This window comes from Ursus americanus, chromosome 19 (genome assembly GCF_024610735.1).
Source record: "Ursus americanus isolate L20-20 chromosome 19, mUrsAme1.1.p, whole genome shotgun sequence".
NCBI classification, from domain to species: domain Eukaryota; kingdom Metazoa; phylum Chordata; class Mammalia; order Carnivora; family Ursidae; genus Ursus; species Ursus americanus.
In genome coordinates, this window is record NC_142145.1 from 30,514,276 (window position 1) to 30,586,364 (window position 72,089).

A 72,089-nucleotide genomic window follows, 5' to 3' on the forward strand; every position below is an offset into this window, starting at 1 on the left:
CTTCCATGAGGGTCTCTCTAATCCATTCCTGAGTTGGGGCAGACGGAGGATGCCCTTCAACACACTTTGTGATTTTTCCTGGAGCTTGGTCTTAAGTGATCCTGGGCTGTCACTTTCACCCTTTCCCCCGTGGCTGATTTTTCTACGGTTCTGATGACACTGCTGTCAGAAAGTTTTTCCTGGCAGTTCAGCAAAGGGAAACGGAGGGTATTGTATTCCATCAGTAGCACATGAATCCCTTCTCTTCTCACTGCTTCCGCCCTACAAATATTTATAGATATCATTATGCCTCCCTTAGCTATCATTTATCCAAGCGGTAACAGCACCAGTCTTTCCATCTTGCCTCATAAATCAACCCCTCCAGCCCCTGTAATCATCTCCCTGCTCCTCTCTGAACTCTCCAGGGTCTGCTGACATCTTAATAAGGTACCCCAAACCAAAGGCTCCTCTCTACCATGGTACTAAAGCAATTACCTGCCTATTAGGGGAATGGCATATGCTAAAAAGACACTTTGGCCTTGTGGATGCCATTGTGGATTTCAAGTTTATTTCTCACATGTGGCCACTTCTCCCTCCAGAATGTTTCTGTGTGATTGCTGCCACTGTGCCCCTTCTCTCCCTACCACCTGCTGTCCAACAAGGATCAGAAGTGGATTGGGTTTGCACTCAGCCTCTCCTACTCTTCTTCAGGATTCTGCCTTCTAAATTTCACCTTTGCTTTCTCTGGGCTTTCATGGTGACTCACAGTGGGCCCTAATGTCTTCATTTTGGCATTCTATCTCAAACCCCCGGCTTTTCCCACTCCCTGGTCCTTTACCAAAGCATTTCCATTGGGCCTTAAGTTTGGGAGACCTGTGTTCAAACACGAGGTCTAACATGCTGGCCCAGTAGAATGCCTTTGGGGAACTTACTCAACGTCTCTGAGCCTCAGTTATCTTACCTGTACAACAGGGATAAGAATTATATCCAATTCATGGACTGTTGTGAGAATTAATGGAAAAACATATTTATAATACTCAATTGAAGTTGCTGTTATTGTCCTCTTCCTCTTACTGTCTTCCTTCTTTTCCTCTGGCTTATTATCTTAGATGGGGATCTTAAACCAGTGATTTATAAATTGAAAGGGGAAGAAACATATTTTCCTCAATTACCTAGACATTTTATGGGATAAATGGGTTTAAATGAGACTTTTATTCATTATTCCTTTATTTGAGATGTGGAGGTGCTCTGTAGTGATGTAAAATTGCAAAAAGGAACCCTGGTTGGCTTTATTATTTATTCATTTTCATGACTTTTGCTAAAAATTACCAAGAAGGAGAAAGGAAACCCATAGATAATGTATGCTTATTGAGGAATGAAGTGACTTTCCTTCTGAAGCAACCATGATACTGTCTAAAGAACTAAATAAGACAATATATTTGACAGTATTAGAGAACATTGAAATAAATGAACTGATGAAGATGCTGAGAGCGGTACCTCTACAGGTATATCTCAGTCTAATTGGGAAAACAGAGCCTCCATCAGATTGTTCAATTGTAGGAATTTATTTCGGGCAACTAGTTAAAAAGGTCTTGAAAAAAACAGCAAAACCAGATATTAGCAATGGTAAGAAGATGCTACTGCCTCAGGCCTGGAAGGAGGAAAGGAAATGGTGGTGTTACTAGAGCCGAAGGGCCAGGGCTGCCTAGGAGGAATCAAAACTACTTTGTTTCCCTCAACCAAAGAGGCAGCACTGCTCAGGATGCTCGACCTAGGGATTGAGGAAGTATGCCTAGACTTCTCCCATTTTCCTCCTTTTCATTTCCCATCACTGGCTGAGCTTATCCAGAAACTATTTGGAAAAAAAAAATGTGAATCAGCTGATACAAAGCAGAGAAGGGTAAGGGCAGAGAATGGATCTGAAAGCAAACAGGTGAATTGATTACATAGCAAGAATCATTAACACAGTATCTATAATGGCAGTCAGTAAAATGCCCAAGGGGTCTAGAGGGCTAGACTAATGGGTAAAGGTATCTCTTCATCTCTGTCTCTATTTCTGTCTCTGTCTCTATTTCCACATCCATCTCTACATCTCTGTCTACCTGAATCTCACAGATTAAAGGAAATGTGCTCTCCTGTTAAGGAAAAGCAAATCCTGCCTATTAGTTAGGGTCTAGTCAGGAGACAGAAACTATATCATTTATTTTGAATTGGGTAAATTTTCTTCCCAGTTTTATTGAGATATAATTGACATATAGCATTATATAAATTTAAAGTGTATCACATGATTTTATAGATGTATATACTGCAAAATGATTATACAATGTAGTTAAAGTCTGTCACCCCAAATAGTTACATTTTTTCCTTGTGCTGAGAACTTTTAAAATCCACTCTTAGAAGCTTTCAAATATATAATATTGTACCGTTAAAAAGGTAAGTTAAATATGAATCATTGATAACTAGGTAAAATGTGGTTACCTGCTAAAAGGGTTAAGTGGGAGCTATAGAGGGTAACAAAGGTAGCAACTAGGGAGAGCAACCATCACCCTAAAGGTTGAAAAAAAAGTGAACAAAATGGAACTTGGAATCATGGAGGAGGGCCCTTGAGGCTGAGATCCAGCCTGTCCCCATTGCCTAATTGACATAGAAGCAAATGTCCTCTGCAGTGTCCCAGTTCAAATATCATGAAGTAGGACCAAAAAATGGTGTGGTTCAAGTTAAGGAGCAGTAAATTAATAACTGGCACACCTGCCAAAGTTTCTTTGGCCAAGTTTGTACCATTTAAGCAATGATACTAGGGGTAAATTTAAGGACAAACTCAAATCCGTATATTTGATTAAGGCTGGAACAACATATATAGGCAGCCATGAGTGTGGCTTTAGATAGTCTATATGTGTCTTGAAAGCTTCCACCAGGTATGATTCATTACACTGAAAGGCTGCTAAATATGGAGTCTATCTTGATTGAATCAACTAGAGAAATTCCCCTGACTGTGGGCAGAATGCTGTAGTAAAAACTTAGGAAATTGCTTCTCTTTCCTCCTTGCTTATCTAAGTCAGATCCTTGCTTTAAAGTTCAGTTGAAGTCCCCTCCTCCTCTCCAGCTGACATCATGTCTCCTTCAACACAAATCTTTTTTTATGGCGCTTTTATTCAGTACCATTCATTTGAAAAAGCCTAGAGTGAGCATGTGCGTATTTAATAAACCTGTCTCACAAGTCAGATAGCCAATTCCTTGAGTTCCTTGAAAGGAAGCACCTTGTCTAGTAATAGTCAAGCTCATTGGGACAGGCAGTATGTGCCTTGTGAATTTATTGAAGCCAAGAGAGGTTTATGCAGAGGGTGTGATACTTAGGCCTGAATCACACCTATCAGGTAATTTGAATTTTGATAAATGGAAAGGAGTTTGTGTATGTGAGAATGGCTGTACGTGAATGACAGTGGGACTGTGTGTATGTGTGTTGCCTATGATGGTGGGTGGGTCTCTCTTCTAAACAGTGTAAGCAGACTCCATGATGGAGAGTATAGACACTAAAACACTGGGCAAACAGAGAGGAAGCAGGCAGGAGAGTCTGAGCAAGAAAGCAAGCATGAGACAAATATTCTCGTCCCAGCTTCCATCTCAAAATCCTGATCCAGTGCCTTTGCATATTGATGAATTCAGGGGTGCATACAGCACCCCATTTGATTAGCAGTAATCTCCATTCAGGAAATTGTTTTCTTATTCCCAGCATTCTGAGAAAATGCTTGTTCTCTTGGTACTGTTTGTCCTTGCTGAGCAAGTGTGAGAGATGGAACATCTATCAGGGCATCTCTTCTCCATCTTTTCAGAGTTGCATTGTTCCTAGTACAATACAATCTTTCCCCTTGCTTTTTGTCCATTACAGTTTTTATTTTGAGAGCAGAAGCTGCTGGTACTTAGTTGGACAGATTGTCCCTGACTAATAAATCTCAGCATCAGGACCTGCTTCTTTGTACTCACCCAGAATTTTAGTCTTTATTTTTCTGAGACTGGTTATACCAAAATGTACTTTCCCCACTGTTATTCATTATTCTTCCTATTTTGGTTTTTGCTCAGGAATATTCTCTGGAAAGGTGGATGGCAGTGATTGCCTCCAGAGCTGTGTTCCAGCACCCAACCCTGCTATATAGCTTAGGGACATAGTGTTTTCAAAAATGAAAGGATAAAAAAAGAAAAGAACCCGTTCATACACTCCTACTTTTTCCCTGTCTCTCCAATCCCCATTGTCAAATGAATTGAAATACCGCTTTCCCCATCTCTTCCTCTCTTCTTATCTCCCCAAGTATTTTCAGAGTATCTATTATGTGACTTTTATCCAAGAAACAAAGGTAACTGAGAATCACCCATAAGCCTTGGTGGACCAGGGACTATTTTTTATTGAATACCTGTTAGTTTCCAGTAGCTTTCTACATGTTCAGTCAATTTTCATAACAATTGGGCTAATAGGAATTAGGCCCATTCTACAGATGAAACTGGGAAAGTAGAATGATTGGCCTGTGATGACAAGAGCTGCAAAAGGCTGAGCCACATTCAAATGCAGGTCCTCCCAAAGCCTGTGTTTTAGACTCTTCTGTATTCAGAGCCCCACAGGGATAAGCACGTGGTCGCTGCACAGGAAGATGAATGCTGTAGGCAACAGCACCATGGGAGAACACTGAGGAGGGAGATGAGCTGTGGATTCTTCTGAAGCCTTTTTCCTTCATGGCTCTTCTTGATGGTCTTTATAACTCAACTTTCCTTTGGAGAAAAGATTGGGAAAAAGGTTGTCTGAAGGTGACAAAGTAGCTGGTTACAACCAAGTGCAGGGCTACCGTTTGAAGGAAGGATATAGGTCCTTTCCCTGTATTTCCAGGTCTAGATGGGACCAAAGAATGCCTGTCAGAGGAAAATTGGTATTGACTCAGAATCAGGAAGTTCATAATTTGATCTGCTTTGAATGGGATTGGTGTGTGAGGAGCATCCAGCTCCCTGCCAGCACAGCCCAGCCCTGTATGTCCCTTCCAGCCCTCTGCCTCTGTGATAAGTAATTTTGGATTCTCCCTCAGGCTCCACAATTCAGCTCTCAATGGGTAGCAGTCACTCCTTCTAGTGATCATTTATTTCTTGTAGCTTATGGTTAGAACCGAGATAGTAGAAACTCTACAAGCCCCAATTCCTAGATAGATTTTGTGTAGCCTCATTTAAGAAAATCAGTGCACTAACATGTGTTCTCAGTAAAGCAAACACACAAGGAAAGCACCAGACCTAGCATTTGTTAAATGAGTCAGCGGTGTGTTTCTGATGGTGTGTGCATCAAGGTGGATAAAGAAATTATGCAGGGTAGGAAATTCTACACACTGAAAATGGGCTAACATCTGAGGCTGCATCCAAGCAATATCATCTATTGAAGAAAAGTGAAAATAGTTTCTCAATAATCCCAAGCATCTTGAAATGTGGTATTTAATTTAAAAAATCAGTATTTTATGCTGTTGTGTCAGCTTGAATTTAGATTTTAGTTTAGAAACACTTTATTATAGCCAATCTAGAACTTAATTCCAAAAGATTTGGCCACCAAAAGAACAAAATCCTGAAGAAAAATTCTAGAGTGACATTTTTTTCTTATCACTGCTGAGGCAAAAATTTTTTTATTAATACTATTGGCTTTTGGTCATTTCTGACAGGAATAAATTTAACTAACTTTGGCTTAGAAGACTAAAAAAATGTGGTCATTTATTCCTTAAATTAACCCACCACTCTTCCTAGATTCCTTTCAACTCCATTTTCTAGGGAGTAGTCAAGGATTTATTCAAAATCATGCAATGCTTAAAATAATCATTATTCCCTCTATTATAGGTGGTATTATATCCGGGGCCTTCTCACTTACAGGCATGTCTGTCAAAGGGACCATTTTTCAGGCTCACAGTTCCCAAGACTCTGTCACTTTCTTACTTACAGAGGCCCAAAATGGAAACTATTTTTCTTTTCATTATGAGCTGTCACTTTTTCATCTTGGCACTGCAATGATAGACTTTCATTCATCTTCTATATTACCTTTCCTGAAACCTCTGACACAGACTGACACAATGCAAAATGCAGGAGATCTTGGAGCATACGTTGGCAATTTTGAGGGAAGGCAGCAGCTTGTCTCGCTCTGTTATTTTAAATATATATTGAAAACGCCTAGATTCCCGATGTGGTAGACTGGAAATGCTAATGTGCCATGCTCTGTTTTTACCCGTCCTTATAATGTCTGCTCCCCGGCCCCAAATCAAAGTGAAGAGTTGGCAGAGGGCAGCAGGGTTGCCAAGGCTTTACCAGAGTGGAGGGCAAGAGTAAAAAGTTTGCTTTAAATCCATGAGGATGTGAAGCAGAAGAGGGGAACAAGGGTTGTATTTTCTCAGTTCCTTCTGAGATTACTGAGGAGACCACTGATTCTTAAGTGTGTGTGTGTGTGTGTGTGTGTGTGTGTGTGTGTGTGTTGGACTACTCCAGTGACAAAATAAGTCCGTTCGTGAGTCCGCCCTTCTCTATTCTGATATTGAGTAGAAAGGCAGTGACATCTCACCATCCAACATCAGGGTCCAGACATACTTCTGTGTCTCTGTTCTCAATGGGGTGATTGCAGAAGCATTTCTTATGGTGTAGAAGACCTAAGACACAGAGGGATGAAAAGAATAGGAGAAAGCCAGTTCTAGTTTACTCCAACTGCTTTCAGATCGTACTAAATTTTGATTCTGCATTTTTTTTCAGAAGTATAAATATCCAGTGTATCAACAGGTCCTTACCATGCTTGGATTCTGGAGGGTGTCAAAGGAAAAACACCTTACATTCTCAATATTCACATTTTTAAGGGAACATAGGGTTAACTCTAAGTGAAATTATGAAAAAGACAAAGTTTAGTATCCCTTGTTACATTTTTAATTGAATCTAAATATTTAGTGGAGCCAAATGTTTACTACTGGGCACATTTCTGTAGCAAAACAAGCAAAACAAGGAATGAGACAATGTCATCATAGCCCTCAACTGTGAAGTGGGTCTCATACACGCTCTTTAATTCCACATTCTGTTTGGCCAAACCCCAGTTACATAAAACCTTATCAGTGGCATCTCATCTAGGAGTCTCACTTTACTTTCTCAGACAATGTTTTGTCCTCCCAGTAGATTACAAACTATTTATAATTGGGGGTTGGGTCTTATTTAACATTGTATCCCCAGTGCTTTACACATTTCTTGCTGTACAAATAGCTGCTGACTGAATAAATGAATGGTAGAAGATTCTGACCAGATTCATTGCCCATTTATTTTCAATTCTAACCTTAGCTGCAAGCCATTAGAGGTGTTTTCTTTCCCCAGGTGGTTGCTTTAAAACTGCATGTTGGAATGCTTTTAGGTTGGGCATGAGCTTTTGAATTCTCCACCGTCCTTTTTATGCATTTATTGTTATCTGATTCAGTTGAGCTTGAAGTTTTGGATTCTTTGATCCCATCTTGGACTGACATTCTGACTCCCTACCTTTCATAGTGTTTTTCGATCTCTTCTGATTACTTTTACTTTGGGTACTTGTGTTCTGAACCTGACAAAGACCAGGGACATTCTCCCACGCATGTGCCATCACAATTAATGTAGGCCTTCCTTCAGTTAGTTGCCTCTCAGCCATTAGAGAACCTCGCCCACTCTGTATCTGAATGGGCAACCATTCTCTGTGTGTGTTTCTAAGTCCAACTCTTAGTGTTGAGTATTGGAGCATTATGAAAGCTGGAGGATGTGAAGATAAGAGGGTAAATAGAAGGAAGTGAAAAATTGAGGAAAAATTGAAATTGAGGAAAGGAAAAATTCCTTTTACCTGGGAAACTAGAGAAAATCAACTGAAAATTGATGTTAAAAGGTAAGAGAATAAAATGGCTGAATACTAAAATAATATATAAGATTGAACAATTTTTTATGTATTTGTTCAAATATATTACACACATATAAACATGAAACTAGAATATGTAGTGGAAAGATACATAATAGTAATTTTAAGCAATTTTATTGAGGTGTGATTGACATACAATAAACCACACATATATAAAGTGTATAATTTGATAAATTTGACATACGTATACATGTACAAAACCATCACCCCCAAATGTTTTATCATGAAAACATTGATATAGCCAGTTTAATAAAACAAAATGGAACATTACATAAAAACATAAGATATTCATAAGTCAAAAGATAATTTAGCTAGAAAATTTAATTTATATGATAGATGAAAAGGTATATTATTTAATATATAAAGAATTTCTACAGATCAATAAGAAAAAAAAAAGACAATTAACCCATTAGAAAACTTGGGAAGAGAGAGTGATACATAAAGAAAGAAATAGCTCTTTAACAAATATGCTCAACGTCACAAATAAGGGATATAAAGTAAAGTTATAATGCTCACCATTTTCTGTCTAATAAATGAAAAACCTAAAAAGATATATAACCCAGCATATTAAGTATTGTAAGGAAAAAGCACTCTTATTCCATTTTAATTGGAATTAGGGCTTGTATGGAAGAAATTTGGGGAATATGATTCAATAAATCACATTCCACTTATGCCAGAACAGGATTTCTAGGTGTTTATCCTGCGGATACATGTGCTAAATGATACATGTGCAAGGATATTTTTTTTTACAACGTAGTCCTAATAGCAAAAGATTAAAACTTAAATGCCCTAACATATGGGAGAAGTTATGAAAATGATGGTGCTTCAGAAATATAATTCCATGCTATTATTAACATAGGTTAATACATGTACTTGGTGCAAACTTTTAAAAGTATAACATACTTAATATACTTCTCTCCTTCCTACCAAAATCACATAGTTCTCTCAAGGCAACGATTGCAACTGATTACATCCATTATTTAAAAAAAAATACAATTATCATATAACTAATTAAATGAATGATGTTCTAAATAAAATTATAAGAAAAACTTCCAACATAAAAACTGAGTGAGAAAAGCAAGGTCCAGATCACTGTATGGTATGCTCTCACATATGTAAATGTATAGAAAATTTTTACACATGCCCTTAGGGAACCTAATCACATCCCAGCTTCTTTTGTTGAGATCACAGTTAGATTTCATCACCAATCTGAACCACTCCTCTTTATAGATCATACACACTGGATTGTCTGTTGGTCTCTTTCTGGCTAACCCCTTTATTTAAATAAAACCTTTTCTTTATTATCGTGCCTTCAACTTTCTCAGTCCAACTCTGTTTATGGCATATGACCCCATTCTAGCTTCGCTCTCTAACCCTCCAGCCAGGACACCTGAACTTCGTTTAGTAACAGTGCATTTCAGTCAATGTCATCTTGAACTGGCTGTCTTCAGCATCACAGTCACCATGAGGGCTTGTTAAACTACAGATTGCTGGCCTCAGCCCCAGAGTTTCTGATTCAATATACGTGTCTAGTTGAGGGATATGTAAACTTGTTAGCAAGTTTCAGGTGATGCTGATGCTATTGGCTTGAGGATCATAGTTTAGTAATCACTGGCCTTGAGCATTAATGATAGAATCCATCCCATACCAGCCTTAGTTTAAATTTGTGTTTACATATGGAACCAACTTTGCATCTTAAACCTACTATAAACCTATTTAGGACTAATGGCTTTATCCATATGGTAAAGAATCGGCATTTGGTGAAATTTCATGTTTTTTAGTGCAACCCTCTTTTCAAGGGGAGATGAATAAATTCCTTTTGGGGCAATGTCTAAAATGCTCAAAGTCAGTATGGCATTAAATTGCCCAGGTTCAGCTCTTAGCTTAATGTTAGGGAGGTGCATTTGTGACATTTTTCTTTTGTTTACAATTAGAAAAGACATTTACAATTACTTAAGAAGCAGCCCACATGAGGTGGATATTTGGCAGCTCTGGTTTTTCTGGACGTGGACGGGTTCATTAACATAGATGTGAATAGGGAAGACCTGTGCCTTCATATAACTAAGCTGAAAGCCTTTTTCTCCTGTACTGTCCTTTTCGCTCCTTATAGCAATCCAGCTCAGAACTTGCCTAAAGCAGAGCCAAGGCTGTAGATACAGAATTTTGGCTTGCCACGTTTCAACAAGAATGACTTAAGGGCTAGAGGCAAGGAAACTGTCCATGAGATCTTTCCTTCTTTGATGTCCCATCCTCTTATTAATAACAGATTTATTTTTAGTCTTGCTTTGCTCTATGCTGTTCTGGGGGAAGGGGGATGAGCCAAAAACAAAACCAAATGAGAGGTTGTAACCTGAAGAAGTTAACTGTGGTTGCGTGCTGCTTAGATCTCACCTTAAGATAGATCTCACCATTTAGGTGCAAGGAATGCAGTTATTAGACATCATTCAGCTGAAGGTCCTGAAAGTTCTGCCTCAGTGTTTGCACTAAGGCCACACTCTCCAAGGGCCTAGCTATTTCTGTCCAATGAAGGACTCCTCTCATGGGCCATCTTTACTCTGAACTCCCCATTGGGTTAGCTGAGAATTTACTAGATTTGTATCACGATCTGACGCTGTCCCTGCCCAGTCCTGCTTCCTCTACTATTTTTCTTTATTGGGGTAAATTCTGCACAGTCTGAGACTTCCCCTGCCTAATTTTATTTCCCTCACTCTTTTGTCTTTTACTGAGTTAGTTCCCAATCATTTGCACCCCTAATTCCATCTAAGTAACTGCTTCCTAGAAGACCCAGTTTGACACATCCAGACATTAGGAACGTATGATTGTTCAAAAAGAAGGAGATGTAATTTCCCAACGATAGCTGAGAAATGAGAGAAAAGTGTTACATAAATAAAAAGGGACATTTCAGTGTGTATATGACAGCGATATTGACTATATCAGTTTCTTCTTCAAAGACTGCCAGTGGCTCACCATTGCCCACAGTGTAGGTCCAAGTCCCATCAAGTTCCCTTTATTACCCCTTTCCATTTTTCTTTCTAAAATTTCTCTTCTACTCCCCTGTATACAAACCAGCTGCTCTACTGACTTTACTATGTAGATACAGACAGAATTTTAAAGCTGAGACATAGTTCATATTGTATCATTCCTCATTTTATAGATGGGGAAATAAAGCTGGTCACACTTTCTACCCAGTGAATGTACATTCATGTGCACACATGTGTGTGCACACACACACTCAGTGTATATTTGAGAGTCTAAGTTAATGCTGTCCAGTGGAAACTTTTATGATGGTGGATATGTTCTATATCTGCTCAGTCCAGTATGGTCACCGCTAGCCACAGATGGCTATTGGGCACTTGAAATGTAGCTAGGAAATTAGCCACATGTGACTAGTGGCTATGATACCGGACACTACAAGTCTAAGATTTTGCTTATCCTCTTTAACCTATGATACTTATTCTTACTCCTTTTTGTCTTTCTAAATTTGGCCCATTAAAAACTCTTGTTAAATCGGAATCATTTTTCTTTAATGAGGTCTCCTTTGACCATTTTAGCTTACTTGGAAAATTGACATCCACTGTACTATTGTCTTTGTTGGTATTTATCATTCAGCCCATGTTTAATGAGTGCATACTGTGTTCAATGCCTTATACACAATGCTTTAAAAAAAATCTCTTGTATCGTCACTTAACTTCTTAATCTATGATATAATTTAACTTATAATTCATAAATTATTACTGAATTTTGTTTTGATTTGTAATATATCTCATAGGTATTCCCCTTCTTTCCAACACGAGATTTTGAATTCTGTGAAGATGGAGATTATGTCTAATAATTATTGATTTGCACAAAAGTAGGCACCTAGTAACTATGTTAGTTGATCTGATAAATAAATGGATACTTGTAACTGATTATAAAGAAGTACAGGTTATTGTTTCTTGAAGAACCAAGACTCTAAGTCAAAACACTAACATTTTTTTGTCACCTTGTTAACCAGGTAATGAGGAGAAAGTGACTTCACAATGAACTAGGGTAGAGGAAAGATATATAATATTGACCAGCTTGTAGGCTTCAAGTTAAAATTCTACAGTGGGTGGTCCCGAAGTCTAATTTACAAAATTATATTCCAAAGGGTCTTGGAAATATTGAAACATCAGATTCTTGGAAGTAGATTATCACAGTTCCCTACCACAATAGAAGAGAATTTCATTTGACTTCTTTTTCTTTTTTTTAAAGATTTTATTTATTTATTTGACAGAGAGAGCCAGAGAGCACAAGCAGGGGGAACAGGGGGAACAGTAGAGGGAGAAGGAGAAAGGAGAAGCAGGCTCCGCATTGAGCAGGGAACCCAATGTGGGGCTTGATCCCCAGGACCCTGAGATCATGACCTGAGCCAAAGGCAGATGCTTACCCATCTGAGCCACCCAGGCACCCCTCATTTGACTTCTTATTTGAAATTTCTACCTATTTCAGAATTATTAAGGCAATATGATTTTCCTGTTGACTGTATAGTGTACCAGTCATAGCATCCCCAGTGAAAAGCAGTGGTTGGTTTCTGTTCCATAAAATGTCTGGAATATGTCTGGATTCCACAAAATTGGAGAGATCTAGTTAACTTAGTTCCTATGCCTCACATTCATTCATATTTCTTTCTTTCTTCAAGTCTAAGCTCAATTATTACAGTCTGATGAGTTTTAAGTGCTCAGCTCTATTTTTAAATTTAACACATGATTTGGCAGTTTGCACAGGGATTGACAGATGCTTTAAATATATCAATAGAAATCTATTATTTTTTTTAAAAAAAGGAATGGATTAATTTGCCTGCAGTAAAAATGTCCTTTCTGCAGTATTGAAGGCCACTGTGGGATGGGGGTAAGTGGTGATATAATTTATCTGTTCACTGACAGGAGCTAAATAGTCAAGATGCTTTAAATAAAGGAGGCCTGCATCTGCTTTCCTCATTTTCTGGCCTAATCAGAAGAGAATTAATTCTTGGAGAAGTCACTGGTAAGAAACTCTTATTCCTTTAGGACCTGCCTGTTCAAGTCTCACTTTTCCGGGAGCCTTTACCTATTTATTCATGTCATGCAAACTCTTTTTTCTTTGAATTCCTATATTATATATAATCCTTTCCATATGATCAGGTACTGCCTTTAATTTCCTTTTCCTGCTCCCTCTCTGTATTTCCCCTCTTCTTCTTTCCTCCCTCCCTCCTTCCTTCCCCTCATGTGTCTGAAATCCCAGTTTAGATGGCATACTCCCAAAGCAACAAGAAAGGCAGCGTCTGTTGTCTGCCTAACGTGGGATGAGTAGAGAAAAGGTACTTAAACATTTTGTATTGATTTACTGAATTGATTTTTCTTAGGAACCTCTCATATCTCTTGGGCATTCTGTGCCTCATCCTGTCCATGCATCTGCATAACTTTAAGTAAAAATTTCTACTCCTACAGTGTGTGTGCTCCTATATATACCTGATTCACAAGGTAAGCAGCTAAAGGCAATTGCTTCCAGGTGTTTATCAGAGGAAATCACTGTCTGTCAGTAAGCCATTGACAGATCGGGGCTAATTTCTCAAAAGAAGTGATTAACTTTGAGGGATCTTGGTGATGTATTTTAGGAGAATAAATCTTTCTCTTCACTGTCTCCTGTAATAATGTTTGCCTGTGCATAAACACACACACTAACACAAACCCACACCTTTTCATGGCCTCTTTGTTTATAACTATATTCATTATTCAGGGTCATTGACTGAGAGAACATATATGCAAATTTTTACTGACAGAAACCAGATCGTCTGTTCTTTAAAACAATAAAAGCAAAAATAAGTAAATTCCAAAAAGCAATATAGGTTACTTACAGCCCCTCACTGGGATGGATCTAGAGAATCCAATATTCTGTTACAGTGGATTTTGACCCTACATTTGGACTTTTCATAGGTTAGCACCCTTAATGTCTTCCTTCCAGAATATACAGTTTGGAGGAAAGCTGAGGATTAGAAGGAGAAGAGAGAACATCTATCTTTCCAAGTAAATCAGTCAAACCAGATCCAGTGTCCATGCAGTGATCCACAAAATAGCTTCAGATCTTGGTGTTTTAATCACATTTAATAGAAGTAACTAATAAGTAAGATAATAATATACGTAATGTTTTCACTGATAAAAATCAATGAACACTTTGAAAACACTTACTGATGCCTGCTCCATACACCGTACTGGCAGGTGAGGGCCTGGGTGGCAAACATTTTATCCTTACGAATAAACCACCACAATGAATGAGTGAATGAATGAATGAATGAATGAATGAATGAATGAAGCCACAACTTAATTCATTGCATATTTCCATTACAAAATAAGTAACAAAGTTTTGCTATGTTCAGGTTAGTGGTGAGAGACTTCGTATACCTTCAAGGAATCAGAAGTTGGTCTGTGACTGTGGTCCTCAAACATTAACATGCAATAGAATCACCTGGGAGGATCCTTGAAACAGCTGGGTCACACCTCTGGAATCTTTGATTCCATCAGTCTGGGATAGGGCCTGAGAATTTGCATTTCTAATAAGGTCCCAGATGATGCTGATGCTTCTGGTTCAAGGACTTTGCTTTGAGACCAGTATTTATCTGTGATTATCATCTTATATGACAGAAGTTATGTAGCATTCATTAAATATTCATTGATCATTTACTATTTCCAAAGTAGAAGTATAGCCTGTTTGCTGTTCTCAATGGTCTCATAATCTAATTGAGAAGACATATTTTAAAAAATGTGAGATTAAAAAAAAATCAGAAGTTAAATTACATGGTGCATATCCTCCTAATATAAGTGAGAGCACAGAGTTCTCAGAGGCCTGGAGTCAGAGTGGAGACAGGCCAGGTACTCATTGGGCTTTGCATAATGAATAGGACACATATTACCTGAGGAGTGGGAGACCTAACACGTATTGGCACTCAGAAACAGGGGCCAAGGAACACAGCAAACTCTCTTTGAAAACCAACTCTCTGTAGAGGATAAGGGCAAATTTCTACTTTAACTTCAAGAGAATCTAAAAGAGAAAAAGCAGTGACAGGAAAATTCAGTAGACTTTTTGAAAATGGAGAGCTATATTGCCCTTGACAAATAGTGTTTATCTTGCTTTAAAGCAAAGTTTCGTTCTCCAAAGATAAAATTGTTTAATCAAAATGTCTTTAGGATACTAAAATCATCTAATGCTTAACCAAAGTCATTGCTTCTTGGAGAATGCACCTTAGTAAATGCAGACCAGCTGGGTGTACTTGTCACTCCTCTTCAACCTCTGGGCCTTTGAATGCATCTCTACATGGATAAGGGCAAATACCTGCTGGTTCTAGCTTGTTCTTCTTGCCTACGGTTAGGCAGTGAAAATATGTGAGCATTGAGGTCAGTGGCACTTTGACACAGAATGGGTAGTCTCTTGTTTAATTCTTCAACTGAAACAGGGAAGCAACACTCCCACAGAAAATATTCATAAAGATTGTAAGCTTCTGGGTGCTTATTTATTTTTATTGTTGAAATATAATTGACATAAAATGTTATATTAGTTTCAGGTGTACAACATGTTGAGTCAACAGTTCTATATGGGTGGTTATTTATTTCCAGAATATCAGAACTAAAAGAGATCTTAGAGGTGTGCTAAGCTAATAACTTTCTTTTGCAAATTAGGAAAATAGGGTTCTCAGGAAATGACTTGTCAAAGATAGTACAACTGTTTAGTGGTTCAAGTTCAGTTCATATCTGTCCCAGTGGTATTCTCACAATTGCCCTGATTTTCGAATCCAACCCTAGAGCAAACTTTTTTCCAGCCATGTGTGAACCTTATTTACTTACAATTAAAAAAATGGTTTTGTAGAGTTGAACAACTATATGTTTCATTTATATAATTATGCTTAGCTGTAATTTTTTCAAACATTTTTGAAGAGTCCGAGAAAGGCACTGTTGGTATGTCGCTATTGAAGCTGGACACTTATTAAGGGGGCTCAAATCACAAATTCATGCTGAAAGCCCCTGTAGTTACTAACTGGCATGTTGAAGCAGAAAAGAATTCTGGGTCGCTGAGGCTCCTTACATGTTTATAGCTGTAGCTACAGCAGAACGGGTCCTTGTAAATGTCACAGGAGATAATAATTGCAATGGAAAAGAAAGAAAATGTTTGGAGCTTATGAGAAAAGACCAAACCGCTCCCAATCACAGGACTGGAGAGGTCAAGAAAACATCCCTAGGGCAAGAGAGATGAAACTTCCCACAGTCAAGAAATTAATGCTGACACCTAGTCAGCTAAGTAAAGTGCAGAGCGGAAAGAGCCAGCCTGGCTGTATTCTGGCTTATGGATAGAGCTGTGTGTGTACAGTCCAAAGAGAAACAAGTGTAAAGATCATCTTGTCACTGTAAATAAAAATCACCCTGTTGCCCAAGGGACCCAGAGCTCAGTTATAGTCTGGTCAGTTCCAGCCAGGCCATCACTGTGCCATTATTGATGATAATACAGGAAGAGGGTCGTTTTCACTGTGGCATGGAAGGAGGTAGCTTCGGCACTAATGTCCTATTACGTTAATGAACATGAAATTTGGCTTTGTGTGGGCATTTCTTTTCATGCTCTGAAAGAGGTAAAATAAAAGATTATAAAAAAATCTTTTCTTCAGCACCGTTCTTCTTTGACTATTGTTGTACGAATATGTGTGACAGAAACAGAAGTATTCTCATGTCATTTGCACTAAATCCAAGTATTGAACACAAGGCCCCAGTGCTGGAAGGACAGAACATCACTGCCCTTTGGGGAAGTTACACTTTCAAACCAAATAATTAAGAATGTGTTTACCTGAATTTGGGCTGTTTTCAAAGAGCCAGTGTGAAGTGCTGCCAAGCTGGGGTCTAAAGGGGGGAAAAGCTCTGCAGAAATGTATGCCTAGATCAGTGCTACCAAAGTCTGCTTTCAAATGTCCTCAGAGTATTTCTCTCAGTAGGTAAGCAACTCTGCCCCAAGGTGAGAGTTTTTTCAAAGACTGCTGTGATATCTCTGAGATCCAGTGAAAATGCTGGTCTGGGGAGCAAGAAAAAAAAACAGCAAACAAAACAAAACTGTATGGTAGGCAGGTAGTGGCCCTCAAAGATGGTCATATATCTCTTTTTTTAATAGAAATTCATTTGGTAAGAGGCAGTAGAGAAAACTAGTTAATCCCTGAGATGTGTGGATGTATTACATTATAAAGTAAATACATTATATTGTGTTACAAAATGGATTTTGCACTTTGTAGATGTGATTTAGTTAAGGATTTTTGGATGAGGAGATGTTGAGATGAGGATACAGTATAATCACACAGATTCTTGGAAGGGAAGGAGGGAAACAGGAAAATCAGATATGTGATGACAGAAGTAGAGGTTGGATTGATGTGATTGCTGTCTGAAGATGGAAGAGGACTATCAGTCAAGGAACATAGGCGGGCTCTAGAAGATGGGAAAGGCAAGTAATAGATTCTCTCCCAGAGGCTCTAGAAGAAACACTGGAGGCTCTGCCTACATCTTGATTTTAGCCCATTGAGACTTCTGACCTTCTGAACTGTAAAATAATAAATTCATAATGTTTAAGCCACTATATTTCTGTATTTAGGACTATATATAGGAATGCATATGGGAAACTAATACACACTGATGGAAGGAACGTATATTTAGACTATGGCATCACATTGCCAACATATTGTGTAATTTCATCTAAATTAATTCTAAAACTTTGTTAATACCTCCCTATAATCCGTGGTTTCTCTCTAGTGGACCTAAAAACAGGAAGCAGGAGTAGGAGAAGGGTTGACAACATTCATTTTTTTGACTCTGTTAAAAGTTGACAAAGGGTAGTTCATCCCACTGATGAAGCTACAACAGATGACTGTGTCTGGAAGTATATTGAGTCCTGATACTCTCGCTCTGTGGTCTCAGGAATGTGAGAGAGACAACTTTTCAGCAATCACTGAACTTAAAATATGTTTTGACCACTTCTTAGACACATGCACACACACACACACACACACACACACACACACACACACACACAGACATTCAGACTCACACAGATTCATCGAGTACTTTCATGTTTACAAAACCTTTTCATCTGTGTCACCTTATTTGAACTCCACCACTACCCTATCATATTGTCTTCAAGTTAGAGGTGAAGTAATGGGATTAGAACATTAGAATGCCTTGAGCGTGGACACTCCGCCACCAAGAGCTGTAGGGGGATCTGATTTGGTGTCAGAGTCCATGCTCTCTTCCCTTCACCACACTGCCTCAGAGTCTTCTAATTCCCAACACAGTGGACCTGAATGGTTCATAATAAGCACTCAGTAAGTACTTCCAGACAAGGCTGGATTGATGCCCCTTTTCAGAAACCCTGAGGCCGTGTCTTTCTAAAAACATTTAAGGCATTTATCTTATTTGGAAAGAGCAAAAAGGAATCTCAAAGGCGAAGATGACTTCTGGAACTTATGGTTTTCCAACTATGATGTCTTTTTAATTATGAAGAACAGCTGCTTGCTTTCCCTTTCTTTCGCTTGTGTAGACCAACCTCAGATAACTATACAGCCCAGTCCTCCCCCTTCCGCCTTTGTCAACCAACTGCAGAATAATTTTATTATCTCAGTGTGAATTAATAATTCAGCTATGGAAGAGGAGACAATTTCACATATCCCAAGGACCCCCAAGGTTTCTGTTCTACTCTCCTTTCCACACAGGCCATTTGCAGATTCTTCCATGTCTTTCTCGTAGCCACACAGTGCCTAGCATGGGATGCAACACACTGTAGCCACATCGTAATGGATGGTCAGCTCTTGATGGCTGCTGTCTGGCAGTAGCACCTGTGAGCTATTTTTGTACATATGGTAGGATTCAATGACAAAACAAAACAACAACCCACCACATTCTCCTGATGATATCAAGAATCTGACTCAAACCAATAATTCCTGTTTTCTGTCATTGAGAATGTAACAGCTAAGACTATGACTTAGTCCAGTAGGTTGGGTCTAACTTTATCTGTCATCTAATTATGAGATGAAAGAGTATAATGTTTTGTTCTTCAGGGTATAGAAGTCTTCATTTGTTTATTTAATAGACATTTATTTGTTGAGAAGTAATAGGGAAAACTAGTTAAGAGTTGGACCTATGTCCTTGTTCTGTTACCAAAAACTGTGTGACTTTGGTTACGTTTCCCCGCCACACATAGAAAATGAGGCACTTATTTTGCCCTGTAAACACATCTACTTTGGTTAAGTTTTTAGCTTAAACATAACATCTCAGTTATTTCATCTATGGAAGAGAGATTTGTCCCAAAAGCCCATCAGGTTGCAGTGAGGATTAAATGAGCTTCTATGTATGAAGTCTTTAAAACAGGGTCAGTCACATAATAAGTGCTCAATAAATGTAAGATATAAACATTATTTTTTTTATTATTATGTTAGTCACCATACAGTACATCATTAGTTTTTGATGTAGTGTTCCATGATTCATCGTGTTATACGCAAACAATCATGTAAACATTATTTTTTATTGGACATCCACTAAATGTGTGGATCTCTGCTGGATCTTGAGAGGTACAGAAATAACTGAAAGAAGCAGCTCACATCTCCGTGCTTGTCATCTCCATACTCAGGTTCTTTGAATAGTTCCCCATTGACCATTACATTGATTCTAAACCCCTGTGGCCCACGCTTCAGCTCCCAGGACTCCCTTGTAAGTTTATGCTCTACTCAAATTAGACAAATCCACATGCTTGATAATGCACCTCACTTTCTTATTACGTGCAGCTTGCTTTAATGGAAATGTCTCTACCAGCTGCCCCTATTGAAATCTGACCAGACCGTCTGGCCCATTTCAAAAAATACTTCATCCATAAAGCATTCCTTGATGTCTCTTCTCTATAGTCTGCACCGTCAGAGTTAGTCTCTCCCCTTTTCAGACTCCCTCGGTACTTTTTATTTGCCTTATTGTGGTATATATCACTTTCTGCTTTGGAAGTAAGGTTTTTGGGTTTTTGGTTTATCCCTGCCCCTGGGTTATAAGACACTTAGGGGAGAATTGATGACTAATTCTTCCTTGTAGCTCCAACAGCATCTAATTCATGGCCTGGTACATCACAGGTGCTTAAAAAATATTTAATGAATAAGTGTTTGTTGAAATGATGAATGGTGAAAATATTGTATTACTAAACTCCCTCTCTGTATGTGAGCACGTATGTGTACTAACACCAAATCATATGATGGGTTTTTGTGTATGGTTTGTACAAATCACACAAATGTACACACATACATTTCAATTGACAGAATAGATTTGACCAATGACTACATACTGCCTGCATAACTATGTTTTCATATTAGAAATAATGTTAATGTGTTGCTAGTATCTTTAGCTCTGACCACCCTCTGGGTTGCTTATAGCCATTCAGATGGTCATGGTCATGACAGCTAGAGGAAAGAAGATTTCTGCAGATAGAGACACCCCTCTGTATTTGAACCCCAGGTTATATGGATCTGTACCTCCTTCTCTAGAGAGTTGGAATGAGGAAAAATAATCCAACTCTGAAAATCTGAAGTATAAGTTAGGGAAAAGAAGAGGATAAATCTATCCATGGTATAAATCAGCAAGTAAGAGAGAAGACTAGATGGACAGGGGCCAGTGAAGTTGGTAGTTTGTACTGGTCCCCAGCCTATGTCAGTTTCCTGAGTTATTTTGTTTTGTTTATTCTTCAACAGTCATCAAGGTGCCAGGTTCTCCTCCTTGGTGGAAATAATTTTAGAAGATGAAATCTGTCCCCAAGCCCTGTTTCTGACACAGTTACCATAGAGCAATCAGCAAATACTGCAGCTTTTTGCAGCAACTTGGAATATTACTCATGTCACTGTAATGTCTCCACTTAGCCAGGATAGCAATTCATTTTAATACTTTTGTCTGAAAAGAAAAATGATTTCGATTTTTCTGATCACACATGGGCTCAACTACATATCAATTTATTTTTAAGTTCAATATTTGTATTCCTGATTTAAGTGCAAACATAAAATCAAAGTGCGAAAAAAATATTCAAGCAAAGGACCAAGTTGCAAATAGAGGTAGAATCAAAAACTTCACAGTTTAAACAACTTACCTTTAGAATTTGAGCTAATGTTCAGGTATTATAATGAGTTACTGAATGTTAATAGTTGTAATATTGATTTCTTTATGAATACCCCCTGCATTTTTTCATTCTTTTTTCATTGCTGTTGGTGTTGTTGGGTAAACCCCCCCCCCCCTTGGGGTAGGATAGAGGTTTATGAGTATGACATAAAAGAAATCTGGAGTTGAAATAATGGGTCAGTGAAGTTGACAGAGCCAGAGTCCTTCCAGATTACAACTCTGCTCTCCAGAGAGACCAAGAAGGACTGTGAACTCTCATTATTCAATTAGTTTGCCCTGGTGTTTGCAGATAATTATTTCACTCCTTACCTATTACTTTGTTGAATTGACCTTTTGATCATTATGAAATGTTCCTCTTTATTGCTGATGGCACTGCCGTCTGGAAGTGTACTTTGACTAACACTAATATAACAGCACCTTCTCTTTTATGTTTATTGTTTTCATGGTTTATCTTTGTTCCATCCTTGTTCTTTCAACCTCTCCAGTCTTTTTAATTACATCTTTTCTAGACAGTATATGTCTGGTCATGGTTTGTTTCTCCAGTCTGACAATCTGTACCTTTTAAATCGAGTGTTTAGGTTCTGATTAGTAATGTATTTTATTAATACTGAGTAAATAAAAAAGGGATACTTACAAAACATGTCTACAGTACAAAAAATAACAATATAAGAAACACACAGGTTGGCCACCACTCAGTTCAGAAAGTAAAACATCACACAACATCATTTGCCCCTCCTTTTTATTGGGTTGTCTTATTTCTCGTTATTGAATTTTGAGAGGTTTTTTTTTTTTATATAAATTCTTGATTCAAATCTTTTATCAGATATGTGATTTGCAGATATTTTAGTTTGTGGCTTGTCTTTTCATTTTCTTAAAGGTATCTTTCAAAAAGAGGAGAGGTTTTTGAATTTTGATGAAGCCAAATTAATCCATTTCTTTTTTTTAGTTAATGAATAGTGTATTTGCTGTTGCAAGCAAAGAAATCTTTGTTTAAACTGAGGTCACAAAGGTTTTCTTGTAGCAATTTTATAGTTTTATTACATTTTACATTTAGATTCATGATTTATTTTTGGTTAATTTTTGAATGTGATGCAACGTTCTTTTTGGGGGGGGGGGGAGAAGAGGCACATGAATATCCAGTCGTTTTAATACCATTTGTTGAGAAGATTCCATGAATTGCTTCTCAGACTGTCAAAAAAAAGTAACCATAAATGTGAAACTCTAATCTGCTTTACTGTATGCTGTTAATCTATGGTTTGACCATTTTCTCTTTGTCCAATCTGTCGGTATTCGTTGGTTCTTTCTTTCCTGCCTTCTTTTGAGGCAAACAATGTAATTTTAGTATTTCTCTTTTTTTCATTTATCAGCTTCTTAGCTATATCTCTTTGTATTAAAAGTGATTGATGGGGTTTATGTTTCTTTAACTTGTCACAATCTACTTAGAATTAATATTATATTGCTTCAAGTAAAGTGTAGGACCCTTACATCAGTATTATTCCTTTCCTTTTTTTTTTCTTTTTAAAGTAAGCTCTATGCCCAACATGGGGCTTGAACTCACAACACTGTGATCTAGAGTCACATGTTCCACCTACAAGTCAGCCAGGCACCCCAGTATTATTTCATTTATCCTCTCTGCATTCCCTGCTCTATACTGTTACTGTCAAATATTATACATCTACATGCATTGTAAACCTCACAATAAAACACTACTACTTTTACTGTAAATGGTCAGCTGTCTTTCAAAAAAAATTGAGAGGAAAAGTGGCACAATTTTATATTTACCCACATATTTACCATTCCCACTGCCTTTCTATAAATCTGTGTTTCCATCTGTTGTCATTTGCCTCAGGACGAAGAATTCTTTGGCATTGTTTGTTGTGTAAGTGTGCTGACAACAGATTTTTTCATCTTTTATAAATCTGAAGATGTCTTAAATTTATTCTTATTTTTAATAGATATTTTCTACAAATATACAAGTCTGGATTGACTCTTCTGTGTTTTTAAAGTACTTTAAAGATGTCATTTCATTGTCTTCTAGGTTTCTTTGTTTCTGATAATAAGTCTTTTTTTTTCTTTTTTTTTCCTGCTCTCCTGTATGTAATGTGTCTTTTTTCACTGGCTGCTTTTATGATTATTTTCTGTTTCTAACAGTTTGATGTGCCTAGGTATGGTTCTTTTTACATTTGTCCTGCTTGGGATTCACATAGATTCTTAGATCTGTAAGTTGATGTTTTTCACCAATTTTGACATTATTTCTTCAACTATTTCTCTGCCCCATTCTCTGTTTCTCTTTTACTGACTTCAGCTGCATATAAGTTAGATCTCTTGATATTGATTTACAGATTTCAAAGACTCTCTTCATTTATTTCAAAATATTTTTGTCTCTGATTTTTTAGGTTTAATCATTTCTTATTGATCTGTCTTCCAAGTTTTCTCTTTCTTCTACTGTCTCCAATACACTGTTAAACCCATTCAGTGATGTTATCATTTTACAATTTGTGTTTACCAGTTCCAAAATCACCATCTGTTATTTCCATTCCTTGAAGAGTCACTCAAGATAACCATTTTTTAATTCCTTGAATATGAATACCTTGTTGAGGTATAATTGACAAAAATGTAAAATATTTAAAGGGTGTGTGTGTGTATATATGTATATAAATTTATGTTTATATATATATAAAATCATAGTACTGATATATATATATATATATATATATATATATATATATATATATATTCCCTCTTGCATCTAATTAATATATTCCCTCTTGCATCTAATTAACACATCCATCACCTCACACATTTACTTTTTTTTTTTTTTTGGGTGAGAGTATTCAGGTATTGCTTTTTCTTTTACACATTCCTTGAAAACAATGGACTTAATATATTTTGACCAGTTTTATAGTAGTTTATGGTAGGTGGACATACTTTCATTGTTAAAGTAAATTTAGTCAAAGGCTAGAAAAAGTGCTGCAATAAATGATATTTGAGGATTTTGGTGGGAGGGTGGGTGAGGGGATATAAGGAAAAATGGTTTATTGTAGGAACGTCCTTGCATAGAATTAAGACTATTGTTTAAGGATTGCTGCTGATGTAAAAATGCTACAAATAATTCGATGATAACTATTCATGACTATAAGGCTATAAAATTCTAAACGGGGGAGAGGGTGGAAAAATCAGGGGTCTGGTGAGATGTACAATTATGGCTTTTAGTGACAAGACAGTAGTGACAGTGCAGAAAGAAAATGAGAGTCAGAAAACCTGGCCTGTGCTTTCTGCTGATTTCATAATTCCGGGCAGGGCCACTGACCTCTCTAAGTCTTGTCTCTCATTCTTGCATGACTCACAGATGGATATAGTAATACTTACATACACATCATTAAGGATTGTAGAAAATTCAAGTGAGGTGTAGGGAGTATAGAACATAGTGTAAATATTCTGAAGTTGTGCAAAAATTCGTACTATTATCAATAGTCTCTGAAGAAATCACACACTTAGTGCTTTTTCCATTGATTTCAGATAATGATCACTACTATATGGATTATTAGAGGACTGGAAATAGTTTGTGTAGCAGAGCCCTAGGGAAATATTCGAGTCCTTATTAAAAATGGAAAACTATTAGAGTTATTTGTTTGAATCTTTTCCAGAACCACTGTTGACTTTTTTGGAAGAATTTATTTGGGTGGACAAAAAGATATATTTTGAAATGTCTTTCAAATATAGGTTTATGTAGAAATCAGCCTACTATTCCATGTGTGGGAAACATTTTGGAAAATGAGATTTTGCCTGTGCCATAAATAGCAAACAGTGGGAAACAATATTCAGTCAGTCATACTACTGGTTTGGTAATTTATTTTTACTATACTCCCTACTTGAAATAAATTGAGTAGATGCTTTATCTCAAGTATGTTTAGACAAGAGAAGAAAACAAGGAGCTAGTCCATTGGTTTGTAAAGTTAGAGATCTAGGGTGTAGGTGATACGGGCTGGATGTCTATTTCACCTTTTCAAGACATGTGACTTGTTGAATCTTCCTATAGGGTTTAGCTACTTCATTTATTCTTGATTCTACTAACTTTGAGGCAAAGGAAGAGAGTTATTCCTTCTGTTTAAGAAAATAGAGTCAGTTGCCACTAAATCTTTAGGAGAAAAGAGAAAAAAAACTTACTTTAAAAAGAAGGAGGGTTGTCTTACCCACAGCACATGACCAATGAGCTCTGCTAGAAAAATACCTTGTATAGAGTCAGTGCCCAAAAAAGTGTTTAATGATTGAGATAGTCTAATTTGTCTAGAGAAAAGTATTAGAGTAAGTATTGTTTTCTTTATCCTGACAGAGAATACCTGGCAGAAATTAAGTAACCAATGTCTAAATAATAAAATACATGATATGAAGATTGTTGTCACATCTTCACAAATGGTAAAAATGCATTTTCCTATATACAGCAATGTGGTTAAGATCAGGTAAGCCAAAGTGAAATTGGGTGTGTAAGGGCAGGTTATGCCTGATCCACACTTTTACTCCTTTCTACAACTATCTCTTTCATGACTTGGTGTGCTCTGAGGGCTTGTATTTGGGGATTGAGGAGGAGGCTGGAGTGGGAAGCACACTCCTTCCCATTTCCAGGGATACTAGCAAAGGTGTGTGAGACTTGGGACACCAACTTGCTTCCTGGGTGCCTAGGTGAGGAAGAGCAAGACTAGTTGGAGAGAGGGACATTCTTTCCAAGTTTTCAAGGGATGGCATGTTCTGTTTGGCGGGAACTGGGGGGTTGTGAGGCAGTATGGCAGGGAGGCAGTGCTGTCTCAGAAGACATTGTCAGCTGTTGTAGTAGAGAGGTGCTGCCCAAGATGTCCTGGTCAGTGGTCTCCTTCAGGGAGCTGAGAGAAAGGACAAATGTGCATTTATTCCTGAACAAACATGAGCTGAGACTCACCCTAGGGCCTCCCAGAAATAACTGAGACATGATCAAAGACCTTGGGGTGTAGGCCAGGGGAATGAAGAATGAGAATCTGCAGTTCTTCAGGTGTGGCTGCAGGCCAGGAAATTGTTATTATTAATATTAATGTGACCTCCTTTTACCCACAGACTGCTGAGACTAGGAAATTCAGGTTACACATAGTGTATTTATTTTCAGAGCATTTTTGTCTCTTAATATATTCTTATGTGAGCCTTGTGATCAGGGACATCCCTTGGGTATATGGATCCAAGGCCAACTCTCACTATATTAGTCCTTTATCCCCATCACTATCAAGAGAAATTGGGTTATGGTGGATCAAGATAATCCTTGAAGAGAATAAAAGTTACAAACAGACATATTATAGAAGAGATGGGTGCTGACTCTTCCCCTCACTTTGCTTGGATGGTGCTGGTAATGGGGGAGAAGGGTCATAGTGGGTAGGTAAGGGGGAACTCAGTTGTATGCGTTCCTGGGTTCAGGCATTGTTGGCTGTGATGGAGCAACCCTGGAAGAGTTTCCCAGGGAATTCATTTTTATGCGGCTCTTTCCACCACCAGAATGTTACTCCATGTTACCCTACGTGTAAAATGCACACTTGTGTGCAGAAAGTATCTCCCTTCAGGCTTGTAATACCCTTGACAGGAAGATCAATGATGCAAATCGTTATATTCTGTATAAAAACAAAATCAAATTTATATACTAAAATCATTTGTCAAAAGATTTAAGTTGTTTTAAAAAAATAGAAATTCATTCTAATGTACTCTGGAAAAAAATGTTATGGGCTGAATTGTGTCTTTCCTCAAATTCATATATTGAAGTCCCAACCCCCAGTACCCCAGATTATAACCATATTTGGACAGAAGCTCTTTAAAAATGTGATTAAATTAAAATGAGCCCCCCCCCCCAGCTTAGGCTGGGACCCTAATCCAGTATGACTGGTGTCCCTACCAGAAGTGGAAGAGACACCAGGGGGTGTGCATGCCGCAGAGGGATGGTCATGTGATGAGGCCGCACAGAGCAGTCTTCTGCAAGACAAAGAGGGAGACCTCAGGGGAAACTATCCCTACCAGCAGTTCAATCCATCCTGGACTTCAGCCTGCAGAACTGGGGAAGAGTACATTTCCTGTTGTCTGAACTACCCAGTCTGTTGTACTTTGTTATGGCAGCCCTGGCAAATTTGTACACTCCTGAATGAGAGAGACCTTTTCTGTCCTGTTTCTGGCTGTATGTCTGACACCTAGAATAGTACCTGGCACACAGTAAACACTCAGAAACCCTTCACTTCATGAGTAAATAAAAGACTGAATGAGGCACCTGCTAAGAAGCCTTGCATACCAAGGACATATAAATCCCAGGTCAGGGGGCCTGTTTGGAGTGCTTATGTCTCTTATTTTCTTCTGGCATAAAGCCAAAGTTCACACTCTCCAATCAACCTCCCCCCCATGATTCGATTTTCACTTATTCTGTGTTATTGAGAACTTATTTAGTGTTCTCCCTTCTGAGTCCTTCATACCAGTCTTTTGCTTATAGATTATTCCCAACATGGAATGACCTCCAATCATCGTCCAGATCATTCTCCAGCTTCCTCTACACGTACCTATGCCTCTTCTTTATGGCCTAGCTAATGTTCTACCAGCTGAGTTGTATCTTGGTGTCTCTTCTGACTGTCCCATTCCTGCTCTGGAATCCTGTGGCTCTTACTATCTGTTATTCTCCTGAGAAACAGCATCTGCTATCTATGTTGATATTTATCTTATTATATCATTCTGTCTCTCAGTATGCACAGTAATACCTAACTTAATAAGCATATAGTAAATGAAATGTTGTCATAATTAGAATGGTGGTGGTGGTAACAAAAAAGAAAGGTCTCCTGACACTGCACTGAGCTGCTGAGAACAGAATAGGCCCACTTCATCCCATCATGTTGGCTGCAACAGGAGGCTGGCCTAAAGTTTTTAATAGCAGCAAATGTGGCTATCCTGCTATCAAATGTCAGTATTAGTGTCCATACCAGTCCTGCAAGCTGACACAGCATCATTAACCACCACCATACATTCCAAAGGAGTCAAAAAACATTTCTGTTTTGAGAAGGCTCCTGAAAGTACTAAGTCAGGGGCTTAGGGGGAAATGGACCTCTGTCTGGCACTAGACCAACAGTGAATATACAAAGCAGGACTTCCAGGCTATTAGGATGATAATTGCTTATAGAATTGCTAGAGCATAGCATCTTTTCAGATGAGTCTACCTGAGAAATTCAGCTCCAGTACACCCGAGGAGTGACTGAAATAAATTAGGAGATGGAAAAGATTCAGAACTCCATCAAGCTTAGACGAGTCAGAGGAAGTGAATCAGATAAATACATTAACACACACACACACACACACAGTGACGGATGAGGCAGATGACATTTTATGCTCCTTTAAACTGACTGATGAAGATCAGACAAATTAGAAATAGCTGTGGACAAGTTCAAGAATGTCTTTCTAGTATATACTGAAAGGAATCTTTTTTTTTCCAGTTTTGAGAAATAATTGACATGCATCACTGTATAAGTTTAAGGCATACAGCATGATGGTTTGATTTACATATATTGTGAAATGACTACCACAGTATGTTCAGCTAACATCCATCTTTTCATATAGACACAATAAAAAGAAAAGAAAAAGGAAAAGAATAAAGGAAAAAACCTCTCCTTGTGATGAGAACTCTTAGGATTTACTCTTTTAACAACAATTTTTCTATATCATACAGCCGTGTTAGCTGTAGTCACCATATTGTACATTATGTCCCTAGTATTTCATTATTTTATAACTGGAAGTTTATACCTTTTGACCACCTTCCTCCAATTTCCCCTCCCTGACCCCCTGCCTCTGGTATCTATAAGTGTGATCTCTTCTTCTATGAATTTGTTTATTTATTTGTTTTATAGATTTCATGTGTAAGTGAGATCATAGAGTATTTATCTTTCTGTTTCAGACTTATTTGATTTAGGATAATGTCTTCAAGGTCCATCCATGTTGTCATAAATGGTAGAATTTCCTTGTATTTAATGGCTGAATAATAGTCCATTGTATAAATATATATATACCACAACTTCTTTATCCATTCATACATTGATGGACTCTTAGGTGGTTGTTTCCATGTTTTTGTGATTGTAAATAATGCAGCTATGAACATGGGGGTGCAGATATCTTTTTGAGTTAGTGTTTTCATTACTTTTGCATATATTCACAAAAGTGTAATTACTGGATCAAATGGTAGTTCATATCATTTGTAATTTTTCGAGATTCTTCCGTATTGTTTTCCTTGGTGGCTGTGCCAGTTTATATGCCAACAGTGCACATGTTTTTCCTTTTTTCCATGTCCTTGCCAGCATTTGTTATCTTTTGTCTTTTTGATGATAGCCATTTTAACAAGTAAGAGGTCATATCTTATTGTGGTTTTAATTTGCATTTCCCTAATGACTACTGATGTTGAGTATTGTTTCATGTAACTGTTGGCCTCTGTATATCTTTGTTGGAGAAATGTCTGTTCAGGTTCTTTGCCCATTTCTTAGTTAGGTTATTTGTTGTTGTTGTTTTAAGATTTATGTATTCTATTTTATTTTATTTATTTTTAAAAAGATATTTTTTTATTTACTTGTGAATGAGATGGGTGGGGCACAGGCAGAGGGGGAAACAGGCTCCCCACGAGCAAGGAGCCCAATGCAGGACTCGATCCCAGGACCCTGGGATCATGACCTAAGCCGAAGGCAGATGCTTAGCTGACTGAGTCACCCACGCATCCCTATTTATTTATTTTAGAGATAGAGAGCACAAGTGGGCAAAGGAACAGAGGGAGAGGGATAAGCAGACTCCAGTCTAAGGGCAGAGCCTGTTGCTAGCTCAGTCCCAGAACCCTGAGATCATGACTGAGCCAAAATCAAGTCAGATGCTTAACTGACTGTGCCACCCAGGTGCCCCAGGTTATTTCTTTTTTTGTTACTGAGTTTACGAGTTCTTTACATATTTTGGATGTTAACCCTTTATCAGACATATGGTTTGAAAATACTTTGAAAAGGAATCTTAAGGAGCAGAAATATGAAATAGCCCTGGAAAATGGAAAGTGGGGTAATGAAGAGAATATTCCAAGAGTTGTATCTCTTTGCTCAACTTTTATAAACTTTGAGAAGCCAGTTTTAAGTATAATACTTTATTTTTAAAGGATGTCAGAGCAACAGAAAAGTAATATTAGAAATTAAGACCATTTCTATGAAACTTGTATATTATAGATAGTAGGACCTTATGGATTCTCGTTTCCTATTCTTAGTCTAATCATGGAATATGAAGTTATTAATTTAAGCCATAATTCAGAATGTGAACACCATCTCATGGTTATTGACTTTTACTGGCTCTATATTAAATCTGTATTTTAGGGTAGCTAAAGATTATTAGATGTCAATATTTGTAGAAAAACAAAAGCATATATTATTTACTCAAGTTTTGATTATATTTAGATCATAAAGGGCTTCTGATTCTAAGTCTTCACAAGATTTTCTTTTTCCTCTACATAGGCATAGCTGAATGTATATACTTTCCAATGCAGGTTTGTTTTTATCTTAACCTGGAAGTTTGGAAAGCAGAGAAATGAAATGTGGTAGCCAACAAAGGAAGAAGTAGAGTTGAAATAGATGGCTCATGCCACTGTACATTTTGAAGGTGTATTAATTTTGAGAAACAGTGGCAAAGTAAGTTAACCTCAGAGTGGAGAAGAAAAAATGCAAAGGTCAGAGGCTCTTGGTATTTTCTCCTTCCTGAGTTGTTATGCTGTTAATGGCTAAACCCTTCACATTGCTTAGTCATAAAGAACTTCACCCTGATGGATGAAGCAAAGTCATTAGCTAACGAACATGCAGTTGCTACATGTCTAGACAATCACATACAGGTGGGAAAGTGAGCTGTAACATCAAAGTTGGACAAAAGTAGATCACAAATCATCTCGAGTTGATTTCCTTATTTACATGAAAATATAAGGAGTCAGTGCTTGAACAGGAGCAATCATGTTTCTGCTTTCCAACTTACCCTCACCATTTTCCAGTATAAGCCCTCCATTAGTTAGATTGAATGAAATCCTAAATTTACCTCCCCCAACCACACCTTCCCTCAAAAAGGCTACCAGGGAGTGCTTCTGACCATGAAATGGTGTCCATTCTTCCATTCCGTAATGTCCAGATTCTTTTCTACTTTTTCCAGTTGCATACATTGTTTATTTCAGTCATTGTTTGGTGCATTTGTTTCATTTGGCACTTCATGTATGCCATTTTGTAATGTGGTAACAAATGAGGGTTTCATCTCAACTTGACTGTCAGATTTTTGAGGGCACATACCATACTTATTATTCTGGGTTCTGTGATTTTCTTATTAAAGGACATTGGTTAGACAGAAGAAATAATTGTTTAATGATTTTCCATCCAAGTATTTTTTTTTGGCTTTCAAATAACTTTTTAAAAACTGTGATCTGAGAAAACATTTTGAGTTTCATATTCAGAAAACCTTTTACACGTGTTTACTTTGTGAATTATAGATCCATATGATCAGAAACTTCAACCTTATACAAAAAACAAGCTTTCAGTATTTCTTAGTGAAAAGCTCATGGTGCTATGTTCAGTTTTGTTTAATAAAGAACCATAAATCAGAAAATACAACACACTGTACACTATCACTAGTGATCTGGAACAAACTTAGAGCATTCCAGAACGAAGGGCAAGTTCAACGTGGCAAAAATGTGACAGGTAAGATGGTAAGTGTAGAAGGTGCTGTGGGGTGCTTAGAGGTGTTGGAGGAGCAGTATGTTATGTGCAGTTTGGTATCACTGCCACATAAAGGTAGTGTCGGGGAACCTTGAATTTTGAGACCGGCGTGGTGGGCAGGAAGCCTGGATGTCCTGCTGGGCAACAAATCCATGATAGCCTGCTCAGATTCATATTATGTTAAGACTACCATTCTCTGTGTTGGAGATTTTGAGCTCATTTTCTCAGTTGAGGTATATGGCCATGACACTGTTAGTCATGAATTTACAGAGGTACAGAGTCCATCCATAGGCTGTTGGGACTTGTGACTAGCATTATATGTCTTGAAAAGAACTGTTATTATATTCAAGAAAAGAGTGGTATATTCTCAAATCATACAAATAGGTTGACTAATTACTGAAGATTATCTTGATATTTTCTCCATCACAGTTGGAAGAAAAGGAGTAGATCTGTCTAGTTGGGAGAACTGCTAAAACCAAAAAGAAACTTGTATCCCAAGTTCATTTGGTGCTTATATTTTAAAAGTGGAGAGATAATGAATTATACAATAAGGAAAGGGGCAAAACAGCCCCCTGCTTTTAATATCCACTAGTAAATAAATAAATAAGTAAAATGGATGGACAAATAGATAGGTATGTAGGTAGATAGATAGATAGATAGATAGATAGATAGATAGATAGATCCCCATTGCTCTTCTAATTAAAAGCTAATTTTGATTTCCATAAATCCCTGTCATTGCTCCTTGGAGCAGGAGGAGTGTGAAGGAAATTTAAGATATTGACCAGCAAGGGAAGGTGTGGCAGCTGGCTTGGAAATAAATCAATTAAAGTTTCAGAATTATCTAGCCGGTGGCACCTGTCCTAAGACAGCTAAACAGTCCTCTGGATGTCAAAGTGGGATATTGGGAGAAATAGTTGTAACAACTTGCTATAGGAGTATTCTTTCATTGGTTGCCCCCCAAAATATATAGTGTCACTATGTGAAATTAATGATTATATAAAGTATTTGAAAAAACAGAAAAGTGCAAGAGAGATTTGAGACCCAGTCAACCTGATTCACTGACCCATGAACTGGAATCTAGACTTGGGAAAATCTGCAGAGTACAAATGTGACTTTGTTCAAATGTCATGTTGAAAATTTGAAGATTCATCAACTGGGGAGGTCATTAGATACTCCCTTTATTGGTCTGTTCTCTTTTCGGCATGAACTAGATGACCAGCTTTACAGAATAGGGATGTTTGGTCATATTGCTGAAATACAGGCCTGGGGACAGGAGCTATAGCTTACCTACTGACCACCAGGATTGGTAATTGCTTCCAGAGGGGTCTGTTCTTCTCCAGTGAGTTGGAAGGCAGCAATACCATTACTCATCAACCACTTGTGTTCAAAGGTGAGAGAAACCAAGCTATCCAGACGAGTGTCCAATGTTTTGATGACAGATGAACCCTCTTATGTGGAAATGATTTGGTGGGTAGGATACAAGGTAGAAATCAAAGCTACCCCAAACCCAGACTCCTGAATGATAATAGCCTAAAGGGCCGTTTTGACGTCATAGTGCTTCTTGCCAGATATTGTATAACATCGCATAATATCTCGGCCTGGACACTACCAAATGTCACCTGATACATTACATATGAGGGGTGATGGCTGAATAATCCAAGAAGCAGGGATCAGGGAATTGTAGGTTTTAAACATCCAATTTTCTAAATTGACTGCCTGGTGTAAATACATCAAAGATAAAGCTACTTGTGATGTAGTGATGTATTCATTTATTCACTCGTTCACTTCTTCATTTAAGCCTGTGGCTTTGCTTCACTGGAATTCACACTACTGAACTTAAGAAGCCATAATTATAAGTTAACAAAATAGTAGAAGTAAAAGAGCTGACAGTCAATGTCAGTCATCCTTCTCTTCCCTATTTACTCACACTTTGATTTTTCAGATCATTTCTACTTAACACCTAAAGATTTATTATTGAGTGAGAATGTTTTTTAATTGGTGAAAGGTTCACTGCTTTATTTGTCTCACCATTCTTTTTCTTATTTCACAAACAGCCGATTTTTCTGGTGGCATGTAGAAAAATCTAAGGGGTAGTGGCAGTCAAAGAGGAAAGATTGTTACCTGCACCACTGACACAGAAACATAATTTTTGAGTGTTCTGTGTGTCATAATACCAAAAACTTAGAATTGTGTATTTCAGCTGACATTTACGTTTTTTTTTTTCTCAATTAAATTTTCAGAATCTGTTGGAACCAACTAAGGTTACCCCATTGCAAGTAGTGACAGTCCACACATGTTCCAGTGTTGGCCAGAACATTTGCTTCAAGAAGTCTTCAACAGGGCACATACCCTTCTTAATATCTTCCTGTTTCTTCTGAGAAAATCAGAGGTGGCACAGACACACATCCCATTCTCAGCTGCCTCCCCAAGATGGGTGCAGCCCAGTTAACTTCACAGTTAAGTGCGACTTCCTGTCTCTGTCTCTCTTTCCTTCTCCCCATTTCTCTCTTCCTCTCTCTCCCCCTCTCCTGTGGTTGGTATGTGGTGCCTATATAAATTTTCATAGAACTGACAAGTGCTGTAAATAACTGCTTCTCTGTGGAAATGGGTGTCTGGATACTTTTCTGTCCTATCCATACAACTTCATAAAACTATCTGAGGGAGGCTTTCAAATCCCTCCTGTTTTATTGCATGCTGCATCCATCTTACATCGATAAGTGATGACAAATAGGATAAAAAAATCTCCCAAATGTTTCAACAGAAAAATCAAACAATTATTTGTCTTGGCTTCACTGTTTTTGATATCCGGAATGTGACATGAACCTTGCCTGTCGACTTTTCATTTCAGATTTGTTTTTGTTAACTCTTAACACCATTGTTTTATTTCTGTCTTACTCTATTTGGCCGTACGCTTTCTGCTTGAATTCAGACTGTTTGTCAAATGTGATAATGGGGCAGAAAGACGCAGCATGAGAAGTTAGCCTTCTTGTCTTTCAGCGTTTTCCACTGGATGTAACTTTCCTAATATTAATGCAACTGTACATTTCACTCACAAATTCCAAAGCCCTTCAGAAAGGGCAATTGTATCTTCATCATGAGCACGTCATCTTATTCTGTGGTTCCAGTAATCTTCTTTTTATGGGCTCAGGCTCATTCTGAAGATGCAGAACTGGAAAAAAAGCTTGGCCACCTTATTTCCTAGAGGAGACTCACTCATATTCCATTTATGACCTTTGCTGCTAAACCCAGGGAGTCCCAGAATGAGCCTGGACCTTGTCTGAGATGCCTCTGAGGTAGCAGGCTGTGTCGTTTTGCATCTCTCAAACCATGTCCCTTTTGGCGTTGTTACTTCCAGCATCTCTCTCCCTGGCATCGCCACCAACCACCTTCATCCTTTCTTTATTTTTCCCCATTTTTTTTTTAAAGTAAAACTTTATTTAAAGAGTGTGGATTACTCAGAAGTTCAAGGACAAATCCAGGGTGTCCAAGGTTTCAGGCCCTTCCTGCGTCTGCGGCAGACACCCTCTTTGGCCTTGTACAGGTCATTCCAGTTCTCTCCACTTCTGCTTTCCCATCTGTTAAAAAGTGGATAATAATATTTGCCTCGCTGGGGTGTATTTATGCTTAATTACTGTAATTGCTTGTAAACAATTTGCTATCCTGGGATAAAACATATGATTGAAGAACAAAAATTAGAGGAGACAATTTAATATCTCTTTATATATTTTTAAAATTTATTACATGATTGCCTTTTTCCCAGCAGTTTATTTCAATAGTGTGCATAGCAACCGCTCAAGGCAAGGGATAATGTGATAACATGAAAAAATACCTTGTTCTAGAAGTCAAATTTCTTCTCTAGTTCCAGCCCTAAATTGCTGTGTGATATTCAGGTTTCTCTGGGCTTTAGACACTTACTTCAAAAGGGATGGTAACACCTGCCCAATTTATCTTACAGAGATGTGAAAGAGTATTGCATGCAATAGCTAATGTGAAGAAGGATTTAGGAAATTAAGAGACCTGTAGAGACACTTTTACTCAGCTGTTTCATAGCAAGATGAAACCTAGGACTAATGCATTAATGAGAAAACAGAATGTTGGGTATATGTCATATATTTTATACAAATATATATGTGTGTCTATACACACACACACACACACACACACACACACACACACACACAAATGTATATATTTTAAATATTTCCCTAAGAGCACAGTGCCCAACACATGTAAGTCCACAGTAGAAATTATGTTATTATTGTTTCTAGGTCACCCAGAAGATTCCATATATGCCATTGGATCCATTGATACTATAAGTTGTAGGGTGCATTGCTTTGAATCTGCCTCTACTTGCCCACATAGCACTAACTCTACATGGAAAGAGCAACACATACAATGTTGTTAAAAGATGCTGAGACTCCTATGCAGACCTCTAATATCTCTCCTATTTACCTTGAATTTTTCAGGAAATTCCACCATTAGAGGTTTACTCCTTTCCGTCTCCTCAGTAAGGGAAAGTAATCCTAAAAAAAGTCCATTTGAGTTACTATTGACTTTCAGACTCTTTACTCCAAGAGGGAGGGATGGTCTGGAATGTGTGAAGATCTATATAGAAAATTCTGGGGAAGGATGACAGAATGAAAATCCCAAAGGGGCGATGGAGATGGGGTAGGATCAGGACAGATAATGTGATATAAAAAGAATAGAGTATGGTAAAGTAGATAGGAGAGACCTGCAGGGAAAAGTCAATTCTACATTAAAACCTGTGATGATAGATAGATAGATAGATAGATAGATAGATAGATAGATAGATAGATACATCTTTCACTGTACACTGTTCTTGCTAGAGTCAATGGGGTTTAACTCAGCTTGTCAAAATCAGTTTAATATAAGATGTCTAAGAAACAGAAGTTGGTGGTTTGGGGAATAAATTGCTTTATGCTCATTAAAACCTTTTTCTATATAGGAATCCTCAACTCAAGGATTATATATAGGTGGAGACCCCGCATTGAAAAGTACATGCATACTCCAGGTCCTTAAAGTTCTCTTTCTCTGCTCTCAGAGTGGGGAATTAGACAGTATTGCTTCCTTAATGAAGTGAGTTTGTGCCTGGGAGACCAGAGAACTTTGGAGGCTGAAAAGGCTCTGTCCGTCTGTCCAGTAGGGGAATTCAGAGTCTCATGAAGCAAGAGAGGAATGCGGCATACACATGAGTATGTGTAGGTTGTGCATGCGGAAGGTGTTCCCAGTGCCCTTAGTTTCTATTTCTAATTTATGGGTGTGAGTTAGCATGAAGACAGTGTGAGCGCAGCCCACATGAGCCATGGGAAAGCCAACAGGGATGAGCTAAGTAAATCTGAGTGGAGTTCATCTCCTGTACCTATTATGTGTTTTATTGTATGACTGAGAGCTCCTGGGTAGGCCCAGACAAAGCCACGTTATCGATTCCTCTGTGCCCCTTCATGATTTTGCATGCTCTTCCCTGAGACCATTATCTAAAACACTGTCTGCAATTAATCTTCAAGGCAGCATGTAATCAGCCAAAGGCTACAAGACTAGGGTTTCAAACAGTCCTAAATGCTGAGGTTTGGGACTTACGATAGGGGAGACGTGGTAGAAAGTAACCTAAATGGTCAAGCTTCCTTGGGCAGAGTAGATTATTATGCGTGATGAGTTGGGACATGAAAACATGAGGATGTAGGATATGAGTGAATATATTTCTTTATAATGTATCTGTCCATGGAGGCGGGGGAAGGAGGAGGGGGACTGGAAGGTGAAAGCGTCCAGATGCTGGCACGCAGTAAAGCATTCTTGGCTGTTAGTTCCAGTAGGTCATTACTGCATTAATTTGGTGTTTAATTAAATGCCTGTGCAACAGACCATTTATTTGTTATCTAATATTAGCTTTGGTTCTTATCAATTAAATGCTAGCTGAGGGCTTGATTCACTTACATTTTATGTCCCCTTATACTCTCTTCAGAAACAACAGCCAAACCCAACAAGGCCTCACTGTGCCCGAAAAGATTTATACACCCAGATTTCAGTGTGGGGAATACAATATGCTGGTGTTATTAGGTGAGAGTAAGGGGAATAAAAAGAAGATGCCATTTCATTTTGAGAAAGCAATTACCCAAATACATGGGCTGTGGTCTTCCTTTCCCCTCCTCTTGCCCTCTGAACAACTGGAGGTATTAAGGGCAAGGGGGAGGGTGGAAGGGGCGTATATTACCCATCCTGTGTTGACATGTTTTCTCCCCCACCCCAATTCTGCCTTCCCCAGTGCTAAAGGCGAAGGCCACTGGCTTTCCCCTTGCAAAATCTCTCCTTCCCTTGCGTATATCTGAGCTTTTAGTGACACTTGTAGCACTTTCCTGAAATGCACCAATGCTAAGGGTTTGCGTACTTACTGTCAAGTCAATCGAGGTTCACTTCAACTGAAATCTTATTTCAGGCAAAAGGAATGCAAAAAGGCCAGGAAAGGTAAGAGAGAGGATTTCTGTGGCACAGTGGAAATGCTGGGAATATGACCTAAGTCAGTGTTTGCTACCAGTCAGTCGTTTGCATATCAGTGTTGACATTCTTCTTGTGCCTGCTGCCACATACCATGTGTCTATCATTTACTTAAATTTTTCTTCAAACCTATCTATTCTTTTTAAATTAGAAGCTAATTTTTAAAAGAGAACTTGACTTCACTATCTTAAATACATGGCTGGTATTACTTTCCATAAGAAGGCAATAAATATGAAAATAAATATAACTACACACACTATTAATTTATGGGAATATACTATTACCTGTCAAAGGCTCTGAGCCTTCAAGCTTCAAATCACTTCCTTTGTTAAAAAGGAGAAAAGCAAGTATTAGAGAGGTGTTAAAGATGTACAATTCCAGACTGAGAATTTATCCTTGGTGTCATCATAAGGATGAAAAGAGAATTAATAAGGGAATAACTTTCTCACTATACGATTCAATTTTATTTGCCAAACTTGCGCACCACCTAGAATTATCTATACATTTTCACACTTGGGGAACTACTGCTCTGAGTCACCAGAGTTCTGTTGTAAACTTATGCGAAGTTCTAGGAAAAGCTCAGGAATGATTTGGGATAGAGTAATCTGCAGAGATCAATAGGACACTTTGGAAACCAGTAGTTGACCCTGTTACAGGAAGCATATCAGGCACAGGGATGTTGTGGGCTGGAGCTTCCGATGGCTACAGCCATGCCTGTGGAAGCCTCAGTGCAGCCCCTCTGGGCTTTGTTTTCCTTCTCCCTGACCACTTGCCCCATCAGAGGTATAGTACCACACACATACTCTCTCTCCATTATCATCAACTCTCAGCTTTCAGTGCCTTGCACGATGTTCTATTTAAAGCTTATTCCTTTTAGGTCCCTTTCTGTGAAAAGTTACTCCAGTATCTTCAGTATTAGTAGTGTATCAAACCACAATTAGTTGTAAGTTTTATCATTTACAACTGGATGAGAGCATGTGTGATAACAGAGCCAGTGTATTTTGAAGAAGGAAAAAGTGCAGGGCATACAGGAGCAGTGTGGACATGCTTGCTCCCAGAGAGGGCCATGTAGGACTCTGTGCCATTCCTACCCGTCTGCACATGCAGGGTGAGCTTCCTAAAGCTCCATGTACACAGATGGGTCTTTTGTTAGGTCTTAAGTGTTTCTCTCTTATGGTCTAACCCATTCTATGGCACATAGTTCTCAAGGTACAAATGAAATGTGAGTTTTCTTCCAGTCATTCTGTTGATGACCTCTAAGTTTCCATACCATGTGACAAAGCTTGACTCAAGAGGCTGGGAGGACTAGAAGAAGTAGGACCTAAAATCAGTTCCCTGGGTATCATTTAGGTTGAATAAGTCTAATGAGAATGACTCTCCTGTAGGTTTGGGGAGGAAACTAGATACCAAAGGAATATGGCAACAGGTTATAATTCAAGCATGACCTTCACTTTGGAGAGATTTAAAACAAATGAAAAGCTCTCCCAAAAGGTAGGAGAAATACAACTTTGGAAAGGAACAAGCAGGTGGTGTGTAAAATTTAGATAGATTAACTGATTGGCAGGCAGCACACATCAGGAAAGCATTTCTCAGCAGTTACCAGATCTCCAGCCCTTGGACTAGAACGTTTGTATGGCCACTCCTGGGAATAAGAGGGACTATCCAGAAGCTGTAGTCCTAAAGGATTCAGAGGAATGGATATATGATCAAGACTGGGATTGAAGCATAAGATTTGATAGCAAAAATCAAACAAGTTTAGAATTATCACTAGTTATGGAGCAGAATGTGTCTATGGGGGGGTAGTAATGGGGGAGTGAAGAGAAGAGAGTATCAACACTGAGACTGGATATGACCCCACACCAACCCCTCCCACCCCTGTGTTAACATGGATATGTTGTTATGGGCTTGGGAGGTAGTGAGAACCTGTATTTAAGAGAACTATTACCAAGAGGGAGGTATTCTTCTAAAGTGGGAGAGGAAGGGAGAACAGCATGTATAAGCTGATGGTAGATTAGTTGGGGTCCAGACTGGATGAGTAAACTCTAAGAAAGGCAGCGGGAAACAATAGGCTGAGCAAGTCCACTGCCAGCAACTTGCCCTCCTTCCCCGCAATGCATGGCTTAAAGGATTCCCCAGTGATGTGTTTTGTCTCCCTTTCTCTTACTGTCAAACACTTTCTCCTTCTGTTCTTGTCCTTTCTCCATTCTGAGAGTCATGTTATAGCTAAGTCATAGCCGTTCACTGTTTTTTCCTTCCTGCTTCACATTGAAACATTCACCTTTCTTTTTACCACTTTGGCATGAGTACCCCAGCACTGACTCACTGACTCTGTTACTTATCCTTAGTTGCACCCAGTAGCCTGGCCATTTCTAACATCAGGGGATGTGGAAAGCATGATCTTCACATGAGTGCACATGGGCATAATTGTACCAGCTCTGCCATCTTACAGGCTGCTCTAAAGATCCAGTGAAATACAGGTGGGAAAGATCCATAAAATTAAAAGTGCTTCACAATTCCTGGAATGTTCCTCCCTTGGAATTACTTAGTTAATCATCGAGTGCCTTTACTTTGTTCTGCATATGTAGGCCTAACCGTGGACTTGGTTCACTCTGGCCCAGAGGGAGTTTCCTGGCTGCTCTGGAAGGAAGCTCTTTCCTCCTGGAACTGCTGACAGGGCCTCAGCTGCAATGGTGGTAGCAGGTGGTGCTCTGATAATGTCGGCTCCAGTTGAGGTACAGGAAAACAGAGCAGCTGAAGAACGAAATCTGAGAGATAACAGGAAATGAAAAATGAGGCAAAGTTATATCTTCTGTTCCCTCATAAAGGCTCCTGTGACAAATGGAATCACAGGCATCACACAAACTGCCTTGCTGAGCTACTGAAGGCCCGAGCTATCTTGACGGCAAATATCCGTCCTCCGGTTATCTGTGGGAAAATAATAAGCAAATTGTGTATGAGAGAGAGGGAGAGAGAGTGGGGCGGGAAGAGGGGAAGAGAGGGAGATTTGCAGTTAATCACCAAATATAGCTACTATCTACAGAATGAAAAAATGGCCATCTTACACCTCTGTGGTGAAATTTAAATATTTAACTAACGTCTGTGGTCATGCTGAAATAGTACTACTAACACATGGCAACATTGGTAAGTTGGTTTTTCTGGGTGAAATACAAATCATGAGGGTGTGAATTCAACCATAAGTGGCCATACAAGCACACTTTTGTTTTCTGATGTCCATTGTCAAGGCACTCTTAACTAAAGATGCCAGTGTTTAGCCTTTTGAATAATACTGTGAACATATACTTCATTCATACATTTCGTAGTTAACACTAGGTTTGAAAGTCATCTCTTCCATCCACATGACACAAATATAAATGCATAAATGTGCAGCCAAGAAAAAATAATCTCTTTGGCTTTCAGTTTATTTGAAAGTAAATCATGATGCAGTTGTGTGCCTGACAGATGCTAGATGTTCAATAAATATTTGTTAAATAAATGAATGAACATACTTTTAGAAGGGCATGGTACCAAAGTAAATTCAGTTTGCCCCTTGCTATATTTGTATCCAGAAAAATCAAGTCAAAATGAATATTTAGAATTTTGAATAAGAAACAGTTTACAGAATGTGATCATGCATAGGCAGGACTGTCCTTGAGGGAGGTAGAGAGGGAAACGGAGGAAGCCACTCCATGCCTTTGCCAGGGGAGTGGGGAGATTACCATCAGATCTCTTCGAGTACCATTTAGTGAACTGCTTACCCAGCTGAGTGCAAACCTGAACTGCCATAGAGGAATCTGGGTTATGGAATACTTCCAAAATAGCCTATGTGATGCATTGATTTGCTATACCATGTAGGGGAACATATCTGGGTCTCTGCAGGGATAACTTCACCTGAGCTCTGTGAAGCATCAGAAATATGTAGCTATCCTAATTTATTGTGGTTCATTACCGAATCTCTGTAATTGTGTGAATTGCAGGCCTATAAGCAGCAGAACCATTGGAAGGGTTGGAAAAATAGACTGTAACAATTTGGAATACAGAATCTTCAGGCTGAATTGAATTCTGACACTTTGGGGAAGATTTTACAAACTTGAAGACTCGTCCCTCCAATCTAGTTAGTCCCTAATTTGTCTGTAACTCTAAAAAAAAAAAAAAAAAAAAAGAGAGAGAGAGAGAGAGAGAGAGAGAGGGAGAGAGAAGAAAGAAAGGAAAAAAAATTGAACACAAGCCAAATGGCAGCCTCATTTTGTTTTTAATTTTTCTAGTCCCCTTTTTTGCTTTTGAAAGTAGACATGCAATATATTTTAAAGATGCTAGTTTAGTACCTTGCATTAGAAAAGGTTATACCTTCATTTTATTTCTCAGGGAAAGAACAAGTAGAAATATTTTTCAGGAAAAAAGATATTAGGACAATGTGTCCCACAGGTTAAGTAGACTAGTGTGTTTCTCGCAGACAGATTCTTGAAAAGACATTTGAGGCCGTGTCCACTTACATAAACAAGTAGAAGAATGTATATTTAAATTAATGATTCAGGTAGTATCCTCTTTACCTAATAGCACAAAATTTGTCATTACAGTTTTTGGAAGCTGTGGCCCTGTATCTTATGTGTGAGTATTTATTTAAAAGGTCCTGAGGCCCTCTTAATTGTTATTCTCTAGAAGAAACTGAATAAGCCTTCAGTGTCTCCAAAGAAGTAAAGTGCTATGTATGGGAGTCTTCTGAAGTATGGGAGTCTTCTCAGATTCTGCTTAGTACCCAGGTCTTTGCTTATTGAAGAGTAAGCTAGAACTTTTTGGCAGTATTGATTTTAAAACAATAGACTGGACATTATTTCTAGAAATCTCTCTGTGATTCTGGCTTTGATTTTTCTCTTGGACCTGTCCACAAAGAGTGGTCTTCAGGCACTTGTATTAGGATCACCTGGAAGTTGTTATAATGCAGATATCTGATGCTCAACAGATAACTATGGAGTTCGGATCTTTGGATGCAAGGTTCACCAACGAAGACTTTAAATAAGCTCCCTAGGTGGCACTTCAGTGCCACTGAAGCTTGGAGCTTGAGAACTACTTATCAAAAAATGAATCTGGGTCTTGGTAGGGTCTACAGTTATTTCCAACAATGTGCACAGTTTAGGACAAGAAATTTATTGTCTCACCGAGAACCAATCCTTTATAAGGCAGATGGACTTACTCCTTCTAGTGGGCTGAATAGTTACTCCCCCAAAAGATAGTGCATGTCCTAATCCCTGTAACATGTGAATAGTCTTTTTATCACAAATATTTCAAACATATACGAAAGTGTGAAAACAGGGGAATGAACCCCATGTCTCCATCACTCAGCTTCAACAATTATCAACACATGACCAACATTTTTCATTTTTAGACCTTCTCATCGCTCACTTTTGAATTACTTTAGAGCAAAAGATAATATTATTACTAAAAACAGCAATTTTTTAAAACAGCAGTGTTCTTAAGGTAAAAATAAACTTCAGCCCTAGACTGTATCACAAATATTATGAATTTCTAACATGTGAAGCTTAGTCATTGAGGTTTTACTGGCAAGGGAATACTTCTTACAGTGCAGAATTCTGTTGTAGTTGGATAGTAAACCACTTTTTCTAAGGTCCCATGACCCTGTTTTACTACTCCCTTCTTTAGACACTGCCAGGAGTTGGGGGTTTGGAAGAAAACTCTTAAAGCCTCCAAGAAGCCCAGTTAGAACACACTGTGCAATCTCCAAAGGATGATTGATAGGAGTCATCTGATCTGGAGACTATCCCAGACTCACTGTCTCGGGAGAAAATGCAAAGGGCACCTGATAAATAGTCCACAGAAATAGGGATAGTCTTGCAGAAAGTCTGTCCAACCAGAAAATAAATTTTTATGGCTACCTTCCTCCACTATTATACAAGTGATTATCATACAGGTGCATCTCTGATCAGTGGGGAGTTATTGGAAGTGTGTAGGAGTAGAGACAGTTACGATTGTGCACAGTCATAATGTTCTCTGCTTCTGGCCCTACATTTATTAGAATAGTGTTTCACAGATTGTTCCAGAAATATTCTGTCCAAAGCCGTTCTCCCACCACCACTTTCTGACCTTTCCTTTAATTATCTGGTGCCGAAATCATGCTGTCCACATCCAAGGATAGAGATTGAATCTGTAGACATTTTTCGGAAGAGGGTCTGATTATCCTGCCCCCATCTTTCTCTTCACTCATTCAGAATCAACACGTACCTTAAGGTTGAATTGAGTTGGTCACATCAGGTTGAATTGAGTTAGACAGGGGACCCACTCCATAATGGGAGTGGGTTCTGGGCAGAGGGAACATTCTGAATAAAGCAAAGAGATGAGAATGGACACATTTCATGTGAAAAACAAAAAGGATATCAGAAGGTTGAGTTTCACATGGGAAGTAAATGACAAAGGTCTAGCACTAGTCTAAGGAGGCTGACTAGGGACAAATTTTATAGGACTTCATAAACCTTATAGAGATTTTGTGCTTCATTATAAGGTTGACAGGAAGTGCTAGCTCTAATTTCTTCCATAAACATCACAGGGAAATGTGAGAAATAATTATCTTAGGTGTTGTTTGATACTCTTGCTTTTTAAGAAAGGCAGCTCAAAAAACTGAAATAGAATTTTGACCCATTTATAAAACTATCCTTCTCTCCCTCCTTGCCTGTCTCCCTTCCCCCTTCCCTTCCCCCTCCTTCTATTCTTCTTCCCTCTCTCCTTCCCTCCCTTCCTCCTTTCCTTCCTCCCTTCCTTCCTTCCTACTTCCTTTCCCTTCCTGCCTCCTTACTTCCCTATCCCTTTCACTCTCTGGTGTCTTTCTTTCTCCTCCATCTCACCAATCCTTCTTCCTTCCTTTGATTATTTTTCACTGCCAGCTCCTAAGTAAGCAACCTCTCCTGCCTCCATGGGGAGTATGAGTGGCTGCTCTCTGCCTTCCCCGGGGCCTCGGCGTCCATCCCTCCTTCCCTGCTAACTGAAGTCTGCGTTTTATCCGCCCTGCTATTCTTGGCAAAGAGGCCAATAAAATGGAGATAACAAGTCCCAAATCCCAGTCTGCAGGGAAGCTTCGCCTTGTCAATGAGAGATTAAAAAATAATGGCTGGGACCTCGGCAATGCTGGCTGCAGCCAACTTTAAAAAGTCCGGATCAGACCATCTGGGCTTTTTTTCCTTTATTTTTAAGGCTTTTTTTTTTTTTTTTTTTTTTTGCTCTAATCCTCCATAAGGCCTTGAATTTCCCTCATTAAGTTTTATGGTTTGGAAATGAAAAGGAAAAAGTAGGTACATGGTTCTTGACTCCTGAATTTAATCATCGAAGAGTCCCCTCTGAGGTCATCAGATTACAATTAGATTGCATTTTGTCAAAAGCAAATAGAGTGGTTATGTCCTAGAGTTCAAAACCTATGAGAGCTTCCTGTTTCCCAGTTCCCTTCTAGGGGCTCAACAGAGGATCCTGCACCTGCTGGCCACTTTTCCCACTGTGAATTTAAATGTCTCCAGAGCACCAGGTCTCAGAATTAGCATTTTCTATGTAACTGCTTACTCTCTGGATGGGTGAATGCCATTTCCTTTTAAAAGTGCCCGAGTCCCTCACTATTATGCAAGTGCTTAGAGGATGGCAAAGCCCAGAACACATTTCCCCAAGCATTTCTACTTCTTTCCTGAATTCTGAAAGTTACAGACTCTGAAAAGAGACGGTTACATTCTTTAATGACTATAAATGAATCCTGCTGACATGATATCAGGAGGAAATAAGGATAGGTGAAAGGAATATATTTTCTCATTTGGGGATGGGGATTTTAAAGTCTATTTCTTACATTGATCAAAAATCCTGATATTACAATACCTTATCCCTTTTCACATCTCATGACCCTCTCTTCTGGGAATTCTGCTTTCTAAAACACAGTGCCCTCTCTTTCCTCTCAAGCACGCAGACAGGAATATCTACAGAGACCAGGTTAAAAACAGGAGTGCGGAAGGAAGGTGGGATTAGGCAGTATGAGGGAGAAGTGGGACTGTGGACATGTGGACAATAGGATATTCCAGGCTTGGCTGATGAGTTGCCACCACCAGTCAGCCCCACTATAGCCATGCTAGATAGCAGACCCCAATGTGAGGCCAGAGCTTCCAATGTTTTCAAGCGAAGTCAAAAATCTTGATCAATATATGAAGTCTCCCAATATTTAAATAGTGGCTCATTTTTTATTTTTAACACCACGAAGGGCAAACAAAACATACTTGTGGGTGAGATCTGTGGACTGCCATTTTGTGACCTTTGATCTACAGCAAATTTTATTTATAGCCATTCGTTTTATCACAAAACCAACTATATTGTTATTCAAATATCTCATATAGTCAAATTTTCTCTCTCATTTTTAAGTTCCTTTAATTCAGGAATTGTGTTTTTCCTCTTATAGTTCCTAGAACATCTTTTGTAGGATTGAACCCAGGGTTAACTCTCTGTTATAACAAAACAAAACAATGAAAACCACAATGAATTGCAGAATTAAATGCTTGGAATACACTATTAAGTGATCTTTGTGTGGTATATTGAAGGACAGAACGATGGGGAGAACATGATTTTCTGTAGCCTCTGTCATTCTCTTCCTCAGTTAACTTTGGAAATCCTGTTCCTCATTCTTAGTTGCCAGCCATCGCTTTTTAAAGAGACATTCCTGAGTACAACTTCTGATTTCTTATCTTGTGGTTCTTCAGAGTATTATGGTACATCTTCCACTGTTATTCCATATAGCAGTACTTCCACAGAGTAGTAGCCATTGGAATCATCTAGAAACCTATGTCACATGCAGGCTAATCTTGTCAGGCCTGTGATGGAACACAGGAAGCTACAGCTTGAAAAAACTCCCCAGGTGATTTTGATGCACCTCTCATGAGGTGAAGGGAAACTTCTGTAGTATCCAAACCACAGCTTTATGTTCTCCTGGGGAGAGGCACTGTGGGGCTTGGGCTTCTGACTAAGCAGAAATTAGCCACCTAAAGGATGTGGTCCCCTTAGTTCTTCCAAAGCAATAAAATACAAGATGGAATTCCTGGTATGGCTTTACCTCCCTCCGTTTCCTGCTTCTACTCCCAACTTTTAAATCTTATTATATACATTTATATGCAATAGCACAGAGCCCAGTAATTCAAATGACAAACAAGATGACCTGGGCTGCTTGTGTGTGTTTGTGTGTCCTTTGAATTTTTTTTTTGGCTGGGTGAGGGGTCTCAGTTACCTAATACAGTCATCTGAATATTAGCAAATATATATATTTTAAATTTCTCAGTAGGAAGTTAGAATTCCTTCCCCCCGCCCCACCTGTTTGAGCCCAGTTTATAGTTTTCAGCCAGGTCCAGCCTGGTTCTGCTGCCTATTTCTGTAGTTCACATGGTTTTTATCCCTCATCCCACTTTATATCATTTCTTATGCCAACTACTTTGCAGTGGGGCTCATGGAAGGTCTTATAAATCACTGGGCACTCTCTCTCTTTCTCTCTGTCCTTCTGTGCCTAACAAAGTGTTCTGCACTCTGCAGACACTCATTTGGTGGATGTTTCCTATGAGAAAACATGTAGAGATAGCCCATGGTTTCTTCCCTTCCAAACATGTAGAGATAGCACATGGTTTCTCATAGATGCTCATTAAGAACTGTGAGTAGATGCCCTCAGGCTGTTGGGAAGTGGACTTGGGTGGAATTTTTGGTGTCTTTTATTCAGAGTATAGGGTCGATGATAGCACCATCACATGGTGAGTCAGCAGCAGCACTGCTGTTGGAACTGAGATCTCCCAACTTCCCCTTCCATGCTCTTTCCCTACAACTGGGGTAAAAAAACTGGCTCTAGCATCAGATGGCTCTTCCTACCCTGAACACGTTACATATCTGCTCTGTGCCTCAGTTCCCTTTTCTGTAAAACATGAATTGAAGATTCTTGTAGAATTTCAGGGAAGGTCAAATGAGTGGATGCACATTAAAGTATGTGGCACAGGGTCTGGCATGTGGTAAGCTCTCAGCTAGTATTGTTGTTATGATTTTACCAGGCTATGTGCTGGCCAAACTCCTAGCCCCTGAGGTTTCCCCCTTCCTTTGTGATCATCTCCACTCTACCCTGTGTTCCATTTCAGTGCAATGCTTTGCCTTCCCTGCCAATTCCAAAGCCTAAAATGATGTGTTCCACATGGTACAACTTGATTACTCATAGAGAGAGAACCAGATTTCAGCGGTCAGAAGGACTCACCACTGTAATTAAATGCCCTGAGATAAGTGGCTAATAATCAGAGAGAAAGCTTCAGGGAAGACATTCCCTCTTTAAAACATCAGATCAAAGGAATGAAATACAAGATCCAACAAAGACACTGGTCACGTTGGGAAGTCAGGTCAAACTGAAGGGAAGTGTGTATCACATCGTGTCATAGGTCAGGGTCCCAGACAGAAGAGCCATGTGGACCCAGCCACTTTCATTTAATCCCTGGAGAGTCCCAGAGGAATCAGATGTGTGGTTTGCTGTCAGTTTCCACCCAACCTGGTCAGCTGGTCCCAGAGAAACCTGGTTATGTTGTGGACTTGTTCAGTGACAGCTGGTCAGATAACGGCCTCAAAAGTTCCACACTTTGTTGCATGAAAATATATTGAACTATCTCTTATAATGTAAAAAGCTCTGCAAGATTAGTTCTTGCTCATCTCATGTCATGCTCTTTTTTCACAGACTGTCGTCTGGTAGGGTGAGTCACTTTTCAGTTTTGGAGCACACCAGCCCCATTGCTGCCTCAGAGACTTGACATGTGCTTCTCCTTGCTAAAACTCTCCTCTCTCTCTTTATCACATCTTTGGTCTCTAAAAAGGTCTCTAACGTAAGTCAAACACCTTACCTACCTCTGCCAAATCATTCTATTTCAACATCATCCTTTTTTCCATTAGGCAGATTGTACCCTACTTTGTAAATATACGTATATATATTTTTCTTTTTTCTTTCTTTTTTTTCCTCCTGTTACCACACTGGAATAGCTCTATGACCACACGTGTAGGATCTGTCTTATTCACCATTGTATCCCCAGGGTCTAGCCTGGCAATTAGTGCTCAATTTTTAATGAAAGAATAAATGAATGAATAATTTGCTTTTCTTTTATTAACACCCTGGAAATAAAAGCACTGTATCAGTTGGGAAGGTACAGAGGCACCATTCTGCTTGCAGATTCTAACTGCTTTGCTTTTGCTTCTTGCTAGCCTGTTTATAATGCACAAGGACAGTTAGCTTAGAATATCACTTTGTTTAAGGGAATATATCCAAGCAAATGCAAAGGGTCTCTTTAAAAAAAAAACCAAAAAAGTCAGCTTAAGAATCAAATAATTATTTTGGAGGAAATGGCAGCAAATTATCTAGATTTTCAACTTAAACTCCCCAGTTCCCTGAAGATCTTTTTCCCTTTGCTAATGGATTAACTCTAATGGCCCGCCATAATGCGATAGCAGCAAGCTTGTTGGGTGGTAAATATCCAACCTTCGTTTCTAAAAACACCGGGGGAAGGAAATCATGCTCTGAAATGGAGCCAGCAGTTACACTTGCCAGGCTAAGAGTTACAAGGGCCGTCAGGCCTCCTGCTTTAGGGCAGAAGTTGGTCACCAGCTGGGCTCAGAAGAGATTGCTCCAAACCCCCTGCCCTGACATTGCACAATTAAGTGCATTTCAGTAAGGACTTTTGCCTTTTTTTCATACCATTCCACACCGGCTACTCTCAGAGGCGAGATCCTGGGCTGGATGGACCATTGGTCTGGCTCCACTGGGGCAATTCCTGTGCTTTGATGGTCTTAAACAACCTTGCTGAGAGATAAATGGGATTCTAAGAGGATTTTGAGATAAATTCCCACAGCTATGAAGATAAAAACATTTGACTCCAGTTTTGATGTAAGCAGCAGCCTCAAATATTTAAAGTCATTTGCTTCATTTATTTTCTAAACTGTCTCCACACGTGCTAAAGGACACAGTTGCCCTGCCTAGAGTAATCTCCACTTGGTCCTCAGAGATTTTTCACTAGGACTTCTGCAAGCTGATTCACCTGTGGAAGTGGCCATAGGTGAATTTTCTTCTTTTTGAGGCTTATTGTATCCTTGACTCTGCTTTCTCCTCCAAACTGTACTGTGTATTTAAGTTTAAATATCTCTGTCAACACATGATTGTCAGTACATGCTGCTTAATATGAAAACTAGTATGGAAAACCCACTTTTTACTGAGTGGTTTTTGTTAGGCAATTGAGGCCTAAATGACACCACATTTTTAAGACAAATCATAAAAGGTAATAAGTTTTTGGTTAACCTTGCTTTGGGATCCTGGGTTAATTAATCCAACTCCCAAATGGGTTGGGTATCTACCAGGCTCCACTGTTGCTAGTGACTGCTCTCACAGACATGAGATGACACTCTAATATCAGAAGCGAATCATCCGTTCCTATGTCTATACCCAAGAGAAATGAAAACATACATCCATACACAAGTGTTCATATCAGCGTTATGTAGAATAGCACTCCCCCATAGAAGGAAACACCCCACATATTTATCCACTGATGAATGGATAAACAAAATGTGATATATCCACATAATTGAATACTATTGACAAAGAAAAGAAATTACATAGTGATACATGCTACAAGTGATGAAACTTGAAAACATTATCCTAAGTGAAGAAAGTCAGATGCAAAAAGCACATATTGTATGATTATATGGAATGTCAAGAGTAGTCAAATCCACAAATCTGTGATAGGGATGAAAGTAGGTTAGTGGTTGCCAGGGGTTGTGGGAAGGAGGAATGGGGTATGACTGCTAATGGGTTTCTTTTGGAGGAGGGGTGGTCTGAAATTAGATGGTGGTGATGCTTGCACAACTTTGTGAATATACTAAAAACCACTGGATTGTACACTTTAAAAGGGTGGATTTTATGGCATGTGAATTATATCTCAATAAAAATGTTATAAACATTAAGATACTCAGTAAGCAAGGAAATAGATAACAGAAACATTAGGTAGTGTAATGAGCTCCATTTAACCAGATGGAAAATGACCTAAAGGGAGGTACAGTTTTAGATTAGGGGATCAGGGAAGGCCTCTCTGAGAAGACATTGATTTGAGAACTAAATGAAGAAAAGGGTCTTGTTCTGTGAAGATTCTGGGGAAGGTGCATTATAGAAAGAAGAAACATGCTCAGTGTATTTGAAGCCTGAAAGAAAGCCCATGTGGTAGGAGCAAATGATCAGGGGGAGAGAATGATTCAAAATCAATTCAGAAATGTAGGCAGAGGCTAGTTTTGATACAGCCTTGCAGAATGTGACACAGAGTGTTTTTTTTTTTTTTATTTTAATGGGAAACCTCTGGGATATGATCTTATTTATGTTTGTAAGGAGACACCATTTCTACGGTGTAGAGGATGTGTTACAAAAGTAGAGTCTGATTAGGGAGTCATTGCAGTCTTCCACATCGGAGGTGAGGTAGCTTAGACCAAGTGGGGAGCAGGGAAAACAGAGGTAGTCAGATCAAGAGATGTTTAGATGTGGAGCTGTCAGGACTGAAATAGATTCATGATTCAGAAAGCTTTTATTGGTTATAACAGAAAGCTAAACACACAGTTGTAAAGACACACACAAGATTTCGTAGCAGCGCTATTACTGATAGCCCCAAATGACAAACTACCCAAATGTTTGGCAACAGTAGCATGGCTAAATACATTGTAGGGCGTTCACATAATGGAATACTATACCAGCAATGTTAAGGGAAAGAAAGAGCTTACCAGACTTCATTCAGTATTATTCCCTGTATGCAAAGGGAGGCTCAAATATGTACAATATTTGAGGCTCAAATAATGTACAATATTAGAAGTCTAGATCAGTGGTTACTTTTCCTGGGGTTGGTGACAGGGAGAGGGTACAAAGGGGAGCTTCTGGGGCTATTGGTAATGTTCTATTATTTTTTATGGGTGCTAGTTACATGGGTTCTGTTTTTGAAAATTCATCAAGCTGGACACTTGATTTTTCATTTTTATATATGCATATTGTACATCATTATAAAGTTAATAATGGGCCCAAATTGTCATGTGAATATTTATTAGAGATTTATGGACACTTCTGATTCTAGACTCACAAAGTACCTGGAGTTCAGCTGTTTTGAATCCATAGCATGTGGAAAATATTTGAGAGTTCTGGTTAACTAAATGTTTGGTATGATAATATGGAATGACTACTGGTAATAAGTGGATGCAGTTTTGGCTCCATTAATAATGGAATATTATGCCTTGTGGCATTGTTCCTCCATCTCACTAGTCATCATGATTGTCTTCCTTGCTACATAGATTTCTAGGTGTAGGGACTTTCTTGTGGATAGTTTATAAAGGATTCTTGATTTGGGGGTGGAGCTTTAAATGGTTGAAAATCTTTATTTATGAATGTATTTGTTCATTCATTTGTTTCCTTCTTTCATTCATTTAACAAATCATTAATAATAAATGAGTCTCTAGAATATGCAAATACTGTGATGGTACTATGAGACTATGAGATTAAGACATTGTCCCAAATACCCAGACAGTTCTATTTTAATAGGAATGAGACAAGTAAGTGGATAACTCTAACATATAGTGGTGGAGAGCAATGAAGTTTGGTGTGCACAAAGTAATGGTGTCTAATGATTAGGGCCATCCTGTCCTCTATAACTTTAGTATTTTATATTTGACCTATTCCTGTTTTGGGGGGATTGAGTCAACTACTATCCCTCCCATTTTATAGATGGGAGGCTTTTAGACACAAAGCAAAGAATTTAGCCAAGGTCACCAAACACAAATGATGGTTGTTCTCAAGGCTTTTGTCTTGCAGTCCTTGCTCTTCCCTAGAGACCAGGAGGCCTTCCCAGTAACCCTGAGTACATTGTTATTTCCTTGGAAACAAATACACAAAACCTCCCTATTGATTGTTTTATCAGTTTCTAGCAGATAAGAATTGGTGCTGACAGTAATTCAAAGTATTAGCTCTTTGTGAGGCAATTTATTGTGCTTGTGACAAGGCAGTGCTTAGGGGACCTAGAGATTCAGTGGGTTTTATTGTAAACCCTTGGAGTCAATGCAGTATGCTGTTCTTTAGTGGAGGCAGATTAGGGCTGCAAATATTATAAACTACTGCACTCACTCTAAACATGGTTTGGGATTCCAGTTCCACTTATCAGTAAGCAAAGCAGGAGACAAATTGTGAGTAAGGTTGACAATAGTTCTGGGTTTTAAGGCTGTTGGGCCTGGGGGACTATATCTTAGAATATTACTTCTTTTCTTACTAGGGTCTTGGTGATCTTTTAATTTTTATCTTCAGGCACAGTATTTTTTTCAGACTCTTAGTTGAGAAACTCTCTAATCAAAGTTACCGTATGAAACAGAATCAGTGGTACTCTGGTCAAGTGCAGGTGAGGTTTGGGAGCAGAGGTCTGTTCCTCCTAGGGCCTCATCCCCCCACAGTTGATACGTAGGTGGTAGGAATGGGGGTTCAGAATTACTGCTCAGTGTCATGGAGCTCAATTTGTAAACCACTCTAAACCCAGTAATTTAACAACAATTTAAAATTTTCTTGGAACCACAGTTTGTTAATTCTATATGTTTCATTTGTTCAGGGTTCTCAAAGCACTTGCATATACTTTGTGCCATTAGCTACTTTTAAATTAGCACCTCATTAAATGCTTTATAGACATCATCTTATTTAGTCTATTTCTGGCTTCAGCTGCTAGGACAGAGGAGGGTGCCTCAACTAGACTGGGCTTAGGGCAAGCCCATTGCTCTTAATTCAGTTGCCTTCTGTGTCCCCCTTTCAGGCAGAGAAGAAGCTTGGGGTATCATTCCGTAGACTTCCTTCTGACTGACCTCATCTTGTCACTGCACACATCTTATAGGTTGTACTGGAAACCTAATAGGGGATCTCCCTCCAGAACCCCAAGTAGAGGGCAGGGCTGACCTTGGCATCATTCTCCTGAAATCATGCAGTTTACCTCTTCCCTGGGGAGGATCTCAGGATCTCTGAGTCAAGCACATAGTCTGCCCTGTGACTCTTCCTCTTTCTTTTTCAGGGGGCATATCCTTCCTATGGTACTTTTCATGAGGCTGTTAAGTCCAGACCCCTCCTGGGCCTGCTCTATTGAATGGAAGCCAAAACGATTTAGGAATTCCTGTCAGCAGGACTTACCTTAGGCCCTTCCAGTGTGTCTGAGGCAGCTGCTTTTATCCCCCACTTCCTTGTGCTCCACAGACACCTCACTTTCCTGGTGCCTCAAGAAACTGGCCAGTGATTCTCAAACTTTAGTACAAAACAGTGACTTTGGGCTCTGCTATGTGTGCTGACATCAGGGTGGCTCTGTCAAATTTAACTCAGTAGGTCTGAGTTAGGGCCCAGGAATCTGCATCTTGAATAAAGATTCTTCCTCTTCTCTCCTCACCCCACAACCAGGTGATTCTTATGTGTGATTTTAGAGTCCTACTTTGAGAAACACTGTTAGGCCTTGGAGAGCCACTGCCATTACATCTGTGAGAAGATCTCTCTCTCTCTCTCTCTCTTTTTTTTTTTTTTTTTGATTTTTTATTGAATAATGTTCTTGACATAAAAATGCAGACAAACATTTTATTTCATTCTAGGAGTAGGAACCAACTCTGTAAGTGAATTTACACACCACCACTTGACTTACCATTTCAAATTTAGTGATTAGATTAGGGAGTCAAGATAACTTGGTAAAACTAAAAAATTTTCAGTGTCTCTCCTCACGTTGGTGCTGTGAAGATTAATTTCATATTTTGGAGCAATCTCGTATTTTGGCCACTTTATAGAGAACCTATATAGTAACATTTGACAACTTATGGTTTATCTGTCCAAAGAGAGTCTGCTGTGCATGCTAGGGGCAGCATCAGCGTCATTGCAAATCAGAACACACAACGGTTGTAATGCTGCTTAACTGGAGGACGGTCCTCATCAGAGCCTCAACCTTTTCCTTTGACCACTTCATCAAAGTAGGATGTAAACTGCGGCCAGCACCTCACCTGGCAACTTGGTTAAATATGTTGACTTAAATTTTTAAGTAAGAAATAGAAGTCTAATTCAGCTTTCTTTTCTTCAACCAAATACACACACTGAATAATTCAAGCCTACTCCATGAAGTATAATAGTCATCATTATAAAGAAAATGACATTTCTTAATTGTGTTGACATGTTCTTGCTTCATCAAAATACATTAATAATACCTTTGGAGTAAAAATCTAGAAGCTGAGGATGTTGGGGTCTCATTCCCTCATGGTCATGTTCAAGGAAGTTACCAGAAGCAAGTGTTCTATGTAGCACTTGGTTAGAGTGACTCGCTCTGCTAATAACATAGGGGGATCAAAATTGAAACCTGAGATTGAAATTTACCCTGTGCTCACACTGTATATTCTATTGCCAGGTGTTGGAAAGGCTAAAATTACCATAAGCTTAATGGGAACCTTTTAATCCTTTTCATTTCTTGCAGATAAGAAATTGTGAAACCATCTAAGAGATCCACAGGAAATTTCCACTGCAAAGCAGAGTCCTGCAGGTAAGGAACCAGTGTTTGCTAAAGTTTGGGTGCAGGGCCAGGTGTATCTGATCATTCTGTTCCTTTGCCAGATTGCCTGCATTTCAGTAAATACCAAAGTGGTGTCGAAAATGTATCTGATGATGAGTTAAATCCAGGAGTAGTCTGTTCCCTGCCACGTAGGAAGTATGACCTTGAGAAAAAATCACCTACACTTTAACTCTTATTTAGAGCATCAGCATTTAAGAGCACTAAGTTTTGATTCAATACAACTAGATCGAAGCCAATTTCTGCCTCTCCGTGCCTGTGTGAGCTTGAGAAGGTAGCTCAAATATGTAAAGCTGCAGTTTCCTCATCTCTCTGAGCACCCTCATAGTGCTGCGGACATAATGAAAATAGCTGCTATGTGTAATGTGCTCTGAAGAGTGCCTGACACAGAGTAATTTTCAGCAAAGGTTGCTAACAATGGCTGTTTCAGAGGTTATTTCCTCCTTTGTAAATGGGGAATAATAAATGCCCCTTGCCTAATTTCTGTTTTGATTTATATAAATAAACAGTTGTGTAAATAAGTGGGTTTCGGAAACTGTAAAGTGCTGCATCATTTCAATTTTTCTTTTCTTTTTAGTATTAGTATTGAGGCTGCTAAGCAGAAATAGCTTTGTTACTGACTCTGTGGGGCACCCAAAGAGAGATGTATTAACTCTTCAGTGACAGTGGGGCCCAAGGCAAGAATACAATGAATATCCAGAAAACAATGGCCAGGGAACATACGACATAAGGGTGACATACATGTTAATGCCTACATGCCACCACTGCTGAAGTAATTCACAGTGGTGCAAGGGGTGATCAGAATGAAGTTCCTGGGATGGAGGAGAGGGATGAGGACAGGGTTTGAGACAAACAGGGGCTATGGTAAATTGCTGGTGTTTTCTATAGAGATTGCTGGTATAGATCCTCCCGGCCTATCCTGAGTCCTACCAGCAAAGCCGTGGCACCACGATAGTACGGTTTTCCCTTTTCCAGACTTTCAGTTACAGTGCTCGTTCCCTTCCTTTCAATGTCTTTCTCTTTTTGCTTGCCCAGCCTTCCTGACTCCTCTTAATTCAAGGTTTAGACAAAGTTACCAGCATCTTAGTAGGAATTAGCTCAGTGTTTCTGGGAGTATTTGTAATTTAAAAGCTTCTCTCTGCGTAAAAAATTTCAAGGACTGAATGGATCATGGTAACATTTTAGGAGACAATGGCAGCCAGTGTGGAATACTTTACTAATGCTGTTCAAGTCATTGGTATCTAGCAAGGTATGTGCTATTTATGCCAAACGCCAGCTTTCCTTGGTGTGATGGGAAAATGAGAACAGGAAGCTTTAGCAACAAGTAGAACTTTGCTGTGGGGCCTTTTCTTATTACTGATCAATAAATAAGGTCAAAGTTACTGGGTTAAAAAAAAAAAAAAACTGTCATGTAAATTCCAGTAAACCTTTGGCCATGTGACTCATTGCATTCTCCCTCATTCAGAATTCATTTTCTTCCATACCTATATTTGATTTCAATTAAAAAAAAAAGACAGCTTGCTTAATCTTTCCCACAAACTGATACGGTGTATACCTGAGTGAACGGGACAGTTTTCCTTATAAATTATGTATAAAGTCCTCAACTGCCGCCTCTCTCTTAGAGACTCAAAAGAAAATTCAATTTCTCTTAGCTTATTTTTTCATGGTTCTTGGGATATTCATTTCAGATTTTCCACTCATTTTTATAAATGTCTTATTTATTCAAGCTCTTCATAGAGGAAAGTAATGCTGTGCATTGCTGATTTTATTACTCTGGACAGGTTACAATATCTTCTCTGAAGTTAGCACACTAATTGATTTTAAAGTTTCTGTAAATGTTGGGATATCTTCTTGCCACATACTTATAGGGGCAATGTGTGGCATAGTGGGAAGATCCTGGTCCCACTGAGCAGTGGGACATTCTGATTCTAATCTGTCCTCCATCCCTTCCTCACCCTGGAATGTCTCTGGCCCTTAGCTCTCTTCATCTACAAAAGGGCAATGCCTTAACTGCCCTAAGACAGCACAAGGAGGGGCCACTAGAACAAAAGATCTCCATGTCTCTTTTACTCCTATAGCATAGGCTTTGTTCTAGAAAATTCCTCTGTGGTTCCTCTGGAACTCTTTTAGATGTCTGTTATGATTCTGTTCATAGCTTCTCTTGACAGACATTGCTTTAGTGAGAATCTTTAGCCACAAAAGTCAGAGATGAGAAGGGTAGTAATTTGATACCCTTTGCCCAGGTGACTAAATGTCCTTCAGTCATGGTTTCAGGTCATAAGAGAAGCCAGCCTGGAGGAGGGAATCCAGAGTGGTGGGAGAGACTGTGTAGTGAATATGAGGAGTCATAGGCCAGTATTTCCTGGCCTATATTTAACTTAGTTTGCGGCCATGGCTGACTTTGCTTTCATTTCCCTCATTGAAATATCATGTTACTTTATATTTTGTCCTGTGATCAAGCTCCTTAAAAAAAAAAAATACAAAAAACATGCACAGGAATCCAAATTTTTGTTTGTTTGTTTTGATCAAGGCCTTCTCCTATCTTTCTTTGCAAAGTCTTTTTTTCTTCTTTCTTTCCTTTTTTTTTTTTTTAACTTATGAAGTATGTTTTATATGCTATTGTGTAGTTCCTTGATTCCTCTGAAAAACATTTCCAGACCCAAACATTTGTCTTGGCTGACCTCTATTATTTGCTTTAGGACTTTTATATTCTTAACTGCACAGCTGCATACACACAATCCCACTGGAGATGCTGTGCTCCATTCCTGTATGCTTTCTTGGTCTATAGGTTCCATAAAACCTGGCTGATCATTTCATCAAGCTAACCTGGTCATGGGCCCCCTTGCTCTTCCCACTGTAGTCCTGCAAAAATAAACAGGTATAAAGTAGTAGACAAGCTATGGTCATGGAAGTTTTGAGTAATGAGCCCTGTCCTATTTTAATTATTGAAGGCCAGTGGGAAATCAGATGCATCTCTTCATGGAGAATCTAGTAACCTTGGGACCACGTTAATACACTGATACACAAACATACCAAGTTAAGAAAGTAGAAGAGAGAAGTCTAAGGAGGGTGATACTAAGAGTTGAGATTTAAGGACCAATAAGAGAAAAAGATGGAGAAAACCAGTCTAAACAAATTTGAAATGAATTTATTTTTTCTTTGAAGTCTCAGAGAAGTTTAAATACCTGTTCAGTGTGACATTAATAGCTTTGCTGCGTTCCATGATTGCTTTTGCCTCTCCATGCTAGACAACTCATAGTCGTCTTAGTTTACTGGCTATGGGTCCTGTGTGCACTGTGTAAAATAGAAGCTGTAAAGAAGCTAACGTAGAGGCTGTGGGGCTAACTTTTCCCCATAGCCAGCATGCTGTGGCAGAGAGATGACCCAGATTCTCTGGGGCACAGTCCCCACATGGGAAATAAGAGGAGGCTGAGTGAGAAGGGAGCCATTCTCTGCAGTCCTTTGAGCTTTCCTGTTCTCTCATTCTATTAACTTCTTGTGTTCGCTGTGTGGAGAAATTCTACAGTTGTATTCCTTAGATTTAGAAATCCTTTTCTACTTCTGAGTTGGCAAATATAAACATAGTCGTAAAGAGGAAACAGGTTATTCTCTTTCCTATGAATCAAGGATGAGAAGAAACAATTTGAGGTTTAGTATGGGGATAGTTAAATCATATTTTAGGGAAGGTTTTCCTGCTAGGATTCCATGGTGTGAAATAGGGTTTTAGAAGCTCAGCTGAAAAACAATAACAATATATGGTTCATCTGCCTGGGACATTTGAGATACAGATCTACTGAAGGAAGAAGGTTGGAGGAGGTGGACATCCAGGTGACAAGCTAACCATTCGCAAGCCCAGGCCCAAGCAAAAGCAAAAGTCCGCTTCTGAAATCTGTCATGTTTTGAAGATGGGGGCCGTAACTTCTATTTTGGAGGTTCCACAACTTTTCTCTCAGGTGTTGACATGCATATAATAAGTATTTTTAAACAATTTGTTGAATTTTAATTTATTACCAGAAATGATCAATGATGAATTATATCACATGAAACATTAATGAATCCAGTGAGACATGCCATTGGTATCTGAGGCTATATGCAGATCCCCCTTTCTTTTCAGATGGGGCCTTCTTCTGTAGGGCCGCTGGTGGAAGGCTCTAGCTTTTACATCCTTAGGCCATTTCCTGAAGTTTCAGCTTCTGTAGCATCTCTGATGAATGCATTTTGACTGGGGCAAGAGGCTCAGCAGCATAATGGCGCTAACATTTCTCTGCTGCCTTTTAAGTCATAGCTCGGTGGTCTTGCCCTTTCCTATTTCATGGATTTGCTTTCTCCATTTGTTCTTAGTTGATTAGGAAATTGCTGAACACAGAACTTCTCCCTGTCCATAAATATCACCCAAGTTACACAGCATGGGGAGAGAGCTGCTATTTGTTTGGTTCACCGACTTCAGGACTTTTTGCAAATTAAAGGATTTGAAAGGATCTAATATGGCCATATCATCAGATAAATCTTTAGGGTCATGTTCTCCCCTTGGGGTTTTCATTTAAGTTAGTGTAATAGAAGGTGTTCTCGGGCATCCAAGGACAGGAATTAGTCCTCCGTGAGTAACCAGATGCCACTGTGTGGGGGATGATCCTCATTTCTGAGTGTGCAGCTTTGCTTTGTATTTCAGGATTTCAAATTGTTATGCTCTACTGTGCAACATGGTTTCACTTCCTAGAGGGGTTTAGAAAAGGAATTGCTGTTTTTATTGGCACTCTGTCACGTGTCTCCTTACTGAAAGATAGTGGGCTTTTGAGATGTAGTTGGATTTCGCGGTGATATTTGGAATGGATGAAATTTAGTAAGTTTAATGAAAAATTTGTTGCATGCTGTCTGTGTAGTCTCAGGTCTGTATTAGGTTTTTTGAAGATGGGAAAAGCGTCTTTCTGAAAGGAAGTTAAAATTTAGTTAGAGACAAAATCATACATACAGGAAACCACAAAGAAGGCAGAAGTATCCACAGAAGTGCTTATCTATGTGGTCACAGATGGAAGGGATCACAGAAGCCCAAGAAGCACCACGATTAGGCTGGGGAAGGGGCCCCTAAGGAATTAGTCATATTTTACACATTTCCAGCTGATTGAGAGACCATATATTGTAGGAAAATAACATTATCCAAAACTCTGCAAGCTGTTTCTAATTGCAGCTTTGCAACAAGAACCATTTGAAGTTCTTCAGAAGTTTTATCTCCTCTACAAAGCCTTTGTCTTGAGAAATCCAAACAACTTAGCTCTCTCCCCTTCCTAAGAGTATCTTAATATTTGTTTTTATGCATTTTGGTTTTTGTTTCAGTAAGATAATCTGTGCAAAGCATCTTAGAAGAGTGCTTGGCATACCAATTTTTTGTAGTCTTCACTGTTATAATTTACTAATTTCTACTTGTACATTATTGATCGTGATATTATTTTTGTGTTGATCAAGACCTATTTATTTTGTTTCTCCTAAAGGAGCAGTACTTTATTAGTTATAAGAAAGTACACAAAACAGACAAAAAGTGATCCCCCCTGCGTGAAGGAGCTTCACAAGGAAGGAAAAATTAAGGACGTGAAACATTTGAAAGATGAGTAGTTAACTGTTGCAGTAAGTAGAGGGCACAGTGTTCTGGGAGATGACAGAAAAGAGCAAAAGCTATTACATTAGATAATGAAAGATTTAGGACTTGAGCTGGACTTTTAAATGTTGGCGGAATTTAGAGAGGTAGAAAGAATGTGGTATGTGACTCCAGGTTTTAGAAGAGCAGCTGGACTTGTCAACAATATTCGCTAAGCATTCAGAAGGCACATTCATGGGCACCATGAAAAGAAAAACAACAAGGAGAAAAGAAAGGAGCAAACATTTACCATTTCATTTTAATTCTCTCAATTAGGAGTTGGGTGGAATTACTCCTATTTCACAGAAAAGGTAACTGGGGCTCACAGAAGATAATGGCAGAGTTGGTTTCAAACCTGAATTCTTACAACCTTGAAACACTGCCTATTTTGTCCCTCCATGCTGCCTTCCACCCCCTGAGAATAAAAATAAAATGTGTTCTCAGATTCAGAGAACCCCACATTCGTTTGACTTTGGGAGAAAAGAAGCAGATGTAGAAAATTACCACACGAGGCAGCCCATTGTGGTCAGAATAGGAGGTTAGACAGATTCTTGTGCTCGGGGTCATCATTTTAAAAAGGTGGGAATTGGGTTGGGCAGTGGGGAGATGAAGCTTAGAGGATGACATAGGACTGAACTAGACTTTGACAGATTTTATATCAGCCTGAAATGGTGGCCAACACAGGAATTTATGAACTGGAGTAATCTAACTGTCCTGCACAAAACAGCAGATCTGGTCTGCTGCGCCTGGTCTTGCAGGTATGTTTCTCAGGTAGAACCCAAACAAATAAGTTTGGGGTTGTTTAGGAGAAGGTGGTGTACTTAGGAAAAGTGCACGTGCCCAGAAAACAGAAGCTTGAGAGCCTGTTTATCAGCCCTAATCAGGTCTGGGAGAAGGAGGGGAATTGCTGTAATGGAAATAAGTCGAATAGGCAGTTTTATGCCGTAAGTATTTATATCATCTATTAAAGATATTGCTATAGTCCCTTTTCAGTGATTTGCTGGGCAGTTAAATCCAGACTTCAGTTCAGTTTAACACCCTGAAGTGGTTGTTTTACATAATTTATGTCGCCAGGATTCTTTTTGAACTACAATCTGACCTTCACAGGGTGAGGAAGAAGCTGCAGTCTGAGGGCACCTTGGTCCAGCAGGACCCGTACGGGAAGATCACCAGCCCTAGTTTCTTCATATCGAAGCATCATCCCTAAGCCTAGGGGCTGTGGGGCTGTAAAGGTAGATTTATTTTGGAGTATTGAACTTGGTTATGTGTTAATCTGTTAGCATCCATCATAGACAGCTTTCTGTGTGTATACGTCTTGTCTTACAATGAAGCTATGAACTTCACAAAGGTGGGCATCATATCTTATGTCACATCACCTGGGTTAGTTTTTGTGCTCATCAGGTCATCTACAAGGTTTGCTTGGTTCATCCGTGTAAACAGTGGGAGGTGGTAGGAAGAGGAAATGTTATAATATCCATGCTCAGATTTTCCTTTATATTGAATCTATTTTCCACTCACTACACCACATTCTCTTTCTCTCCCAAAACATACTTACAGTACTCATCTCCTGCTACATAACTTTGGTAGTCTTTTGAGCTGCTATAAGAGAATGCCATACCAAGCAGCTTATAAGCACTAGAAATTCATTTCTCACCATTCTGGAGGCTGGGAAGTCCAAAATCAAGGTGTCGGGAGATTTGGTGTCTGGTGAAGGTCTGCTTCCTGGTTCCTAGATGGCTATCTTATTGCTGTGGAAAAGCAAAGGAGGTCTCTAGGGTCCCTTTTATTTTATTTTTTTTAGATTTTTATTTATTTATTTGAAAGAGAGTGAGGGGGAGAGAGATTGAGCCCTAGCAGGGGGAAGGGGCAGAGGGAGAGGGAGAAGCAGACTCCCCACTGAGCAGGGATCCCAATACAGGAGGACTCAATCCCAGGATCTTGGGGTCATGACCTCACCTGAAGGCAGAAGCTTAACCGACTGAGCCACCCAGGCTCCCTCTAGGATCCCTTTTATAAGGATACCAATACCATTCGTGAGGGCTCTACCGTCATGACCTGATCAGCTCTCCAAAGTCCCACACTCAAATACCATCACACTGGGGATAAGATTTCAACATCTGAATTTTGGAGAAACACAAATATTTAGTCTAGGGCATAACTTTATTCATATATTATTTATAATTTCCCTAGCTTTCTACTCCTCTCTGCCTATTCAAATTTCTTTCAGTTGATTGAGCTGCTTGGATATGTGTTATTGGTGTCTTCCCAGCACCCCTCTTTCTCTTTGGTAACTGCCTCTTCCGCATACCGTAGATTGTGAGGAGACTGTCAGTTATATTGCCTCCCCCACTCCAAGCCTCAGGGATGGGCATTTGGGCAGGCTGTGCTGCCCCGGTCCTCTGTCCATGGTACTCTGGTCACAAGGTGAGCTCACAGCACAGCAGAGCCAGTAGGCATCCCAGTGAGAGTCAAGATAGGTGTGCATTGGAGAGGGAAGTTGACTGTGCCTGTGGGGTCACAAATAGAAAGGACTGTATGTGCTCAGAGCTCGAGTGGCGCTCTTTCTGCCACAGGAAATGAGCTGCCAGAGTAAGAAAACAAACTTGGAGGAATGAGTGCTAAGGTGGGGGTAGAGATGCAGAGTGTACATATGTGACAAAAAATGAGGATGTTATTTGAACATCTGGATCCAGCTATGCTTGAAACCTGCAATGGTCCTGGAGTTTGGGTCAACTAATAAATTCCTGTTTTCAGTTGGATTTCTGTTATCTGAGACTGAAAGATTCCTGACTATTCCAAAGGGCAGTGTTAAATTTCATCTACCCCCTCCTGATGGGCTGCCTTCTCTGGTGGACTGCCCGGCTTATAAGGTTCCCTTCCTTGTCTGGCTTGCTATTTTACTGTGGTTCTTTCTATTTGTACTGAATGTGTAGATGTTTTCTGCAAAGCCCTATAGTTCTGGGACAGTGTGTTCCTGACTGCTTATCTCTAGCCTGGTGCCTAGGATGGGGCAGGATGGCACACCAGGTGTTCAATAAAGGGCTGGCTGTTTGCTGAAAGTGACACCTACAAGAGTTACTATTACTTCTAGAGAGGGAGCCTTGCCCACTCTTTCTATGACCCAAGAATATCAAAACCCAAAATTTTGGATTGAAGTGTGCCTTTTTTATTATCTTTGTCACTGATAATACAGTGTTTTGAGATCATTTAAAGGCCCCAGAAATACAAAAACTATTCATGTAATTTATAAGAGTAAATTCTAGTCACTTTTTGTGTAATACGTTTTTACTTTTTGGTACATTTTATTCACTGGAGCTCACCACCACTCACTCCTCCGTGCCGTCGTATGTTTCAGTGATTTGTCTGAAGATTTACTGTTTCAGAATGCCATTGAATATTTATGTGAATTAGCAGTAATTGTTAGAAATTTATTAAGTCGTATATTGATTAAAGCAAGAATAAAGAAGTGAGACAGTGAGACAATATTGCATAGTAGTTAAGAAAGTGGGCTTCTAAGTGAAAGAAACCAGACACAAAGGGCCACTTTTTATGAAAAGATCATTTTTATGAAATGTCCAGAATAGGCAATTCCATAGAGACAGAAAGAGGATTGGTGGTCGCTAGGGCATATAGGTAGGGAGTGATAGCTGATGGGTATGAAGTATTTGAGGGGTGGTGAAATATTTTTAAATTGATTGTGGTGATGGTTACACAACCCTGTGAATATACCAAAAACCACTGAATTATACATGTTAAATAGATAACGTATGGTATATACATTAGTTTGCCAGGGCTGCTGTAACAAAGTAATACAGACTGGATGACTTCAATAAAAGAAATTTATTTTCTCATAGTACTGGAAGCTACAAGTCCAGGATCAAAGATTTCGACAGGATTCGTTCTTCCTAAGGGCCATGAAGGAAAGGTCTGTTCCAAGCCTTTCTCTTTGGCTTGTAGATGGACATCTGCTTTCTGTGTTTTCACATAGTCTTTCCTCTGCATCTGTCTGTGTCCAGATTCCCTCTTTTTATAAGGACATACGTCAGATTAGGGCCCACCCTGATGACGGTATTTTAACTTAATCACCTCTGTAAAGGTCCCATCTTTAAATATGATTATGTTGTGAAGTATTGGGAGTTACAACTTCAGCATCTGAGTTTTTGGGGGAAGAACACAGTCCCATAACAGTATGTGAATTATATATCAATAAAGCTTTGAAGGAAGGGAGGGAGACAGAGAAGGAGGGAGGGAGGGAGAGAGAGAGCAAGGAAGGAAGGAAGGCTGTGGAGTGAGGCTTCTTGGGTTTCAAATCTAATGAAAAGTGACTTTGAGTATGCTACCAAGACTCTCTGAACTTTTATTTTCTATATTTGTAAAATGATAACAATAATACTTACATCATAGGGTTATTATGAGGATTAAATAAGTTAATACGTATAAGATGCTTAGAGTATTGCTCAGCACATAGGGGAGCATTTAGTGTAAGTTAGATGCAATTATTGCAGGTAAGGATAAAGGTAAATTGAGATTATTTTCTGGAGGACAACGTGAAAAAGGAAATCCATGGCTATGACATAGGTATTCTTCCCTCCAGATGGTCATAAAATGCTTCTTAGGGAGGCCACTTTTCTAAACACACTTGTGACGGTTTGAAAGCAGTATCTTCCAAGTCCAATCTGAAGGCGGCATGCTTTGGGACTATCCATTCATTTATTCAGTTCATATTTGTCATGCACCTATTGACTAAAGACTGCATTAGTGACGTTTTACATGCCTTACATTTATGAGGAGAAATATTATACTATTAGTTTTGCTTATTAATATCTTTTTCAGAACTTTCTTTAGATTCCAATGAAATGCTTAAATTGTGTGTTATTTTGTTTTGTAACGGAGAATATGCATAGAAGGACCAGTTTATAGTTTTGGGCTAGAATATGTTTCTCAGTCAAAATTCAGAAATTCCTTTCTGATTCATGATCGGCCATTGTGTTCTCATGTTGAGGCCCCACTTCTTTTCCAAAGAAGAGCTATGAGAATTAGCAGGGATGTTTGAAATATAAAAAGCCTCAAAGCAGTCTATTTGTGTGTAAATTTATTACCTCCTTTCTCTGACCCCCAGGGTTACATAGTCCTTCCTTTCTTTGTTCCAGAACACATGATGTTTTGGCCCCTCTTATGGATGCTCTAGGCCCTCCTTACCTCATGAAAGCCACTTGAATCCAGCTTAAAGGCTGGACTTTATTTCTCCTCATTTTCATATATTTTTCCCAAAAGCTTACTGTAAAAATCTACCCTCTCTTGCTGCCCTCGATATATCTCCTATTTATGTTCTAAACACACTGTTATTTCCTTTTAAAAATTATTCTCAAGACAGTTTTCCCACACTAAAAACAAGATTTTTTAAATTATGAAAATCCATGAAAACTCCATGTACCGTAAGATATGATTTGAGGGGAACTTCTATTTGATATCATAAACTGCTTTATGTTACTCCATACCCATTTTGATTACGTGTGTTATATTTTCATTCATTAGTAAATATTAACAGAGTGTCTAGTGTTTTGCTAGATGTTAATAGAGGAAGTAAAACACTGTCCCAATCCTTAGGGAACTTACAATCAAGTAGGGAAAATAAGATAAATATATGTAATATATAATATAAGGCAGATGTGAGAGGTGCCATAAATGAGATCTACACACATTTCTTTGGAACAAAAGAGAAAACCCTATCTTGTACACCAGAATAAAAGAATATTATGGACTGATCCATCCAATTGCATTCCTCTAAAAATCACTCCTACATATCCTCTAATTTCCTATTATCTGGAGCATCATCATGGAAGTAATAGGGATGTTAAACTAAACTGTAGGTCTAATGAGAGTAGAGATAAAATTATTCTTTGGAGTGAAATAAATAAACTAAAATAAACCCGTCTCCTATAAGAGAATGCCCCAGCAGGTAGCTTACTAATGAAAACAATGATTTCTAAGGGGGTGCATTTCAAAAGTTTTGGCAAAGTGCTAGTTTCTCAGAGGCTTTTCATCCAAAGAAGCAAACAGTATTAGATAACTTCAGCATTGCCTTCACCATCTGAAATTGAAGGAAGTGATGAGGACAGTTACCCACTCCCTTCTGCACCCCTCCCCCAAAGTGGAGACTTGGTAGGTTTGGAGTGTGGTGCAAGCTTGACATAACTAATTGGGGCACATAATCAGCACAAGGCATGGGAAATTAACCACCAAAGTCTCATTAGCATTAATGGGAATTGCACAGCTAATTCCCTCCCCATTGTGCGCAATATTTACTTCATAATGTTATACTGACATTCTGCAACTTCCAGCAGGAAGCAATGATTTACAGGCGTGGGGCTAAAAATTCTGTTGGTTGCCTTGTGAGATTCTTCTCACCCTTGCTCATGGACTCTGAGGATGACCTTTGGGTGTCCTCTTTGGCTTGTGGCAGCTATATATACTTCTTGTCCCCTTAACCCTTCCTTTCACACCCCACAGATAGACACTACAGAAATACCTATAGAGGGGAGCCTGGGTGGTGCAGTCAGTTGGGCATCCAACTCTTGGTTTCAGCTCAGGTCATGGTCTCAGGGTGATGGGATCAAGACCCACGTTGGGCTCCATGTTCAGTGCAGGGTCTGCTTGAGATTCTCTCCCTCTGCCCCCCGCCAACTCTCTCTATCTCTCTGTCAAATAAATAAATCTTTTTTTTTTTTTTTTAAAGAAACACCTATAGAGTTTGTCTTGATATTTTTTCCAGAAATCAGAGAATTCTAAATTCAAGATAATGAGCAGTTTGGAATGATTGGCTTGGCTGAAATCTATGAAAAGCCACCTCCTGGTATCCTTTCTGTCCCCTGCTATCTGTTTTTCACATACCATTCCGCTGTGGTCAGAATCTCTTATAGCTACAACCTCTCTGGATAACATCAGACTATCTGTATATATTACTGCAATGGTGTTTAGGGGATTTGTGGAATCATATTATCTAGATATTTCATGTTTTAGCTACATTCCCCCAAAGTGGAAAGATTCTAAGTTTCTTTAACTCCACTGACCCCCTTCTAAGAGTCTCTTGTGTACATGAGGCTTTGGACCATGCCACATAGTTTACGCTAACATTGTGATCTGTAGTGAACTCTTGATGTGCCTGGGACTTTGGGCCATATTGATTTAGCTTGACCTCTGGGGGAGCTGGAGACTGGGTAGCTTAAGTTAGTCATGCAGGCGTTCCATGCCTACATGACCTACCAGAGTAAAAACCCTGGACACATAGACTAAAGAAGCCCCCCCCCCCCAAAAGGGAGTACATACACTTTTATTCCAGTTATATGAATTTCAAAACACAAAACCAAATTATAATATCAGAGACGGATGCTTAGGGTAAAGATGACAAATACGTACAAAAAATTACATTTTAAGCAGGGTAGTGGTTACTGGAGGCATAGGACAGTGACTAGGAGGGATTAGAGAGGGCTTTCTTGACCTAGGTGATCGTTACATATTCATTTTGTATTAAGTCGCTGATCATTGATCAGACTTGTGCATTTATTTGTAGTTTTACTTTACAGTAAGAATTAAAATGTATACAGTGAAATACATGAGTACATAGACCTCTCCCTTTCTGGTTATTTTCTGATGACAGTTTTATGAAATAGTTCTTATCACCATGTTAAATTTTCAGACCAGTTATACACCATGTGGAGAAAACCTTACCATCTTTCTCCATGTTTTTCTCTAAGTCCTTACGTGCGACAGTAGTAGAGATCATTTAACATGTTAAAATAATCATCTTTTAAAAAATTCCAGTTAAATCAGTGGATGGAAACTAAATATAAATAACTGATTCAGTTTTGGAAAAGCTGGCAACATATCAAATTTTGAGTCTCCCCTACCTGGTAGGGTGTTTGCCAGAAGTATTTGACATTTCACTCTGCCTTGACTGAAGGAGTCCTGCCTCTGTGATGATATGCTACTTACCTTGATTCCTCTTAAAGATTAGTAGAGAGAAATTTGCTGGTGAGAGCTCTGCCAGAAGCATTTATTCTGAAATTGTAATATGAGTAACTATGTTAACACACTGAAAACTTGGGCTGGAAAAAGGCTCTTCTTATTAAAAACTCAGACTTCCGAAAGTTGCTTGGGGGTTATCTAATGAAAAGTGTGGCCTTTCACCTGTTGGACCTTTGCAGGAATCTCCAGAGGGGCTTTACTGAGAGAACACACCACCGGCAATGCTGCCTTACTTAGCAGGCATCAGAATAATAGCAATAATAATATTTATGCCCTGGTCTCCGAAACTGTCTTTTCTAAAACACACCACAGGCATTCTAAATTCACTATCTCATCACTCCTTCTTTGGGCCCTCCGAGGCAAAATGGCTTGTTTACCTCCTATTTACATATAAATAATGAGAGAGTGGCCCATCAGCCTGTGTAACAGCTTTGACCTTCACTTGCTGGCCTGTGTCACACAGTCTCTTCAGATAACTGGTAGCTCATCTCAGAACAACTTAAAAGTGATGTTAAATCTCTTTTAAAAACAAAAAAGGTAAAAAAAAAAAAAACCTTAGGTTTTGCAAATAAAAAGGTATCAAACAAATTAGTTACCTACAGGTGAATGAAAAACCCATTTTTTTGTTCAAATACTTTCCAAATAGTCTAGGGCTGTGTGCTTCCCCCAGTCAGTCTCTAGTGGTGACAATAATTAGGTTTCTGACCTTAGGTTGAGGATCTTTCAGGGACAGGCACTTAAGTTTCATTTAACCCAATTTGATTTCATCAGGACACTGCTGAACATTAGATTTTATGCCCACAACCTGTAGATAGCAATAGAGAAGGATCAGAAGATGAGTCCAATTTATAAAAATCCCACTTTTCATTGTCTTTCTCTACCAAACTGAGTTGAGAAGAATCTAGTCTCAGTTTTTGAGGCAATCTAAGACTCAATTGCATCCCTGTCCTCCCTTCAAAAACCCTTCTTCAGCTCCTTGCCCACACGTGGCGCCGGCCTCCTTTGTCCGCATGAGGATACATGCTGCTTTATGAGCCACTAAAAGGATCAAAGTGACCCTGGGCTCACAGAAGATTTATATCATTCATGCACACGTTTAATAAAAGCTGGAATTTGATAGTTCTTGACTATTCTAGATTAACCGTTGCATTCAGGTGTATTTGGATTTAATGGAATAAAAAGAAGAAAATGCTGATGTTAACCCTTACATAGACCAGTTTCTACTACTTGGTCTAAGTTCAGATAGTTTATCTTCTGTGACATATATTAAGGACTATTGTTCATTCTTTACCATCTCATATTTTTTTCATGTGTGGCACTGGTTTCTTTACTGAAAGTGTATGCAGGTGTGTGTGTGATGTTTAACATTTAAAAACTAGAACTCTTGTTTATGGTGTGTTAGAATCCAAGATTTGGAACCAAATATCTTGAAACTAGAAGAGAAAACTTGTTTAACTTTAAACAAATGCTTCCATTGTAATTATTCCAGTGGATATTGCATTCACAATATTAGCTTTGTCCTTACTGTGAAAGTGATGCATAATCACCGAGGTGTGGTTAGATATCTAGGGTCTAGGCTGTCCTCACACTGATCTTCCTGGGATTTTTCTAGTAACATCTGAACTGAACACATCTCAGATGACACAGAGTATCCCAGAGCCAAAACATGATTTTAGAAAGGGGAAAACCAGTCTCTTCTCAGCTTGTTAAAACCGGACAGTGGTCTGCTTACTAATTACTAATTCTTCCTGCACACACAGAAATGAATCTATGTGCAACCCTCAGGTGCCAAACTCTTTGGGCTGAATTTCTCCTCTAAATCTCTTTTCTGTTGTTTCCTGTATCTTCTGAGTGAGTGAATATGCAGGTCTGGGGCAGAATTGGCCTCTATCAGCAGCTCTTGTAAAGGGATCAGATCAGCCTGCCTGGGAGGCTCTCTAATTGGAGGTTTATGGTAATACAATTGTTCCCCACCGGCAAGGCAACTCTCAGCACTCCCAAGCATTCAGGAAGAGAGAAAGCCAGGTTGATGGACAGGCAGTCCCAGCCCAACTTTGCCTGTGTTGGAATGGCCCAAAGTCGTCCCATCTGGCGACCCCACAGCTCCAAATTGGTGTCGGTTGCCATCAGCACTACTGTAAGATACTGCCAACTCATGGGCTTTGTTGCCGTGGAGTTTTGGGCTCAAGACTTCTCTTCAGATAACAAGGGTGCAAAGAAAGGAAAAGGCAGGTCCTCCTCAGGACCTGCTAAGGATATAGCCTTTCTTTGAAAATTATGTGGAGCGTAAGTATGGGAGGAATTATTCAGACCTTAAGGAGAAAGTGAGAATTGGAAATGTCCAGGCACTTGGAGGGAATGATTCCTGTCAGGGTATTTTTCTCACTTTTGCTACTAGGCAGCTATCAACCAGTTTATTGAGGGGTTTATTTTTGTGGAGTTTCAAACATGAAATAGCCTTTATTTCTCCAAATACTACTTTCAACATTTGCTGTCTCAGTGCCCTTCCAGCTGGGGTAG